The 72,089-nt window shown below is 40.7% G+C and overlaps 1 protein-coding gene across 1 annotated transcript; it reads right to left on the bottom strand.

The window, feature by feature from the left end:
• Positions 1-30,553: 30,553 nt before the first annotated feature.
• LOC5577784 lies at positions 30,554-66,984 on the bottom strand. The gene is made up of 2 exons (XM_001663507.2): positions 65,676-66,984; positions 30,554-35,843 (listed from the first exon to the last, which is right to left on the bottom strand). Exon 2 carries the CDS (start codon positions 35,649-35,651, stop codon positions 32,082-32,084), a length of 3,570 nt encoding a protein of 1,189 aa, XP_001663557.2. The 5' UTR covers positions 35,652-35,843; positions 65,676-66,984; the 3' UTR covers positions 30,554-32,081.
• Positions 66,985-72,089: the final 5,105 nt, after the last annotated feature.

Raw genomic sequence — 72,089 nt, 5'->3', positions numbered from 1 at the left:
TGGATTGTAACAATATCAATCATAATCGAACGGAGTATCGTATCACCATCTCCAGAGCGAGTGAACGGACGACAGATCGTCGGGAAATCAGCAAGTGGCAACCGTCGTCGGCGGTCGAAGTATTCAGTCCAGCAAACATTTCCAGAGCGTGAGCGACAGAGAGTGGAGTGACGTCAGTCAGAGAACGGCGCCGGTGAGGAGTTGCATCGGTGAGAGCTAGTGAGTAGTGAGCTGCACAAGTGAGTAGTTAAACTTTTCATCTCATTAGTAGACGGTGATTTTACAGAACAATGTCTGTTCCTGGCATGATCGGAACGATAGACCACTATCATGTTGGTAAATCGTTTTGTAACTACATCGAGCGTTTTGAAATCGTGTGCAAGTTAAACAAAGTAAAACCTGAGGAGAAAAAGCAATGTTTTATATCCCTTAGTGGTGATGATGTTTTCGATGAAATAAAATTGTTGTTTCCGAAGAAAAACGTAGATGATTAAGACCAGTGATTCCCAAAGTGGGCGAATTCGCCCCCTGGGGGGCGATTTTTGAGACGAAGGGGGCGAAAATTTTCAAAACAGAATTTGGGGGGCGAAAAATCCAGTAAAGGGGGCGAAAAGTCTAGTATGGGAGAAATTGAAAAATGACTCATAACGTTCGGAGGACACACGATTTGATAGAAATTTATGCTGAAGGACAATCAATTTCATTCTAAACTATTTCTAGTTTCACCTTAGATCGAATATACCTCTGATCTAAGCATGGCCATTTTGGTTTATTCTAGATAACACTTGATGATTGTCAAAAGAAAATATTTGTGTTATGCATTCAGATTTTTTTCATATCATATGAGTTTTAAGAATTTTAGGTTTTCTCAAGATCAGAATGATTTCAAGATACGGAGAGCATTGATAACACACATTGACACCGTCTCCAGACATTTAGCTGCACAGACTGTAACTTAACACTAGACAACGGACAATCATGCTCCAGTGGCACAGCCGCGAAACATTTTTGGCGAATATTGTCAATGGCTGAAGCGGGAATCGAACCCACACCCCATGACACGATGCGATCACTGCTTGACGATACTATCCACTGGACACAAAGCTCACAATACTCAATCTGTATAAAAAAGTTAAAAAGTTTTGTATGCCATGAGTTGGCTTGAGAACGGATCAATGGAATCGAAACACTTTCACTGTTGCATTTGTTCTGGACTTTAAAGTAATCGTCCGAAGAAAAAGTTTAATAAAATCTCTAGAATAGTCGGAAAACGTAAGAAAACTAATCTGTAAATTTGTTTAGGAAGTTTTATGACTTGATGGCAAGAGGAAGTTTTCCAGGATCACTAGTATTTAACATAAAGATTTTTTTAATATTTCTATTATTAGCATCCAGTTTTTCACAGAGAAAAATATGTTGTACCCTTTTTTTTGTTATTTAGATTGCACTTTTTCTTACCATTCCTACTTCTTATGGTACAAATATTTAAATAAACAAATCTCTGAAAATTTGGCTGACAAAATCAGGTTCTAACGATGAATTAAAGCCATTTTGTGGAGTGTATATTTATTTTTAAATCAAATATGTTTGATATTATTAACACTTTTGTAATAATATACGAGTGAACTTGATAATTTTCTATAATATTGATCAAATGTTTAGTACAGTATATAGATTAATTCAAATATATGAACTTGTATATGAACCATTCATCAGGGGGGCGATTCCAAAAAATATTGGCCTCGAGGGGGCGAAAGTCGAAAAAGTTTGGGAAACACTGATTTAGACTATGAGGAGATGATTAAAAAGTTGAAGTGTCGTTTTGACAAAACCGAGCCTGCACTTATGCATAGGTTTAAATTTTACAATAAATTTCAAGGGCCAACGGAAAGTGCGGAAAATTTTGTTCTTGCGGTGAGACTTTTAGCTGAAAGTTGTAACTTTAACCCGTATAGGCCTGAGTGAAAGAAAAATTACTAAATCTCTCACCGCTCAGCGAGTACCTCACGGATTTAAATTATTTTTTGTCAGTATACTGGCACACATATCTAGTTTCTAAAAGTGGCCAAAGGATTCCGGGAATGTTCATGTGTCCGGAATTATTCAGGTGGGTCACTGGGTCAGGTCGGCTGAAAAGGGTATTGTTCATCTGTGCCCCTGGAGGTAGGCAAATTTCAAGTAACAGATAATTTTCTGAATTGGCTATAATGTGGCCACTATATCAAGCAATTTTAAGAAAAACGCATCAGCGTAAACCTTCCGAGAAACGATTGAATTGGGTAACCTTGTGTCCTGCATTTGTTTGACCCTTGAAATAACCATTTTGGGTCCCCAGGATGCCTTAAATTTACGACAAAGTGACCAATTTGTATCTAAACATATGTGTCAAGCCCATGAGAACGTATTTCAGTAAAATATTTTGTTTGATCTCTACTGTTAGAGAATTTAAACGGTTTAGCATCCAACAAATCTATAGCCGGTTCTTTAGGGCATTAAGCAAAAATGACCACATCCAATACATTCTAAACGGTGCTTACCTCTTCATTTATAATGCTGAATATCAGATCTTAATGATTTATGCAAATTAAAATGATTGCCATAGTAAATAAGTAATGATAACTTGGCGTGTCCCAAAAAATAGCCCTTTTTTACCCGACCTGACCCAGTAACCCACCAGAATATCTCCGACCACAGGAACATTCCCGAGGTCCCTGGGCCACTTTATGGAACAAGATATGTGGGCCAGTATACTGATAAAAAATGATTTGAATCCGTTAAGAATTCGCTGAGCGGTGAGGGTTTTAGTATTTTTGCTTTCACTCAGGCCTATACGGGTTAAAGAATTTAAGGACGAAGCCATACGCGACCGGCTCATTTTCGGTTTGCGAGATAAAAAATTGCAGCGTAAGATATTGATGGAAGATGAGATAAAATTAGATGCACTAGAGAAGTTGATTATTAGTGATGAAGAAGCAGGTCAGAGAACTAAAGAAATTGTTGATCCGAATGAAGTTGTAGCAGTTCTGTCGGTGAAGAATCGATTAGGCCAAAGAAAGGAAGAAAATGCAGGTAGAAGTTCTGACCACCGCAGCGGGCGTTTCAGGTCAAGAAGTAGAAGTTACGATCGTTCAAATATTCGTTCTAAAAGTAGGGACCATAGTGCATCTACACGAGGTAGAACGGACTGGAATGGACACAGAAGTGCAGTGTGCAACTATTGCAAGCGAGTGGGACATATTAGAAAAAAACTGCTGGTTCTTAAATAATAACTCGGTGAAAGTCGTTAAGCAAGAAGACTCCACAGATGCAGCACCGTTCGACAAATTCAATAGAATACGTATAAATAATTCCAGTGACGAATCGGATATAGAGTGCATGAAGATAGGAGGTAGTTCTACAGTGAGCAAGCCGTGCTTAGTAGAGGTGGAAGTTCAAGGGCGAAAGTTGTTAATGGAAGTGGATACGGGATCAGCAGTTGCTGTGATTAGTGAAAAGTTGTATAAAAAACATTTTCGTTCTGTTGATGTTAATGCATGTACCAAGAGATTAGTAGTGGTTAAGGTGAAACATCTCGGAATCCAAAGATGGCCGGCACAATGGCCGACTTCTCACCCTACTCACGTTTTCAAAGGCACAAAACTGGAGAAATAGTTGACAAACGTTCCTGATCTTCTTATTTTAAGCTTTCTGCTAGTGCACAAAGCCAAAATAAAAAGTGCACTGTTGTGGGATGCTTTCTTCGCGAGATTTGTGCTTTTAAAGTTGTAGTGCAATCTTAGAAGATGATTCCAAACTGTTTCACCTTAATGGAACCAGACTTGAGGTTACTGGACAGCTGTTAGTAGAGGTTAAACTCAATGGACGCAGTAGCTTGGAAAAACTTTAGTAGTTTTAAAAAGTGAAACTGATTTTACACCCCTACTGGGCAGAGACTGGATGGAGACCTTTTATCCGGAATGGAAACAAGTTTTCATGAGTGATGAAAACGTTAACCATCTAGCTCTTGAACAGTTCTATGAAAAAGCTATAGGTAACATAAAACATCAATTTTGAAAAGTTTTTAGTAAGGATTTTTCCGAACCAATTATAGGTTTCAAAGCCAATCTCACCTTTAAGTCAGAGCAACCGATATTTAAGCGTGCATATCAAGTACCATACAAACTTAAGGAGAAGTTTTTGGACCATCTTAACATGCTTGAACAACAAGGGGTGATTTCAGTCACTAAAGCTAGTGAGTGGGCATCACCCGTTATTGCAATTCCAAAAAAAGATGGAGAAATACGCATGGTAATTGATTGCAAAGTGTCTTTGAACAAAATTTTAATACCTGACACTTATCCTCTTCCACTCGCTCAGGACATTTTTGCATCATTAGCAGGTTGCAAAGTGTTTTGTTCCTTGGATTTAACAGGAGCATATACCCAACTCGAATTATCTGAACGTTCAAAGAAATATGTAGTAAATAATACTGTCAAAGGGTTGTTCACGTTCAACCGTTTGCCTCAAGGAGCAACATCAAGTGCTTCTGTGTTCCAACAGGGCATGGACCAAATTCTGGATGGACTTGAAGGTGTCTGTTGTTATCTCGATGACGTCCTGATCGCGGGAAAAAATGTTGATGAATGTTATGACAAATTGGTTCAACTACTCAAAAGACTTGCCAAGGCAAATGTGCACATTAATTTAAAAAAATGCAAATTTTTTGTTGAATCGTTACCGTACCTAGGACATTTGATAACTAGAGACGGTTTATTACCGTCTCCGGAAAAACTATCTACAATAGAGCAAGCAAAACCACCAACAAATGAGAATGAATTAAAAGCCTATCTTTGTTAAATAAACTTTTACAATAAATTCATTCCAAACATGTCGATTAGGCTTAGATGTCTATACAACCTTTTAAAAAAAGATGCACAGTTCAATTGGTCGAAAGATTGTGAAGAGGCATTTCAAGTAAGTAAAAAGAGTTTGTTATCAGCTAACATACTTGATTTCTATGATCCGGCAAAACCGTTAGTAGTAGTAACGGATGCCTCTTCCTATGGATTGGGGGGTGTACTGGCTCAAATAGTAAATGGATTAGAAAAGCCAGTATGCTTCACTTCCTTTTCATTAAACAGCGCACAGAAGAAGTATCCTATCCTTCACCTGGAGGCTTTAGCACTTGTTTGCGTAATCAAAAAGTTTCATAAATTTCTTTTCGGACAAAGGTATTTACGGACCACAAACCTTTGCTGGGGATTTTTGGTAAAGAGAGAAAACATTCCGTCTTTGTAACAAGACTACAAAGATATATAATGGAGCTCTCATTCTATGATTTTGAAATCGAATATAGACCTGGTTCGAAAATGGGGAACGCAGATTTTTGCAGTCATTTTCTCCTTAATCAGAAAATCCCCGAGTATGAGGATCCAGAAAATATTAATAGTTTGAACTTTTCAAACGAATTTCCGTTAGACTTTGCGTTGATTTCAAAAGAAACTAAAAGGGATAAGTATTTGGCAGAAATTTTCAAATTCGTGACAACTGAATGGCCGAAAAATATACCAAAACAATTTAAAAACTTATTTGCGCTTAAAGAAAAATTACAAATTGTCGAAGGTGTCTTGTTGATAGCAGACAAGGTAATAATACCTGAGAACATGAAACAAGCTGTGTTAAAACTTATTCATGCTAATCATGTTGGGATGAAAAAAATGAAGCAATTAGCTAGGAGAACAATATATTGGTATGGACTAAATTCAGACATTGAAAGATTTGTTAAAAGCTGTGAATCTTGTGCAAAAATGGAAATCGTACCAAAAGTAAAATCCACAGAAACATGGATACCAACAACGCGTCCGTTTAGTAGATTGCATGCTGATTTTTTTTACTTTGACACAAAGATCTTTTTGTTAATAGTTGACAGCCATTCAAAATGGATTGAAGTAGAATTGATGCGCTATGGAACGAATGCTAAATCTGTGATTCGAACATGTATTCCTATATTTGCTCGCTTTGGTCTCCCAGATGTGGTAGTAACGGATTCAGGGCTGCCTTTTAATTCTAAGGAGTTCATTTCGTTTCTAGAAAATCAAGGAATTAAAGTTCTCAAAAGTCCACCCTATAACCCTCAAAGTAACGGTCAAGCAGAAAGGATGGTTAGGGTGGCAAAAGACGTTTTAAAAAAGCATCTGCTTGATGAAAAGACGAGGTCCATGGATATTGAGGATCGATTGAACTTGTTCTTAATCAATTACCGTAATAGTTGTCTTGGAACGAAAGGAATGCTTCCTTCAGAAAAGGTATTTTCATTTAAACCCAAAACTTTGTTGGATTTGATTAATCCACGTAAAAGTTACAAAAACAATTTATATAAGCCGACTTTTGAAAAATCAGTAAAAATTAAGGATGGACCTGACGAAACCCTGCATCATACAGATGCTTTTGACAAGCTAGTGGCAGGGGATAAGCTGCTTTACAAAAACGTTGATAAAAAAGATTTACCTAGATGGTTGGATGCCAAATTTATTGAAAGGTTTTCTATAAATCTTTTTCAGATATCTCTGAGTGGCCATAAGCTAACAGCTCATCTGAATCAATTGAAGATGATGCATGCACCGTGCCGTCAATCGAAAGTGTTCGTAACCAAGGCTGCATGGGATCCAGGAATGTCCCGCCAGAGAAGAAACGTCATATGCAGATACGCAGCCCTATAGTGACGAGATCAAAGGGAAATTCTGACAACAGAGAAACATGAAGAGAAAGTAAAGAAATTTAGGGTCGTAGTTTTATCACGACGTCGAAGTATACTTGAAGTTATTGAAATGATTGTAATACATCTAATCGAAGATTGTTTTCAAATAATTCTTTATGAATTTATCTTAAAAGGTAAGAACTGTTATATCCAAACATTTGTGAGTTGTAAGTTGTATGCGTGTAATCGAAGATGAACTAAAAGATATCGGCTCATGAGAGAAAATAGAATTGAGTTCAGTCGAACTTCAGCCGCAGTTGTAAGCGGAGGCTATTTATATCGGTGTACTGTTTATTACAGCAGAAGTGAGAAAACCCCTAAAAGTATTATAGATCACAAATAAGTCTAATCGGCAAGATAAAAAAGTTTTAACTATTTTATTGTGCTGGACATATACTTGGGCATAAAATTGGTTGCCAATCAAATACAAATTAAACGGTATACACAATTGTAAATGTAAATAATACTAATATTCATTAAAATACAAGTTTCTCGCTCACATATTGAATTGTTCTTATTACTTTGGTCAGTATTCATCGATAACGCTTATATTGTTATAGATTCTTAACGAATTTTCAAGAGATTTCCAAGTGATTCTGAAGAATTTTCAATGAGTTATAAAATTCCCAAGAAAGTGACTGGGAGTAAGAGAGTTTTCTAAAACTGACCAAGGGGCCGGACCTGGTGTAACGATTAGAACACATGTATCTCACGCCAAGGTCCTGGGATCGAATCGCATCCACGAGATAGTTTCTCAAGATATTAAGGTTAAAGTGACGACTTCCTTCAGAAAGGAAGTAAAGCCGTTGGTCTCTAGATGAACTAGACCGGGGTTGAAAATGTCGTTAATATGGAATTTTAGAAGTTTCAAGAAGTTTATAAATGGTCCCAAACTCTTTAATTTACAAATTTTTGGAAATGCAAACCTATAATTTTAAAAACGAGTGTAGTAACAATATTGGATTTTGTTTTCTCATTCCTCGCATGGCTAAATTTGTCGATGGTCAATTCACTTTAGTAGCATGGCGTCATTCGACCGGTGATGTCGTTTGTCGAAAAATTGATTAGACACATGTTTGCTCGCGTCGCGAAAGCGCCAATCGATGAAACCCTCCAATATTTGAGAGTGAGGTGCATCGATTCGATAAACCAGAGCACACATTCCGCAGTCTTTCATGTGGATTCCTCCCTGTCTGTATCCATCCACGGAAGAACATTTCAGCTCGCGGTGCCAGTCACAATAATGGTGGCAGTGTGCAAAAATCCAATAAAGTGGGCGTCATCGGTCGATTCCCAATATTGCTCGGCGGCATCGCATCGAATCGCGGGATGATGATGACAATCACCAGCGGGCATTTGCACCGGCAGCGGCCACGACAACGACGACGACGATGAAGAGGAGCGCTCAGCCGGATAGATGTTTGTTTACCTAAGCAGGTTTGCATTGGCAGAGCGCAGTCCGTCGTATGAAACACTGGACACGGGGAACGGGCGATCGGTATCTGAGGTAGCCCTAGAAATTCCGGTGATGAAATGTGATGTGTTTTGATTGCCCAACCTGCAAAAAGTGCTCTTTCGTGCCTAACCTTCTCGATGGTCCCATCATCGTCCTCTATCTTTGTCGTCGCATCATCATTTTGATTACTTCGGCCATAACTTGGAAAGCTGCGATTGAGGTTCCATCAATAAAATGGAAACAAAAAAGGCACAGCAGTCCCAATATATCACCCAGCAGTCAGTAGCGAATTGTTTTCACTAGTTTCGAAGATAATTACGTCCCCTCGAACCGAAACTGTCCGCGCGTCCCCGTGTTCAGCCGAATAGTATTGACACCACACCACTCCGTCATCGAAATTGATCGTTCGTTACGCAAGGTTACTTAAAACCCGTCGCTGATTTTTCGCGCCAAACCATCGTCACCTTCTTCTGGTGATGTCCAACGGCGGCGGCGAGCGCAGTTGATCGAAGCTACCCATGGATGGCCTCTGCTGTCGCTCGGGTTACACGCCGGCCGTTTGGGCCCGAAGTCGAGGAGAAAATTGCCCCATCCGGTGTTGGCGTCCGATGAGCGGAAAAGAGGCACGCGCGATACGCGGTCGCACTTATCAACACCTCCTCGCTTTGCGGATGAAGCGCCGCTACTTGCTGCTTCTCACTCAGTACAGTCAACCCACGGAGTTTAATCATTCATAATTAATGAATTAGCTGAAATTATACAGTATGACCCATAAACAAATTTTACGAATAAATTTAACAAATTGTGCGTGAACTATTATACAGTCATCTCTCCCTAACTCGATATTGAAGGGACCATCGTGTTAGGGAGGTATCGAGTTACAGAATACAAAACCAGTGCAACTGCGATCCAAGGGATTATCGAGTTAGCCATGAAAACCAAATTTTACTATGGTTCTCTAATTCGATATCGAGATACGGAATATTGAGTAAGGGAGAGTTAACTGTAATAAGAATATGCCAAAATTTACCATTTAGCGTTGAACGGTTTTAAATATAGGTATTATTTATTTTGTTTACTATAATCTTTCAAATTTGCCGTTACTCTTAAATGATTCTTAATTTTGGAACGAGTGTGGTCTATTGGTGCAACAGCTGGATCGTCATGTCGTCTCCGGTCATCATCACCATTATTATCAGCAACTGCGGCGAAGTGATGAGTAGCAGTAAGTAGGCTTTGGCAATGGCACTGCACAAGAGCACGAGACAAACATTTTTTTTTCTGTTCGTCAGACACAGGTTGCTGTGGTGATTTATGCTCGACACAATTTGTGGTCGTAAATTTGGAGAGTTTTGATAATGGACGCGTAATCGGACAAGCTGAAGCTGCAAATGTAGCTACTTGGAAGCTTTGAGGAAGAATAAAATAATTATTTAACAAATTTGATAATAATTTCAATATGCTCCGTGTTATTTATTTTAGAAAATAAGCATTTGCATACATCAATACTATCAAAGTTTAGCCATTAGAGGTTTTTTGTTTCTTACTGCTCTCGGGGATCAATCATTTCTCTTAGATTGCAGAGCGCAGTTGAGAAGAAAAATGCCATTGCAATAGAGCTATCTGTAGACAATTTCTTGACTCATTTAGGTAAGAGAGACGGTTTACCTCTAATTATAAAGAAGTGCAATAAAATATTGCAAAATACAATTTTGCTCTCCTGTCGCACAAATTACTATCACCATCCGGACGGGTGATCAATAACATTCCCTAACAATAACGCAGTGCGCAGCAATTAGCAAATTACTCTTATTTTCCATTGGAAACCTATTCATCAAAGCGGTGGCACCGTCGAGCAACCACCGACACCGACACCTCGATGTCTCATGTGTGCAGTCTGGAAGATAGGCCTATATCGAAACACTCTTCTGGAGGCTGACTGAAAGTAAATTGGTACGTATAAAAAAGACCTGTGAGTATTCGTGGTTCAATAAGTTTAAGAATTCCATTTATTGCTGTGTGCGATTGAAACGTACACCGCCCTAGATCTGTCCTAACAGCTGCCTATAGCGCAGTCCACAAATTACGTAACACTCTATGGGAAGGGAGGAGGTAGGCTCAAACGTTACGAATCATACAAAATTTTTAAATTTTTCATACGAAAAGCGTTACGGAGGGGGGGGGGGAACTTGGTCGAAAATTTCAAATTTTAGCGTTACGTAATAAATGGATGCTGCCTATGGGATTTAACATTGTGACAGCGTTGCTTTTCTGTCAAACACACAAGATTACGGTGGCGCTATCTATGCTTGTCATAGTGGCCGTTTTGGTTATTTCAATGATCCATTATCAAAGTTACCAATTACACAAACAAATTAGTGACATCATATGTTTACGACAGAATTCGGCATCATTCGTTATGCACCCCACAGACGCTCAGACCGGTTTGACCAACATTGACTCCGCCCCCCAGGTTGATGCTCATGTTGGTGCTATGTTTGACCGTGTGTGATGCTGCTTGACGAACCAATTTGACAGTTTGTGAAACCAATTTGACGGTTGACGGATCGGTTTGATTTTGCTCAAACCACCGGTGAGCGGAGCCAAATGTTCGACGAATCGATCGTACCATCTGTAGGGATGTTGCACGAACACCGACGTCATCATGTCAAATTGAAGCTTCGACGTCCCATGTTATCCGATGCAGATGGGTAGAAAGTCAAAAGGCGTGAATTTACGCAACGTCGGTGCCATAGTAATCTATCAAATGCACGCTCTTGAGTTGTTTCTATATATTTCACTATCGTTTCCAACTATCTCTAACCGTTTTCTTTAGAAAATTCACCAAGGATTCTTTAATTATTCCTCAACCAATTTCTCCAGAAATATCTTCAGAGAACCCATCAGCAGTTTCACCTGTGATTCAAAAAATCCATCCATGTATTGTACCTGGATTTGTATAACAGGAATCATACATCAGGAATTTTACTCTTGTAATATCTTTAGGAATTCTTCCAAAACTCCTTCATGATTCCACCAGGTATTCTTCCAGAAATGTAATCAACATTTTGTCCAGTGATTTAACAATAAATTCCTGTAAAAATTATTTTACAAATTCTTTCCGAAAGTTCACCTGGAATTCCTCATAAGATTCTATCAGAAGTTCCTACAGGGATTCCATCAGTGATTCCTCTGAGAATCAGGAGTTTTCCTTCTTCTCGGTGTTACGTCCTCACTAGGACAGAGCCTGCTTCTCAGTTTAGAGTTCAATGGACATTTCCACAGTTTTTAACTGAGAGCTTTCTTTGCCAAATTTGCCATCTTCGCATTCATTTATCGTGTGGCAGGTACGATGATACTCTATGCCCAGGGAAGTCAAGGAAATTTCCATTACGAAAAGATCCTGAACCGACAGGAAATTTAAACCAGAAACCTTCAGCAAGGTAGCCGCGGACTCTGATCACTCGGCTTAGGTAGGCCCCTAGAATCAGGAGTTATTCTAGGGAATTGAACACGATTTCATCCAGGCATTCCATCAGGAGAACTTCTAAAGATTCAATCATAAACTTCACGAAGGATTCATTCAGCAGTTCCTTCAGGGTTTTTATCAGGACTAGCTCTATTACATCGGAAGTTCCTCTAGGAATTCCATCTAGAATTCTTCTGGGGGTTTAATCAGATGTTCGTCTAGGAATTCCATCAGGAATTCTTGAGGGATTCAATCTGGAATTCCTCCAGAGATTCGAGCAAGAGTTCTTTTAGGGATTGGACCTGGAACTCAACTAGGGATTTCATCAGAAGTTTCTCCTGGGATTCTATCAGGAGATGCATTCCAGAGATTCAATCTGGAATTCCTCCATGTACTCTGTCCGTCGTTGCTCTTGGGATTCCATCAGGAGTTCTTCTCGGGATTTTAACAAAAAATCCTCCAATGATTCCATCCAGAGTTCCTTCAAGAATATCTTTACAAATTCTTCCAAGGATTCCTTCAGGAGTTCCCCCAGGGATTTCGTCAGGAGCTCCTGTAGGGATTCTATCGGGAGTACCTTTAGGGCTTCTGGCGATTTAATCAGGTGTTCCTCCAGGGTTCCTTCTGAAATTTCACCCGGAATTCTTCAAGAGATTAAATCAGATGTTCCTCGAGGAATCCCATCAATGTTTCTTCTAGAAATATTATCAGGAGTTCTTCTAGGGATTCTATCAGGAGTTCTATCCGGAAACTTATCAAGAATTTTACCAGGAATTTTATCAGGAGTTCCTAAAAGGATTCCATCAGGAGTCCCTTCAATTATTAGGAATTCCTTAAGGATATATATAGATAGGAGTTCTTCCGAGGATTCCATCAGGAGTTCCTATAGGGATACTATCTGGAATACCCTTAGGGCTTCCATTGGAGTTCTTCTTGGGATTGTATCAGAAGTTCCTCCAGAGTTCTTTCAGAGATTCCACTTGAATTGCCTCCAAAGATTCAATCAGGATTTCCTCCAGAGATCATATCAGGAATTCCTTGAGGAATTTAATCAGGACTCCTTCTAGGGATATCATAAGGAATTCTTCTAGGGATTCTTACAGGAGTACCATCAGAAATTCCTCCAGGGATTCCATCAGGAGTTCTTTCAGCGATAGCAACTGGAACTTCTCCAGGGATTCCATCAGGAATACCTCTAGCAATTCCATTAGAAGTTTCTCCAGCGATTCCATCAGTAGTTCCTTCAGAGATTCCACCTGGAATTCCTTCCAAAAATAATTCTATCACGGGTTTCTCTAGAGATTCATCACTAGTTATTCTATGAATTTCATCAGAAATTCCTTCATTGATTCCATCAGGAGCTCCTTCAACAATATATTTAGGATTTCCTCCAAGAATTTCATCGGGAGTTCCTCCAAGGATGCCATAAAGAGTTTCTTCTGAGATTTCACCTGAAATTCCTCAAGATATTCTATCAGGAGTTCCTCTGTAGATACTATCAGGAGTTCCTTCAGGAAACTTATCAGGAATTCCTCCAGAAATTTCATGAGGAGTTCATCTAGAGATTTCATCGGGACTCTATAAGGAATTCCTTCAACAATATCTTTATATTCCTCCAAGGATTCCATCAGGAGTTGCTCCAGGGATTCTATTAGAAGTTCTTCTGAGGATTTCATCAGGAGTTCCTCCAGAAATTCCACCAAGAGTTCCTTCAGAGATACCAGTTAGCATTTCTTCCGAGATTCTATTAGGACTTCCTCCAGAGTTTATATCAGGAGGTCACCTAAGAATTCCATCAAGATCTTCTAGGGATATCATAAGGAATTTCTCCACGCATTCTATCAGGAGTTCCATCAGGACTTTTATCAGGAATTCCTCCAGGGATTTCATCAGGAGTTCCTGCAAGAATATTTTTAGGAATTCCTACAAGGGTTCCATCAGTAGTTCCTCTGAATTCCGTCAGGAATTCCTTCAAGAATAATCATTAAATGCTTCAAAAATTTTAACAGGAGTTCCCTTAGAGATTCCACCAGGAGTTCCTCTAGAGATTGTATAAGAAGTTTCTTCAGAGATTTCACCTGGATCTTCGAGGGATTGCATCAGAAGTTTCTTCTAGGGATAACATCAGGATCTCTTCTGGGAATTACATCAGGAGTTGTTCCCCTAAGTCTTTCAATAGGAGTTCCCAAGGATTTCCATCAGGAGTTCTTCTAAGGATTTTATCATGAATTCTTATAGGGATTCAATTAGGAATTCCTACAGGGCAAAACAACAGAAGTCGTTTTTGGCATTTCATTGCGAGTTCCCAAGGGATTCCATAAGGAGTTCTTCTAAGGACTTTATCAGGAGTTCCACTAGGGTTTCCATTAGGAGTTTCTTCAGAGATTACACCTGGAATTTGTACAGGAATTCTATCAAGAGTTTCTCTAATGATTCTATCAGGAATTAGTCCAGGGATTACATCACAAGTTTTTCCAAGAATTCCATCTGAAGTAGTTCTTCAATAGATTTCAATAGATCGGAATTTCTTTCATGGATTCCATTAGAAAAACTTCTAAGACTTTTTTATAAATCCTCCAGGGATTCCATCAGAAGTTCTGTCAGGGATTCTATCAGGAATTCTTCTAAAGGTTCCTTCAGGAATCCCTCTAGGGTTATTCTGGGTTAATTTATTATGAATTATTTTCGGAACTTATTAGGAGATACTACCCGAACTACTAGAGAATACTTCAAGAGATTCATCCAAGAACTCTTCAAAGTAGTCCTCCTTAAAGGATTCCTCCCGGAATTAGTCAAGGGATACCTCCCTAAATTCCTTAAGGAATCAATCCTCAAGAAATTCTTCCAGCAAAATCTCAGCAAAATTTTTTATAAGTATTCCATTACTGGCATTACTCAAGAGATACCTTCCGGAATTTCTCAAAGGATTCCTCGCGGAATACATCCTCCCTAAGGAATCAATTCCGGAAATAATCAAGTGATTTTTCAAGGAATTTCTCGTGGAATAACTCCAGGGATTCTTGGGGGTTTTCAGGAACCCTCCAGCGATATTACCAGAAATTTATTATAATAGTTTTACCTGTAGAGTAGACTGGCCCTTGAACAAAAAAGTTGTAAAACTCAACGGGGCACCCCCTAGATATGAGTCTTAGGGTAAGAAAAAGGCTCTCTCAAAATTTCAACTCATTTGGTTGCTCCACCAGCTGGCGCATTTAATTTGAAGTTTGTATGGGATATTCGTTTCAAATATATTGAAAATTGACTCTATGTCACTGTTTCGTTTCTTCCTCTGACCCTAAGAAATAATCCTAGGGGGTGCCCCGTGGAATTATACAACATCATTTTTCTCCCATACTGAGCTGGGCCAGTCTACTGTAGAGTAAGGTGGGGCAAAAGTTCGACCTTAGTGGTATAATCAAAGTTATAAAGAAAATAATAGCAGATGAAACAAAACAAATACCATACAGCGAACCTTCAACATATTGGCTATAACTTTGCTGAACAAACTTGTGTCAAAATATTTACCCATTTTTAGTTATAACAGTTTCAAAATTGATTGTCTTAAACGAACTTTTGCCCCACCGGTGGGGCAAAAGTTCGAATCTAGTGTGGGGCAAAAGTTCGTTGGCTAAAACACAAAATATCAATACTTTTATGCCAGGCATACTTTATACCAGTCGTAAACTTATGTTTACCGAAAAATACACACTAAATTTTCATCAAAAAATGCCCAAAACAGGGTTAATTGTAATACACCCAAAAAATAGCAGTTTTTCGCAAAACTAAGTGAAAATGTAAAATTTTTGTGACATTTTTCGCACGATCAGGCAAATTTCGCTAAATTTGAAGATAATATGTAGATTTCAGGAAACTTGAAAAATTTTCCGTGGGTTTATACATGGGTCGAACTTTTGCCCCGCAGATTCGAACTTTTGCCCCGCTATGGGCCAAAAATTGATTTTAACTATTTATGGAAAAACTAATATACGTCAAAGCATCCTTATGATAGGCCTAGAAACGCCCTTACATAAAATATTGAAAAATATTTTATCTTCATTTGGTTCCATGCATCGAAAGTTTGACCAAATATTACAATATTTACGTCGAAAAACAACAAATAGCCATAACTTTTCCAAATCTCAATCGATTTTTATGATATTTGGAGTGAAAGTCTCTTATTTGAATTGCATTCGAACCACCATGACATTTCCAAGTTTTGATTTTATTTGAGCTAGAAATCTGAAAAAGAAACTCTTGCCCCACTCGAACTTTTGCCCCACTTTACTCTAATTTGGGAATCTACCAGTATAACATCTAGTGACTCTATCATGAATTCTTCCTGGGATTTAAAACAGGAATTCCTTCAGGGATTCCTCTGGGAGGTTCCTTCGTGGATGCCACCAAGATGAACTCCAATTATCCAATAACGAATTTCCTATGCGATTTGACCACAATTTCCTATAAAGATTCCACTAGTAATTCCTTCAGATATTTCAACAGTATTTTTCCTTATTATATCACCTGTATTTTTTCGCGAGAGAAGTTTTTTAAGGAATTTCACAAGGAGTTCTTCTAGCGTTAACACTGGGAATATCACCAGAGTTTTGCTAGAATTACCACCAGAAATTTCTACCACAGTTTCCCAGAAGTTCAACCATAAAATACTTCAAAGGTGTTACTAGGATTGTGCTTCAGGATTATCATAAATTCCTCCAGGGAGTTAACTGATATTTATTCAGAGTTTCAAACAACACATTTCTCTAAATACCTCAGGATGAATCCTTAAAGTAGATGTAAAAGATTTTTTTTTTTCATTTCTGAAAAAAAAATCCATGGAGATATATTTTTAGAAATTCTTGGAGGTATCACCAAAGAAATCGATAGATTAATTCCTAGAGAGTTTCCTGGAGAAATTCCTAAGCATATATCTGAAAGAACTTTTAAAGCAATCCTTGAAGTAATTCCTGCAGAAATCCCAGGACGAATACCTCGTAGGGTCCCTTCAGAGATACAAGAAAGAATCTTTGGAGGAAACACTGGTGGAGTTTATAAAAGAATTTATTGTAGATTCTCGAGAGGAATACCCAAGGATAACCTTGGGGATTCTATTGAAAAATTACAAGTGGAATCTCTACAGGAATTTCTGCTGATCAAGTTTTGATGAATTTGTTTGCCGTATTTCTCTCGAAATCTTTGAAGGCTTTCTGACGGAATTCTTGAAAGAATTGTTGGTCGGATCCCTGGAGGAACTTGATGAATCCTTGGATAAATTGTGGGTAGTATCTGTATAGAAATGCTTGAAGTTTCGCTGGAAGAATTCTTAAATGAATCTTTGGAGGATTTTTTGATGGACTTCTTGAAGGAAGCATTGCATGAACCACTGGAGAAATCCCTTGGGAAGTATTTGTATAGATCCCTGGAGAAATCTGTTGAACTGCCCATAAAAGCATAACTGTCCCATATGGATTTTCGAACCAACACCTTTTTTCATCGCAACATTCTTGTTTCAATACATACTTTACTATACATGAAAAAATTTAAAAACTTTATTTGAAAATGTTGTGGAAAAATATGATGTTGTTGCAGTCCCATATTGAAAAATAAAGGCATAACAGTATCTATATGAACTTCAAGCCCAAATAGCAACTGCAAAACGTGAATTGTGGCCAAGTTTATATTTTTTGCTGATCAATAGAAGCAAAATGAGTAATCTGTGCTGTAGTGCTCAATGAAATTGGCATGCAGAAATGTACTGGACAATTATGAAAATGTGTATGAAAAGCCAAACTTAAAACTTTGAGCGCTATTTTCTCAATGCCTACTTTTTCCATATGGGACAGTTATGCCTTTATGGGCAGTGAAAAATTGCTAGAAATAATCGCTGAAGAAATACCTGGTGGATTTTCTGATGTAACTCCTTGAGGAATTTGAGAAGGAGGAGTCCTAGGAGCAAGCCCTTAAAAAAATCCTGGTGAAATCCTTGGGGGAATTTCTGGTGATGATTTTTTTTTTGAGAAATCTCTTGAGAAGTATCTGAAAGAATTCATGATGTGATTTCCGGGTAACGCGTGATGAAATCCTTGGATCTAACTTCTAGATAGATTTCTAAAGAAATCTTTGAAAAAAATGTTATAACAATCTGGAGGAATTCTAGGAGGCAGCCTTGGAGATAGCCCTGAAGAAATTCCTTGGGATTTTTTTGGACAGATCTTTGAAGGAATCAGTGGTTGAAATCCACAATAATTTGTAGACGAACCTCTAAAGGAATCCTTGGAAAATTTCCACCTGAAGGTATGCCTGAAAAATGTTCCCCGGAGGAATTTCTGGTTGAATCTGTGGATAAATTTCTAAAGGAATTATTGATAAAATTCGTGGTAGAATCCCAGGAAGAGCTTTTGGTGGAATCCTTTGTATATCTTATGGATTGCTGGAAAAACTTCAAAGCAGAATAACTAGAGGAAACGACTTAAAGATTCTGGATAGAACGTTTGAAAAAAAAAAATCCCATGGCCATATCCCATATCCCATATCAATGACTGCTCAGAATATTTCCCGAAAGAGACCCGTCATGATTTCTGAGTTTTGCCGGAATATTTCGCACGAATTATAACTGGAAATCCTCTTAAATATTTATTTCTTCCGGTACACAAATGTTGAAAGTTCTTCTCTTGCTTACGATTATTGTTAGAAAATCGCGAAAAGATTCTCCCTCACAGCCACAGCATTCGAAAAAATAACAATCACATATTCACTAGACTCTCGGCAAGTCTAAAAACATGCGAAGAAATATCGTGTTGCTGCAACCAACCTTGACAGTTGGTCAAACGGTTGTATCAACATAAGTCGGTTTGACTAACTTGGGGGCGGAGTCAATGTTGGTCAAACTGTCTGAGCGTCTGTGGGCTGCATTAGATTATAACCTCGAACCTAGATCCGTTTTCGTTCGTTGCGAGTCGGGTCAGATATGACCCAGGTTTGAAACCGAAAACGCCATTAGCGTTTGTGGCGAATATTTTGTTTTCTTTCGAGTTCTATTTGACGTTAGTTCCGAACGCAATCGACAACTTTGATCCAACTTGCATCAGTTGTTCTCTTTAGAGGTGAAAACAAACCACTATCACATACACACTTAAACGGTTTCGCCGAGAACCCAACAGCTGATATCTCGGTAATTATTTGACGATTCTCGGTAAAACTTTTACCGAGATTTCGGTAAACGTTTACCGAATCTCGGTAACGTTCGCCGAGATCCCGGCAAAAAATACGGATTGCCGAGATCTCGTTAAAATAAGTACCGAAATTCGGCGTTGAAAATTACCGAAATCTCAGCTGTTGGGTTCTCGGCGAAAAATTTTACTGAGGTCGGTGAAATAATTTAAGTGTGTATGTTGATTCCCGCTAGCACAAGAAACGTGCTAGCAGTGTGCGAGGAGCATATCAATTTACTTTTGATCAGCCTTTACAAGCTCGCTATGATAAATACCTAACAGAGTAGTAACCGGATTCACCTTCAAACCACAACGCTGACGACGACGCCTTTCCTCTGGACTGCATCGTCCACTCACCTGCATACACAAAGGCCAGAACCACTCATTCCGTATCGATATCGTGTGTGTGCTGTATGCACATAATTCCAGCGTAAAATATTGTCGCTAGTATATTAATTTTGCCCCGCCTCAGAAAAAGCACACCGTCACCGAGACGGGTTTCGCGCGGTGTCCAACCGCAGGTCGACTTGGTCGCTGTCGTCGTGCGGGACCAATGGTACACATTTGCTCATTTAAATTTCTTTTCTTTATTTTATCCATTTCTTGACGCCGTACCACACTGTCGCACTGTTACGTTGAGCACCGCATGGTTCTGATGTGTGTGACACATCTTTCAAAAGGCTAGCCGCTGAGAGTCCGCGAGAGAGCGGGTGACAGTTTTCCATTCTGCTGGGTGACATGCGTCGTTTGTTTTCGGAGCTCACTCACGGTCACGACACAGCAGACGCCGGAGTAAAATTTGTCACCCACGACTCGTATGCAAAACACTCACCTACAACAATGGTGGTCATTTCAGTGACCTGATTTGAGCATGGCCGCTAGTTAGTGCACAGTACAAGGCCAATCTCCACAAGAAGAAAGAGGACAGAATGTTGCTTTGATACTGGTACCTACTTACAAGCGAAAGGACTGCTTCGAACACCGATAAGTAGATACCGAATGTCGAAGGTAGTGTTTACAGCCTGGAAGCGAGAAGAGAGGGATTAATGACACTGTCACGACAAATATTGCGGGCACTCGCATTCTTCAACGGATGCCTAACCGATCTTAGTCACCAACGTGGTATGAGAAATGCGAAATGACCGTTCTACAGGGAGGATGGAGTACCAAGACGTGACGTGGAAGCGCAGTGATGCAGACAGAGATTCTCGGAAGTCGAAGCGGTGACTGGTAAACGGTTGTGGTCGATCCAATGAGTAGGACAATCTTATTCTTGTTTTTGAAATTATGTACTCACTGGGACAGAGCCTGCTTCTCAGAGTAGTGTTCTTATAAGCACTTCCACAGTTTTTAACTTGCTAAAGTTGCCATTTTCCCATTCGTATATCGAGTGGCAAGTACGATGATACTCCATGCTCAGGGAAGCCAAGAAAATTTCCATTACGAAAAGATCCTAGACCGACCAGGAATCGAACCCACACACCTTCAGTATGGCTTTGCTTTGTAGCCGCAAAGTCTAATCACAATCTATACGTGGTATTGCAGTAATACGTAATACGTAATAGAACCTTACCTACATGCTAACAGGAGGTCCGAAATATATTGGTTACACTATTTCAATATGCCTTTTATTAGAGTGATATGCAGATAAGTTGCCATTATATTAACATTTATATTTTGCTGAGAAGCCCAAGCTGTTACTGTTACTTCTTCATATTTTCCTACGTTAGATCAAGTAATAGGACTTAATAATTTAAATATTAATTTTGAAAATTTCTCTATCGATCATACTGCCGGGCTGGTTAAATAATACTTCTCATTATTTTTCCTTTGAGTCAAATCATTCGATGACAACCCACTCCAACTGTAAAGATTTGGTATGATTAACATCAAATTGAATGGTGATAAGTAAAAGACAACCAGACGTGATGAAATTGATAAAAGCAAAAGCAAAAGCAATAAATGCATAGCTTACCACGCTAACATCCTTCCTTAAGCGAGTATTCATATAACACCCAATTACGTCCGGAGTTCCACAAGGAAGTGTTTTGGGGCCACTTATATTCAACGTCTTCATAAACGACTTGTATTCGTTGTTCTCTTCATGCAATCTGTCGTTCGCGGATGATCTGAAATTCTACCGCACCATATCATCTCCTCAGGACTGCATCGCCCTCCAGGAGGACATCGACATCATGCTCATCTGGTGCGACAACAACGGCATGCGCGTGAATAGCGGGAAATGTAAAATAATTTCGTTTACTCGCTGTAACACCTCTTACCAGCATCGGTACTTCATCGGGGCGGAGGAGCTAGTCCGCGTTAATTCAATTTGCGACCTTGGTGTTACGATAGATTTCAAGGTGAGATTTAACGAGCACATCGGGCTGACTGTCGCCAAAGCATTCTCCGTTCTAGGAATGATTCGAAGGCACACCAACTCTTTCACAGATGTTTACGCCTTAAAAACGCTGTACTGTTCTTTGGTGCGGAGCATCTTAGAATATGCCTCTCCTGTCTGGTGTCCATCTCAGGTTACGCAGATACTTTCAATAGAACGAGTGCAGAAAAAATTCCTGAGGTTTGCGCTGAGTAGGCTACCGTGGAACGATGCAAGGAATTTGCCGAGCTACCATGAACGATGCCAGCTGATAAGATTGGAATCTTTGTCAGCCAGACGTACCAATCAGCAACGTTTGTTCATATTCGACCTGATCAAAGGGGGAATAGATTGCCCTGCACTACTGGAGCTGCTGAGTTTCAATGCTCCTTCTAGAAGATTTCGGAACGCTGTTCTTCTGTATATACCAAATCATCGGACTAACTATGGTTATAACAGCTCCTTGAGTTCTTGCTTGCGAGCATTCAACGATGTTGGAGACAAATTTGATTTTGACGTGACGAAGAACATATTTTTAAATAGAATAAGAAATTGATTTTACTTTTTTTATATACTAAATTCAGTCTGTACGATATATCGAAGACGGTGTAAATAAATAAATAAATAAATAAATAAATAAATTCCTAGTCTTCTTGCAGTTTTGGTCCAGGTAGAGCCTTTGTAAGGATATCTGCTGCGCTTGAAGATTCGAAGCCACATGTTCCAGCTTGATCGCTTTCGCTTCTACTTGCTCACGAACGAAATGATGCCTCACATCGATGTGTTTAGTTTTGCTGAATAACCCATTTCCTTCTCAGCCAGACAGATTGTCGCATTTGATGACCAGAGACTCGTTGATGTCGTACATCTCATGAATGAATCTTCTCCACCAGACAGCCTCTTGAGTGAGCATCGAACTCCAGAGAGCCCTGAGAGAGACTCGCGAAGAGGAAAAATATCAACGTCATATGCAGCCCAGATTCCGCTGTCACGAAACGTCAAATGCAGCCCGCCGTTTTTATGACTGAAAAGGTGAAAAGTATTGTATTCAAAATAAACTGTTATGAAAAACCTCAATCGGCGGTGCCGTTTTTTTCTAAAGTTTGCTGATAAATCTAAACACAATATTTGTTATTTCTTATGTCTGCTACGGTTGCTGGCATGAAATTTCACTCAAAAGGCTATTTATGATTAGGTGCGATGCAAATGCAATCGTTTTTTGCTGAGAGGTTTATGTGAGGGTTTGAACGGCTTGCGTATGATTTGTATAAACACAAAGTGGAATAAGAAAAAAAACTCAGCAATCATAGAAAAAGAAGACCGTCTTCGCGAGTCTCGTCTCAGGTTAGGCCTAGCTCCTTCATCTGAAACTCTTCGATCAACTGTCGCTTCAAATCGTCGACCAATAGAAAATCGTCAACATAGGCCGCCACGATAATGAGCTTACCATCGGCCACTTTGTTGTACACGCACGTGTCGTACTTTGAACGCTTCAATCCCATTCGCTTGAGTTTGTGGTGCAGCTTGATGTTCCATACTCTGCTTGCCTGATTGAGTTCGTACAGAGCTTTCTTGGAGCAGCATCGTCTCGGAATCACTCAGGCTGTTTCATATACATCTCCTCATCGTCCAAATTGCCTTGGAGAAATGCTGTCACAGTGTCCATTTGGTAGACGAGAAGATCTGGTTGCGCGGCCATCATATGAAGGTGTCGAACTGTGGCGTAGCGGGCAACAGGAGAACATGTATCGCTGAAATCCACTTCTTTCATTTGCGAGAATTCTCTTATTACAAGTCTTGCCTTGTAATGCTCGATAGAACCATCCGTAGCGTGTTTGATCTGAAGACCCACTTTTTCTTCAACGCTTTCCTTTCTTTAGGAAGATCCACAAAACTTCATGTCCCGTTGGAAAGCAACGGTTCGAACTCTGACTGCATAGCCACAATGCATTGGTCACGGTGCTCGAGATTCAGTGCTTCGATGGTACTAGACAACTTTCCATGGACTGGGACGCTCCCAGTCACTATGACCAGTTTCGTATTGCAATTCAACAGCTACTTCTTTCGAGTATGACGGGAGCGCAATGCTGGTCAATTTCCCGAGCTGCGGATCACGTCGTACTTGGCTGCGTTGATTCTGTAGATTTGCAAATTTCAGAGGCAGGACGCTGTGTGTTTCCTCATAACCTGCATATTTGCCTGGAAATCTGCGTTCTCCCTGCTCTCTGCTACTCATCGTAGAATTATGAGCGAATTGTGAGGGAAACGCAAGCGATTGCTGCGAATCCAGTGGCTCTTCTAGCACACTATCCATCGTTGAATTTTCGCTATCCCTCTCTGCGCTGTCCACGTTTAAATGTTACAATCGCCGATGTCAGATTTTCATATTCGGTAGAAATTCTTTCAGGAATTCCTCTTTATTTTTCTTTAGATTGTCCAAGCAATTTCCCAGAATTCGTCAATGGAATACTGACAAAACTTTTGTTTTCAAAATAAAGGAATAACATCATGAAATGTTTCTGTTAAGTTTGTAGAGATTCCTCCAAGTATTACTCTAATATTCTATCTTCGGGAATCCTTCTCCAAGGTTTAGGAGTTTTCTTCGCTCATTTTTAATCAGAAATCAACCCATAATTACACTTTTGGATTATTGTTTTTAAAGAATCTGTTTAAGATTTTCATTTCAGCGAAAAAAACTTTTCCGCAGATATCCTTAGTGATCTCTATGGATATTTCTTTAAAATTGATTCTGATTACTTTTTTGGGATTTTGCTTTTAATGGCTTCAAAAAGTCCTTCGAAATACATTTTCTCTAGAAATTCTTGATGAAATGCAACCTACGATTCATCAAAAACTTTGTTCTGAGTAATCTGTGAGAACTCATTCAAGAATTCTTTTTTTGAAATCCTTCCACAAATTATATTTTCTATCTGGAATGATTGAAGAATCTACACCAACCAAGAATTCCACTGAGGACACCTCCAAGCATTGTCTTAAGCAATCATTACGAAACAAATACTCCAAAGCTTGCTCCAGTAATCTCCCTTGCATAGAAAAAAAATGCACCATTTTTATCCGTGTGTAACTTTTTTGTGCGTGGGTAAAAATTGATGAAAATCGGGGTATAACTAGATTGGAGTGTATTGTTTACATGAGCAAAATTTCATAAAAATTGGTTCAGTAATTGTTAGGACGGCATCGAAACAAGAAGAAAAACGCGCGAGAATTTTGAGCGCCGTCATGGAAAATGGCTCCATCCCATAACTCCGAAAGCCATTACCCCTAACGCCACTACCCCGAATGAGCCTTTACCCCGAATAGTATGAGATACAGTGCAGTATCTTGTTTTGCGGGTAAAAATGCATCTCTAGTGAAAATTGGTAAGGCAGCGTCCATTTATTACGTAACGACAAAATTGGAAATTTTTGACCCCCTCCCCCTACTCCGTAACGCTTTTTGCATGAAAAATTTCAAATTTTTGTATGAGTCGTAACGCTTGAGCTTACTCCCTCCCTCCCCCTAGAGCGTTACGTACTTTGTGGATGCCGCCTAAAACCAAATCCTGTAAAAATCTTTAAAGTAATCCCAAGACATTTTCTTGACAAATTTCTGTCGGATTGCTAAACACTAAAAAAAAACTTATTTGAGGATGCCTGCAGAAATTCGGGACCTTCCAGTCGTCACGCGGTTTCCCACCGTCAGAACCACCACGCTGCTGCTGTGAACGAAAAGCGAGCTTTTTCCAACTGTGTTGTACAAAATACAACAGTGCGACGACTAAAGTATCAAGTGAAATCTATCTTAGGAAATAGCCCAATAATTGTTTTTGACTCCACTTTCCTTACTGTTAATATAAAAGAGGTAGGATGTCCTTCGTTGTTTAACGTTTAATACAAAAAAGCTGCAGAAATTCTAAGTTCTACATAATTATCGCTTTTGCGTGAAATTTGGTAATGAACTTCAAAGGCTCTGCCTTCTAGCATGTACTTCGTTTTTGACACATTCACAAGTAGTCCAACCTGCACGTATCAGGCTGGTGTAAAGCTCTACCACTTTTTCAAATGTTTGGCCGACAATGTCCATATCATCTTTTAAGCAAACAAATTGACTGGTTCTTCTGGTTCTTCCACTATGAAATTGCCACACTATGAGATTGCTCTAACTTTTTAACCGTTGGGTAGTCAATGAAAAGTTGGGTGGATTTAGTTCATAGTGCATTATTTACATCTTGCATGTTTTAAAGTCCTGTGATGAAAACTCGCGAAAATGGAGTCGAAAGAACAGCTCGTGCGTGATAAAATCTTGCGCATTCATCACGAGAACAAGGATCTCTCGCATCGTTCCATCGTTGGGAATCGCGAATTCCGCGGTGTCGCGAGTGATTAAGCGGTTCGAAGAACGATTGACCACCGATCGGAAGCACAGAAGTGAAGGAAAAAAGTATTCCGTACAACACCAAAAATCACAACCGCGTAGTTGGGGCCTTCAACCGAAACCCGAACGCCTCCGTTGGGGTTATGGCTAAAAACCTGCACCTAAGCCGAAGTTTTGTCCAGAAGACCAAAACTAAGACTAGGCTTCAAACGTTCAAGGTACAAAAGGCCCCTAATCGCGACGAGAAGCAGAACAAGTCCACCAAAACCCGTGCCAGGAAGTTGTACCTCAACATGTTGACGAACGTGGAATGCTGCATCATGGACGACGAAACATATGTGAAGGCCGACTACAAACAGATCCCCGGCAACCTGTTTTTCACGGCCAAGGATAAGTTCAGCGTTCCGGAGCATGTCCGCACTCAGAAAATGTCCAAATTTGCGAAGACATTCCTGGTTTGGCAAGCCATCTGCACGTGCGGGAAGCAGAGTGCACCTTTCGTGACCCAGGACACGATCAACGGACACGTGTACATGAAAGAGTGCCTCCAGAAGCGGCTGCTTCCTTTCCTGAAGGCCCATAACGTCCCAACAATATTCTGGCCGGATTTGGCCTCATGCCATCATGACAATAAGGTCAATTTCGTGCCGAAACTGTTCAACCCTCCCAACACTCCGGAGCTCCGCCCCATCGAGAAGTACTGGGCGATTATGAAGCATCACCTTCTTAAACGACCTAAGGTAGTGAAGACAGTCGAGGAACTGAAGAAGGTATGGGTTTACATGCAAAAAACAATTGATTCACAGGTTGTGCAGAATATTATGGCCGGGGTTAAGGCCAAGGTGCGGGCATTTGCGTATGGACTGCAAATAAAATTCGAGTAAAATGGTAAAATGAAGTTTAATAGTTATTTTTCAATCCCTGAAAATTTGATGGCAATCGGATGAAAACTCGAATTTTTCGAATCAATTTTGTGTGTGGCAATTTCATCGTGGACACACTTTGCTAATTCAAACAGCATTAACGCTGTTTCAGGTAAAAAAAAAAAACAAACATGCATCATGGCTTTTTTCTCACCACCTCTTTGTACTGAAAAATTTAAAAAAAATGCCACCATTTGGAATATGTTGAAGGATTTGTGCATTTAAATTATAAAATATCTTTATAGTGAAGTAAAAGTTATATATCCACGGTGCGTGTTTTTAGCGTGTCATGTTGGTTTTGCTTTCGTAATAAAAAAAATAAACAATCTGAATCGATTGCAAAAGTTCAAAATAAAAGTTTTTTCTCAAGAATTGAAGACTGTAGCCCAAAAAAAAATATCAAAGCATCTTCGTACCGTCAAGCTACCATTCACCGTGCATTTAAGAAAAAATTGCACTTCAAAAAATTATATAACTTTTCCAAATAATTTGAAGCGTACTAGAAAACCACTACGTAGCGGGCAATTATATAATAATTCAGGGAAAAATCTAAAACTAGTGATGCAAAACAAAAAAATTACTCAAAAATTATGTTTGAAAATGTCATGTTAAGGTCGCCTCGTACCGTTCTATGTCACCATTTACCGTGCGTATAGTTTTCGTCATGATTTGTTTTTGTATCTTGAAGAAACGTTGTTGATGGAGCAACTATGTTGCTAGTAGTGTGCGCATTCATTTTTAAGAGTATTCAAATCTTCATTTACAATAAAAACTATAAAAAGTTTAAAAATTGGCTAAATTATTATTTTTTAATTTAAAACCGTTATAAGAAATTTGTCTGTATTGTCCAAACCATTCCATATTCACTTAAATTCTAAATATGAAGTAGTTTAGTGACGACATAACAATAAATATAATATTATCGCATAATTTCATGCCTTTTACACTAATGCATGGTGATAGGAACCATATATTTTAAAAAGGATCCATTCACCGTGCATTTGGGTTTTGACTGAAACACAATAAAAATACTTATTTGCATAAAATCTCATTGCTCATACGATGAAATACATCTCACTAATAATATCCACAGTGAAAACTTGTTGAAATTTTGAAAAATTTCATACTTTATCGTTAAAAAAAAAGGGATTTTTTGACGTTTCTACTAAGATTGTTGCAATATCTCGTTATCAAACAGAATTCACATGATTTTGTCTACATAAACTAGGTTTTTCAAAATGATTTGTGACAAAAACTACTTCGTTTCATCAGTTTTATCTTATTTTGCTGACCAAAGAATAACTTGTGAAAATTGTATGAATATTCTGTATGAATTTGTATATGTGCACGGTGAATGGAGGCCGCACGGTGACTGGTGACTTAACGGTATATGCAATACAAAACTTTTGGAATTTTTTTTTCAAAAAGCAACAGCTTTAGCCGGAAATTCTGTTCATCATGCTGGAAACTTCACGCAGGATCCGTCCTGTCGCTGATTAAAAACGTCCTACAGGATTTGAATCGTTAACATCGATTACCGTGCACAAAATGTTGTTTAGTTGGTAAGTTTTTGTAACTGGATATTGACTTTTTATTAATTATTATCCATTCTCCTGTAGTACCTGCTTGGTAACGTAGATAGAAGCAGTGGTGGAATGAATCATGCCGTTTACGCAAAACGAACCAATAGAACAAAACAAATGTAAAATGAGCGTGATTGCTGGATGAGTAGAGCACAGCTTTTTTCAATTCATAGCTATTTTTGTAAAAATTTAGTGGATAAATTATAATAGATAGATCACAAACAAATATACGACAGTATTGAAACAATTGACCGATATATGGTGTTACTGTAGAAATATCACAGGGAATCAGATGCGTGAGTGCATGTCAAAATAAAAAGCTGCGATGCCCTCTACAGTATATGTGTTCGAGCAATCGTGAGCAAAGAAAGCAAGAACGCAATCGCACAATAGGAACCACCGTTGCGGTAGCATTTTTCTGTAGTGCAAGAACGTTTAACAGCACTGGAAAGAAGACAATGGATATTATATCGACTGTTTGACAAACTGTGAACAAAAAAAAATGTTCGAGAAAATCGACATTTTTAAATGGTTACATAACTTAACCGCCTATTCCCCACATTGTGATTTTCCTATTTAACGTTTCTCAAATTGTTAAAAACGTTTCCCGTATGGTGGGTATATTGTTTTTTTTTTCAAAGTAACCTAAATCATTCAGATATTGTTGCAAATGGTTTTGGACCGTTTGGGAAAATGTACTGGAATGGTTCATAATTGTGCGGGTTGAAATAAAACCATTAAAACCCAAACCATACAAACGTGTTGTATTTTACTCCGAACTTTATCATCTCAACATCTCTATATTGTAGTTAATTTTCCTCAATTTCTAATATCGATATTCTTATTATTCTTCCCTTCAAGTCACCTTTGAGCCAAATAATAGGATGACAACCCACTCCATCTGTAAATATTTGATACGATTCACTTCAAGTTAGATGCCTACCATGAGCAATCGTCCTTTTCAGTCGCCATTTCATGTAATAGGACGGCGTCTTGACGCCGTCAGTTTCGAGCACTGAACTACTTCAAAAGTCCTTCCGTTTTTACTGTAAGACAATCAACTGACACGCCATATTGACGTCACTTCCTTCTTGAAGTGCTGCACTATCCAACAAACTGTCATTCGTTCCCGTTGTATTTAACTGCCATCCCATTCCCTTCGAAGGCAACTGATTTGTTCTTCATTAAATGCAACGACGGCGAAGAAACAAATCATAGAACGAACCAAACGCCGCCTTTGTGTGACAGCCGCGCAAGACTTCCAATCAATCCCTTGTACGGCATTTTTTTATCCGTTTCATATTTTTATTTCTTTGTTATAATCGAACGTCTTCAAGGGCCAACCCTTCCGGATTGTTTCCGCGTACCGAACATTTTTACGACTATCCCGAAGAATCGTCCGAAAAGGAACGCGAATCCATCAACTGGCACGAAACCGGAGCGACAGAGCGCCATAAAAGACTGTCGTCCTCGGTCATCATTGTCGTCATCCACAACATGATCGTCGTCGTCATAGTAGGCCGAATGAGCCGAAGAGCCAAGCTGAAAGCTGTCAAGTGTCATGACGCGTCACTAGCGTCACAAATGGCATCAGGAGATTTTGAGGAACGTTAATTAATTGTGTAATATACATTGTTGAACAGATGACATTTGAGGAATTTGTACGCAGCACGAAGGTGACACTTCGGTTCCATTCATTCCAACATTTGGCAGACACTTATTGTTCCATTAAATTCCTGGTCATTGTCTACATAAATGCTGTCGATGCCGATAAATACAACTCTAAGCTATTCGTGAACCGATCGCAGGTGGCCTTGACGGGGTTGACAGCTTCGAGAAAATCGCACACGCGGAAGCGGAGCAAACACAGGAGACGTGGACTAACGAAGCAAGCGTGACAAAATGAAGTTGCAAGCACCTGAACGGAGGTGGTGGTGGCGGTGGACGAAGAGGTGCGAAGCGAAGCAATCACAGTCGAACGACGGAGAACGTTGCCATGGCGTACAAGAAAAGCATGGCCTGCTGCTGCGTGAGAAACCGAAGGGATATTTGTCATCGTGGTTGTCCTCGCGGACGGAAGGGTGAGTAAGAAAACAGTGGATTTTTATTTTTTTTTTTTTGTAATAATAAAAATAATTTATTTTCACATTTTTTCGGGAGGGTTTTGCGCTCGGCAGGCGAGCGATTTGAGAAGGGGTGTGACACATTAAAAATAAATATAAATTGGATTTTTTTATCATAAAAACTGATAGAAATATGTCGCGATTTTTGACAGCTTTTCGATCAACAAGTTGGTTCAAAACGGATACAAAGTAGTAAACAAGTTCGCTTCGGCGTGTCTGACAATTCTGGGAGAAAATTCAGCAATGGTTATCTTTTTTTGATAAATGGTTGTTTGTCGTATAGTTATTGATATTTTTGATATTTTAACTTGCAGTTTTTTTTTGTATGGATAAGTTTTACGGTTTTGCCTATTTTTTACATTACTGTGTAACTTGTTTTGAGTTGAGTGTTTTTGTGATGTAAAGCTTCATTTAGAATGAAGCCGTTGCTTAGCCTTTAATATCAATTGTTATAATTATCTAAGCCATAATGGTTCAATATTTATAGACTATTTACATTGTTTGGGGGCTTCGTGTTTTGTTTTTTTGATCGAATTTTTTCCCTAGAGAGTAAAATCTTGTTTATCATATTTTTCATGCTTTTCCATTGTTTTTTTAGTTTGATTAACACTACCATTTTTTGTATTTTTGCTGTCTTAGCCACTAAAATTGTGAAAGTATTGTATCTACGCATATCATTACAATTACCCTAACAGACTATCATTTATCTAGAGCACAAAAGAGGACGAAAATATTGCACATTTTATTATTGATTCCTTTTTCTTGCATTTATCCTGTAAGTGGTTCGCCTTCCGCGGGAGATAAACGACGCATTAAAATATATGTTAAGGTACAAAAATGAAAAGATTTGCTCCACTTACGCTTGTATTGAATGCTTAAACTAGAGAGTTTCTTCGTATTCCGATAGATTTCTTTGTTTTCTTTGCTCGCTAGGATGTGTTTGACCTCTTGCACACTTAAATACTAGATTTAGTTCGTGGAAGAATTTGGTGTTGGTGATAGTTTTGATGAAATAAACATTCCGTTTAAAAAAATAGGTACTTATTTGTGAAACATATATAAAATGAATATCATTTCTTTCGTTGATCAGTTTGTTGCTTGTTTTTTGGGAATAAATTACACAATTAGGATAGCAGAGATTTTCTTGTTTAGGAACTGGAGAAGCTTACACTTACGACCTTACAAAAGCTACTTTTTTGCGTTTCAATGCTAGATTTTGCTCTCTGTTTTTTCCACTAAAAATTTCTATTTCATAATGCTTAATCGTAGTCAAAGTAAATTCGAAATCAGATTTTGTCCCGCTTCTCCCTCAACGCTCCAACGGAGAGAATTCCGATGCGTTGTCGTATCAAAAGTTCAGTGTAGCGTCGAAAGTAATTAATTAAAGTTACATATCACTGGGCACTTAAGTAAAGTGTGATTTATGTCTCTAATTCACTCCAGCTGCAGCTGTTTTGATGGGTCACCTTCAGCTGCCCCGGCTTCTGAAGCTAGTCCAGATAAACAGAACCTAATTTAAGCGATAAGTTTAATTACAAAATAATAAAAAAGAGAGTCAAACGAGATCACGTTTTCTTTTTTTAAGAAGAAGGAGAGAAGGGTGTGGGATGGCCCATCAATCGCCTCTTTAAATTGAATTAATTTCTATCGTCCGGTTGGGTTTTTCCACATTTTTTTATTTTATTCTCAAATTGCTTCATTGCTCGCGAAGAGCTATGTGTAGAGAGATAACATTGCTTTGCGCACTGCGCTTCAATTAAACCTAGTTTAGATTACCGTCGAATTCACCAGTTCCCTGTGGACTCTACCGAAGTAGTAGGCGTTGGCGGTCACGACAAGGAATCCGGCGTCTGTTGACTCTTGCGGGCTTCCTCGATCGGAGTAGCCGCTGGCGATCGGTTTCGGTGTAGAAGAGCCGCCGCCGCCGCTGCAGCCGCCGAGTGTCGATCGTCCTGTTGATCGGGATGGTGTGACCTGGGCGATGGAATGTTGCTGCTGGACGCTGGTGGGGAACACGCTGAGATGGGAGAATCCGAGCGGGACATCCGGCCGCCGGCCAGTTGTGACGAGATGCCGTTCAACGGATGCGGGAGAAGATGGGAGAACTGAGACAAGCCTGGGAAGCCGCCCAATCCGCCAAGGGGTGGAAACAGGAACGGGTTGGCAGCGGCTGGAGGGAATCGTTGGCCAGCGCCGTTCAGGAAGTGCTCTGCGTAGGCTCCAGCATTGGGAAGGTGGTTCTTGAAGGCTTCCAGGTTCATGGGGAACTTTTGTGAATCAGCATACAGCCTGGCAAGGAATTCCGTTGGCAGCGGACCAGGGAATGAGGGGAACTGTTTCTCCATCGGAAGAACAGTTTCGCTGCTATCGGAGCTTGTTGACAGCAGCTTCCGGTGAAGGTTCAGGTTGGAAGCATGACGATCACGGCTACGTTTCGATGGAAAAGCCGCATTACAGCCATCGATATTGCACTTGTGCAGCAGTTTAAGATGCACGCTCTGATAGTGAGCCTTCACGGCAAAATGGTTTTGGAACATTCGGCCACAGGCGGAACACTTCTTTGGGTCTTTGTCGAGAGGTACATTGGGATCGTTGAAGCAGTTACCCTCTTCACAGTAGTCTACGTTGTCATCAGAGTCCAAGTCCTGCTGATGTTGTGGACTTCCGGCAGGATTGGGTGATGAACTCCTGGATCGTGCTGGGCTTGGTGGTGCAGCGTTCATCAGATAACTTAGTGGAGGGAACTGCGGAAGTCCACCTCGCTGCATCATCATCTCATTCAGCGGACCGTGCGACAAGTTTTCCAACCGCCGCAGCGTGCTGGCAGAATCGAGACTTCCGCCACTCTTTTTGCTATCTGCGGAGCCCGGTCGGCGCAAATCTTCCGCTTCTTGGTCAGCCTCGTTTTCTTTCTTTGAACGCACCAAAGACATGGGGTTCTCCATCAGCTCCGAAGCGGGTTTCACATCTATCGAGTATTTGGTAAATTTTTCATTGGCATTGACGTCCGGCGTCGAGCGCTTCTTCGACAGATCCAGCGACAGGTTTTCTGCTTCATCCTGCTGCTCACTTGGCTCTGATTTGATTTTCACTGGTGTTTCTTCTTCGCGATCACTATCGGCGTGGTGATTGCTCTCTCCATTGGGCTTTGGAGATACCGAACTTCTTCTCTTATCGTTCACCAACGACATTGCTTCCTCTTGCTGCTCTTGCTCAATCTTGATCTTCTTGATCAATGGCTCGGCTTGATCTTCATCGTCGCCCTCTTTGTCATCGTTCTCGTCCGACATGTTGCCTGATTCGGCAGTCATGCGTTCCGAAGGAATTGCACACTTCGTAGGATTCATACTCTTCCGCTTGCGCTTGTTGATCGACAGCATTGCCACCTGCGAGTCGTTCACTGACGAGTCTTCATTGCTGTCCACGTTGCTCGCTACGTCGTCTCCATCGCTCGACACCGACAACTTCTCCGACTTCAGCTTGGTCAAGCTGAAGTCCTGTGGCTCATTATCCTCACCGCCTTCAATCGATCGCCGACGCTCCTCTTCGCGATCAATGTGATGACTTAGCCGTTCGTTATCGTAATCCGCATCAGGAGTTCTCGAGTGACGGTACGACTTGATATCTTCCGATTCGGAGCTAAGCGACATGTCAAAGCCATGTTCGACATCATCATCGTCGTCGTTTCCGTCAATGACGATTCCATTCGGATCATCATCATCGTCATCGTCGTCATCATCGAGGTGGCTTCCGATTGATGAGCCACCGCCGACACTAAGATGATGTCCACCTGGGGAGAGATACTTGTCGGAGTCACCGCCCAGAGGGCTGCGATAGCGGTAGTTCTCCGGGCTGAGCGACTGTCGTTGGTTTTCGCGATGCTTTTCTTGCTCCTGCAGCCGCCGATGCATGCTAGCTTCCATGTTGGCTTTGAACTCTAGGGCCGATAGCGATGGGTGGCGCATATCTCCTGGTGGCATCAGTGGGAACGGAGCGAAGGGATGGAGGTGGTTCAGACCATTTGGTAGTGGCATTCCAGCGGAGGGTAGCAGTATTGGATGAGGCTGAGCGCTGCGTCCATCATGAGGGGAGATCTTCCGTCGGAGATGAGGCGAGTGCAGTTTGGGGTTTGGATTGGCGCTATGACGATTGCGCGATCGTCGAGAACTGAACATCATGCTGCAGCCTTCGACGGTGCACTTGTGCATCTCGCGTAGGTGAACAGCCGAGAAGTGGATCTTCAGGGCGCCCTTATCACAAAAGGTCTTAAAGCAAACATTGCACTGAACTCGTTTCTTTCCGGTGGCTGGGTTGACGAACTGCGTTCCCAGATTGGGTGGTAGAGCGCCCCATTGGCGCTTGCTTGGGGATTGAGGCTTCTTTAGGTGAGCACCTGGGGGAAGTCCTGCGGCTAGTCGGCTAACGTGACCGGGTAGAGCTTGCCGGGCAAGGTGTTGTGCGGCAAGATCTCGGCTGAGGTTCAGGACGTTTTCACCGCTGCCGTGATGATGGTTCTTTTCGTTGTCTGATTTGTCGGAAGGTTTGTCCGACTTGAGCTGAATTTTGTGGGGCGACTTGCTGCGTGCTTGTTCGCGAGCTGCCGATGCGGCCAACAGATTGGGGAAGGATTGAGCAACGAAGCTGGCGGCTAGAGGGTTGCCGGAAACAGCTGCTGCCATTGCGGCTGCCGAGTGGTTCAGCGAGTTGGCAAGGGACATGGCGACCGAAGTCGGTGGCGGTGGTGGAGGGATTGGGAACGGTAGTCCATGGCCGCCCATAGTGAGATTCATGAAGTTGGCAGCTGCCGCAGCGTGGTCGCGTGAGCTTGGCGACGAATCGGAAGCTTGCGAATCACGACGCTTGGCGGTAGCATGAGAGTATGCAGCAGCGGCCGCAGCTTGCTGCTGATTGAAGTGATGCTGGGCGGCGGCTGCTTCGGGACTGAGCCTTGGAGGTGGTAAGCCAGCTGTGAAGGCGCTCAAACCAGCGGCTGCTGCGCTCAGTTTGCGAAAGTCGAACGGCTGCATCGACTGCAAGCGGTTCAAGGGGTGCGACGATAATTCGGTTGCCGACGGCATATTGGTGGGTGTGCTGTTGTTGCTTCCACCGCTGCTGTTGTTGCCGTTGCTTTGAGATTTGCTGTTGCTGTGGTGGTGGTTGTTGTTATTGTTGTTGTTGTTGGAACTGGTGATGTTCATATTAGCATTGGCGCTGCTGGGTGAAGTGGATGGGCTTTTGAAGAATCCACTCATATGATTCGGGGTTAATCCTGCGGCCAACTTCTGATGCATTTGAGAGGACAATTGCAGCTGGGAGTGTTGCAGCGAGCTCAAATGCATATTCATCGGATGCGTGGCGATTCCTGGCGATGATAGTCGTCTACTTGGCGACATAACCATTTGGGCGCGATTGTTTGTTCGAGGGTTCTCGGTTCACGATTAGGGATTTTCGGTTTCCACTGGGATGGCCGAGGGGTGTTCCGATGCTGAGAAAGGGCTAGCGGTCTAGCCGTGCAACAGCTGACTGATGATGGGTGTCATGTTGTGTTGATTTTGTTGTTTTTTTTTTATGTGCGGCGAACTGTAATCGCTCTGTGGAAGAGAAGGAGAAACGGAGAAAGAAGATTCGTTAGATTTTCTGAAGTACGAGTATCATTTTTTTCACGCAGGGGTGTGTAATGAGGCAGAGAGCATTAGCCGCCGATCGTGCTGAGTGGGTGCCATAAGGGATGAGTTGCAGTTTTTGTTTTTGACGTGGATTATTTTTGGGCAGAGAAATTTTCCTCCGGATCAAACACATGTTTTCGTTTCGTGATTCAATCTATTTTTTCGATTAATTGTTTGGCTCCGATCGAATGTTTGACTTTTTCGTCATTCGTTCGAAAACGACAAATTTCATGGGAAAAAAGAAAAGGTAAACATTTCAGAATGTCATCTCGGCTGGTTTTCCTGTCAGTTTTTATTTGTATACAATACGGCGCGGGAAGACGGAAATGGGTTTCTCGGTTTATGGTGGTGACTTCTGTGAGCGTGCGGCCACATCGTGCGACCAAGTTCCATAAAGATAAGACAAATTAAATTGATATTTTCAATAGAATGAAAATAAACAGCGCTTTCCTCAAGCGACCGAATAGCCGGAAATTTGATTGATTGAAGCGTTAATGTGATTTAGATGTCCCGGGCGTCGTCGGTAGCGGCCATCGTCGTAAATGGAATGTCATTCTTGGAGCGACTAGGGCTGTTTGTTTTAAACTGATCAACGATGACGATGACTTACGACGACGGCTGCTGCAATCGGGCGCAAGGGACGACAGAATGAGGTTATGTTTATGACGGGCTTCCGTCGGCAGTTTGAGTAAACAAAGTTAGCTATTCGGCCGCTAGGTGATGGTGCTGTGCTGTAGATGGCGTTTCGGTGCCGTCGTAAATAATAGATGACGTTTGTCTTTTCTTCAGGTATAATCTAGTAATCTTTGCACACGTTGCTGCATTCCTGGGGGCTATTGATTTAGCCGCTCTCGTTGTGGAACGTCGTAAATTAAGGAAACGGTAGGCTTGCAAGCAAAGGGTTACGTCTCCCGGGACTTCTGTTTTGCTGCCAGGAAATATATATAGGAATCTAATTGAATGAAACTATTAAGGTTTCGGCTGGAGTCTGGCTGCCGTTGGCCGTGCAAAGGTAAATGAAGAGAAATGAGATTGAATTAAATATTTATTCGATTTTTGCCAGTCGAGTTGAGTTGAGTCGGTCGCTCGTTGTTTCTGGAGTAATAGGGCCGAGTAGCTAAATTAAAACGAAAATGAGCGTAATCGATCAGAGGAGGCGAGGCGGCGACTCTCCGGTGCACGGAATCGGCCTTTTATCTTCCCCTTGGCGGCCGCTTAAACAAGCGGCAGCAACATGAGCGTGATGTTTGGAGAAGGCGAATAAGTAATGAGAAATAATTGCATTCGCCCGTCGGCAAGGATACGGCAGCGCTCTAACCCGGTTTAAACGGAGCAAGCGAGTGAGTGTCTGGTAAACATTGTCATGGCAGGCTTTGATTCACTGGCTTTTTCGCCGGAGAAAGCTGATTAGTTGGAGCAGTGACTTGTCATCGAAGCCGCCGCCATCTTGCAGAGCAGGGGTGATTAGCACCTGCTTACCCCACGTTCGTTTGTGTGTGCACAGGTAATTGTTTAAGCATCGATATGATCATCATCATCATCTCGTGTCGTCTCATCGGTAATCGCACTGAGGCTTAGCGCAGTGCATGACGAGCGAACGCTTTTTATTGTTCCATCGAAGGAGGAGCGAGGGGTAGGACACAATGGCGCAGTTCACACGTATTTATGACTAATTAGCATCTCGCGTTGATTCTCACAAATAAATCATAGCCGATGGGTGCGAAAGAACGTGAATTCTCTTGAGCATCGTGGTGCTAAGCACAAGCGACTCAGAGGTTCAGAGGTTAAGGCCCGCGCGATGACACTTGTTGTGAGGGCAAATGCAGCCGCTCGCGCTGTCAAATTAGTGTGACAGCGGTTGCATGACTGCACTCGTTTCTTCACAGCTTTTTTCACTTTCCATCGCACGGTTCATTGATTCTCAGTGGAGGTTCAGTGTAGATTGAAAGTGAAGTGCCGCCGCTGATTTTGAAAACGAATTTGTCACACATTCTTCGCCGCCGTCGCCTACTCTGTGCAGCAGTGGCATTTCCCAGTAGTACGGAAGAGGAAGCGTGCAAAGTGGAAATAATTGATATGACAAATAGATAATTGAACTGTGCCGATGCAGCAAGTGATAATTTGCATACGGTGGAGACATTGTACGATGCACCGGCGACAACGATGATAATAATAACGATAATTTCACATGTTAAGTGGCAGACATCGAGCGGGTGTCATTTGAGCTTGTCGATCTGTCAATTTGGCGGATATCATTAGCGTACCGGAGGAATCTGGCATTTGACAGGAGGAGACGGGTGTGACCGTTCCATTCCCGCCGCCTGCTGTGACGCGAGAGAGTACGGTCACACGATCGCCTCGGAAAAGGGTCGTTCAATTATTTCGAGATTAACCTTCACTTGATTCACCGCGAGGGGTAAGACACTGAGGCTGAAGGTAAACGAAAACTTGCCTGCGACTGCGATGATGTGTAATGACATTTAAAAGTAAATCATTTTTCTTCGTATCGACAAACGGGTCCTCGGTTGGCAGCAATCATAATCATAAAGAACCGGCCGACCTGCTGGATGGTTTGGGAAGGGGTAGGACACTCGATGCGGGGTCGGGAATATGGCTCTAGAACACGAACCAGTTCCGTGGCCGCAAATGGATCGTGCGCGCAAGAAATGGCACCGCTGATTGAGTGGCTATTAATAAAAATGATGTGACTGCTTTTCCGCGCCGGGCCGGGCGTCCATCCGCGTTGGTTGACAGATTCTCTCCTCTGCCAATGTGTCGCATGTCATCATCGATATTGAGTGAGTGTGTTGGTCTGTAATTACAGCCGGGAACCAGTTCTGTACAAGTGCGCAGTAATGACGGTTGATCTGGTGCGTGACACGTACGATTGACCGTGCGGAAGATGTCGCTGTGCGAAAGATGCTGCTGTCATCGAGCACGACGAGGGGTACGACAGTGCAACAACCGCAACAATCGACAGGAGGCAGTTCCAACTTTTTTTTCATACGCCGTAGCAGATTCCGAATGATGATTATTATTTGTTATTGCTCACTCTGGCCGACGAGGGAGCCTCGAAGCATAAGTTTCTCGGAGCTCGTAAAAATCAGGCTTCGGGGGGTAAGACATTGCCAGAGTGGAACCTGTTTCTGGTTGTGCGATCAGTTTTTTTTGCTCTTTGTAGGATCATTACTTCATGCTCGCTCATTATCCGCGTGCTGAAGCCTTCGGCGTGTATGTGTGCAGGTTTGTATGTGCGTTGATCGATCGGAGAGTGTGAGAGGGCTTCCATCGAGACGGTCATGGTCACGCGTGACGCGCTTTGATGGACAGTTCAAAATTCATCGCCATAAAGCAATAAAAGCGGAGACTTTGCTAATGATTTTCAACTCCTTTTCCTTCCTCCTTCGATTGACAGATCACGAATCCACTCGTCACACAGGAAAAGGCAGCTGGAGTGGCGCGACCCCAAAAATAAAAGAAGCTCAAGACGAAATCTTCCGAGTTGACATTTATTGTAATTGGATCTATTTTGACAGCTATTGTGCGCTGCCACCCGAAAGTCGCCCAGAAGCCACCGCGAGTGACGATCTTCGATTACTACCGATACTGCTGCTGCCGTTGAACAGCTTAGGCTCCAAACCAGGAAAAGAGAAGCAGCGAAAAGTATCAATCACAATCTTTTTTTTTCGTTGCTGCTGTCGTTGCCTCGGTTGAAAACCGTTTTATGGCCTTTAAGAGTGCTTGCCCTAGGCTCGATCGCTGTCTGTCTATGTCTAGCTGTCGATACGAAAGGGGCAAGACGATCGGAGGAAAGGAATCAATAAAATCGGACCCGGGCAGGCAGAAGTTTAAAAGTGTCAAACGCCGCGCGCTGAGACGGAAAGCCAGAAACACCATAAACTCTTGCCTAATCATGTTTAATCAACATATCAATAGCTTTTAAATTAATTTTTAATGTATTCCTCGCCGGAGTAGGTGACGGGAAGAGTGCTTCTGTCTTGCCGGTGACGAACGTACAGAATAGGGCCCCTCGGTTTTTGACAGTTCTCTAAAGTGAGCAATCGCTTTCCTAAATTTCTTTTCGGGAAGCAATCGTAAATCATGGAATCGGAAAAAGCAGGTGACGGCAGGGTGTAGGATTTACATCACAATTAAACAGGGCACCCAGTTGCTGCCTAAACGCCAATCTTCCTGTTGTTTCACCCCTCGGCAGAAGTTGGAGGCGGGGGATAGGATAGTGTCTGAACGAATTAGACACTTTGTAGAAGAGCGCGATTCTTATGCCGACAAACTTTTTATGACAAATAACAATACAACGAGCGGGGACGATCAGGGCAACACGGCGGAAGGCGGCACTTAAATTATAATTTTCTAATTTATTAATTTTCGACACATTTTTTCGGGTTCCTTCTTGTGCCAATTTTGTGACAGCTCGCGATGGTGCGCTGTCGATGACACCCCGCATCGCTTCGGACGTCGTCGTCACCGAAAAGGAATCGCGCTCCTTTTGCCGACGTTTTCCCCGAATTGCTATAAATTTAGATTAGATTTTTGTGGGTCGAGAACCTCTTTTAGCCGTCGCCGCGACAGTTTTGCTTTGTTTGGCGCTCTCGAAACCTGTCATAAATCAAACATTGACATCTACCAGGGTGGGATTGGGTTTCGCGATTTTGGAATTTCAACTGTGCGATGACATTTGACAGCTGTTAGTCTGCGGCGGTGAATCCCTCGCCGTCTGCTGTCATGGAGACGCACTCAAACTCCCTAACCTCTAATTAAGTGTCATCTTCTCCCATAAATCAGATCAACGATAATCTGCTTCGGGAAAAATGCTGTTCTGAATGCTTATTCGTTTTTATCATCGTCGAAAGAACAAAAACCAGACTCCAAAAACGACGAGAACGGCTTGTTTAAGGTTGTCTAAAACAAGGAAAATTACGTATAATTTGATTGCCCCTCTTGCCAGCCGATTAGCGACGGCGACAAGAACGAAGGCACCAGAAACCTCCAAAAATTGTCCTCCTTCTCGTCGTCGTCGAATCCAAAAGAGCTGATGGGAAACGAAAAACAGATGTGTCCGTCGCTTCAGACAATTACGAGCCGTGATTGTTCTAGCAGCAGCAGCAGGTTCATCTCCTGCTCCGGTCGCGCTAAGACAACAGCCGGATAATTGCCCTAATGTGATGTACTTAAAAGCCCGAGACGAAAACTAGCTCCACAACGAAACTCCAAAGGTAGCGAATGGGATTTATATCTTACTCATTTCCGGTTGCTACGCTTCTCCTATACTGCTTTTTGTCCCTCGATTTTAGGTACCATTAGAACCGATGACAAACACGATTGGTCGCCGTCAATTGTCGTCAATTTACGAGCATGATTTACCTCCAAACCACGAACGAAGTCGGCGACGACGCTCGCTTCGCTTTCTGATATGCAAATTTTCCGATTCGCCCTTGGGTTTTGGCCCTACGATTTCGCTTTCAATTGGCACTTGCGTGCGTGCGAAAACACTCGATTCAGCTCAGAAAATCGTTGCCTCCCGGCCGATTGTTGTTTGTGTCTCCCGAGTTCCTTCGATGGCCAAGGAAAAAAAAACGAAATCCCCAAGGGCCGAAAAATCTAAACAGGTATTAAGTTTATTAAAAAGCACTTCACATGCAAGCATGAGCTCATTATAAAGCGATTCTTCGCAGCAGCGGCGGAGGCGAAGCGCCCCCCGCTCGCGTTGTCAGTTTGACAGTTCGTCGTTTTTTTGGGGGCCTGCAGTCAGTGTATACAGTAGGCGACGGAGACGACGCTTCATTAGTATTATTTCGTGTGTTTTGTTAGTTGTTTTTTCGTTTATTCTCCGATGATCGGGAGAGGTGCCGAGTGGCGGAAAATCAAAGTCGAGTGTGATGGAACTACGGTGTGTTGGCTGCGGAGTTTTTGACGAGTTTTCGAATAAAGTTGGAAAGAAATTTGCCCGTATCACGAACGTGGCGCTGCTAGAAGTGGGCGACCGGGATGGACCACGGTTCGGTTCGTCGTCTGGAGGATTCCAATTATGGGCAATTTGGAGCTTAATACGGCTTTTAATTTTCGCTTCGGCTCTCCTCGCGTTGTGTCACTGTGGATGACAGGAGGAGAGCGTGGGTAAGCCGAAAATTGTTTTGTTTACACGTTCGGAGCGGAGACGAAGGGCGGCGCTATACAATTAGCAAAGAAAGCGGCGGATTGGCGAAGGCCGAAGCGCCGCCATTACAACAGCGCCTCCTATGATGAGTAACAATTAAGTGCGCCCGCACGACGGCGAAGCGGAGCGCGAGAGCGTAACTTTCAATAACAGATGTCGTGATTACTGTTTGCGTTTGCGGACGCGCTTTCTTTCGCGATCACACCCTGCCCCGGAGTCAAGTCGAGCCGAGAGGAATGATAGACTTCGTCCGGGCGGGGCTCGAACCGCATGGAAAAAGGGAAAAACTAATTTCACATATTAGATAAATGATAAATCCGAACGTTTCTTTTGACGCGGCAACATGGAGCGCTCGCGATCGATTTGGGTGATCGCTGGAGATGGACGCTCTGCGTGTCAGCGGCGCACGAGCTGTGTCGGTAATTTACGATCATTTATAAAAATCTATCGCTCATCGTTGCGTTCGGGGCTGCTTTTTTCTGCGGTAAGTACACGTCTCTCAATTGTACGAAATCGGTGAGCTATTGTGTGTGCAATAACTGTTTTTTTATGCCTCTTCAATTACCGTGACCCCCGATTCGTCGAATTTATCGACATTTTGAAAAGCACAATGCGATTGTGTCAAAAATGGCTGCGTAATGACAGGTACCGTGAAAGATGCGCTGCTCCGAATCAATCTGAAAAAGGCCGCCAAGACAGCCCCAATTAGAGTTCGATCACCATCCTTAGCGATGGCAGTGACATTTGACAAACGACGTCCGAAATGGGAACGAGATCAGTGCCATTCGGTGTGCGACGGTCAGATCTGATGGAGGGCAATTTTCGACCCGAACGTGACATTAGCCGAATGCAAATTTTGGGCCTAATTAATTTAAATAGTCATTGCATCAGAATGTGATGCGGGGGCTGCTGCCGAATTGTCCAACATCATCGTCGATCATCGTGCCACCGCTCGTAAACTGCGTATGAGTGTGTGTGGCCGACAGTGGCGGCGGCGGCCGATGAAGTCAGTTGAGGGACAAATCAATCATTTGTCATTAGCGTTTGACTGTTTGGGGATCAATTTGTGTTGTACCGATGAGCGGTGATGATTTTTTACCGTTTCTCATCGCTGTTTTTCGCCTATTTTTGCAGATCGTCAACCCGCTCCATCATCGTCGTCAGCATCGCATTTTCGATTGAAACATCTGTTGTTTTTTTTCGCTACGGCCGCGCACTAATCGTCCCAGCGTTGAGTTTCTGAGAGATGAGCTGGTGAAAAATGGCTCTGAGTGGCGTCATGGCGGCGACGCTTCTTGAGATCGAAGTAGGCAAAAAATCGGCACCTCTGGAACCGTCCGGGTCAAGGACTGCTTCGGTAAGTGAAGATTGCGCACTTGACAAAGTTTTGAAACAAAGGCAAATTTCGACGACCAAAATCGAGTTGATCGTCGCTTTTATGGGCATTCTTTCGACAGAAGTGTAATTAAAAAGTGCAACGCACCGATCGAGACAGCGCAGTTAAAAACGCGATCGATTTTGGGCGCTTTTACGAGCGAACTCCGACGACTGCTTCGGGAGCGCTATCGGTGTTGCGATCGGATGTCCGACAGCGGCATTCGATTTCGGCCAGCTGGGGCCATCCAATTTTTATGAGTTCTCGGAAGATCGACCCAACGGTCGGGAATAAATCACACACAAAAAAACTGTCGCTCTTCTTCGTCCGGGTTCGGCTCGCCGCTTCAACCTGGAATTGGTCTAAACGATTTCAATCAGTGTTGACTTAATCCCATTCCCCGTTCGAATCGGACGACGCGATCGTGAGGGAAACGGACGAAGGCAAGCAAAAAATGAATTACGAGCCGGTTCTGTTTTATGACAAATGAGCCGCTTTCAGAGGTGTAATCAAACAATGTCCGCGAGAGAGAACGCGCGTCCCCATCGGGACAGGGACGGCAGAAGAAAAAAATAATTAATAGGATATTTATGCGACCGTCCCCAGGGATCGATCGAGTCGGCAAAGAAGTGACAGCCAATAGCCGCGCCGTCGCGCATTAGAAGGGGTACCCTGTCTGGTCACTGTCACTTGGACAGCGCCGTTTTCCCATTCGTTCGGGTCGATTAAGTCATGTAATGATTGAAATGTGACCAAGGCGTCGCTGCTGCTGCTGCCGCTATTAAAATCAATGGAGGAAATTCAATTTTGCAGTGGTTGTGGGGCCCGGATAAAAATGAAGCATTGGTTGTTCGGTAAAAACCATTGGGTCACCATATAACGTATCGTTTAAGATACTAATATCTATTTAAATGCGGCGTTTACCTACTAGCAGATAGCTTTTGAGTGTTCTGGACTCAATTGAAATTACCCTCTGACTCGATAGTTTTTGACAATCGTGTATAAAATGGATTTTTAGCTGTCAACGAATGATACATTTGTATGAAACCGAAAGCGATACTGTTGATGCGTTGGTCCAGAAAAGGCAGACAAAGTCGTTTAAAAACAACGGCCAGTCACCTCGATGGTTCTTGAGAACGCCTCGTTGGTTCAGAGAACGCAGACAAAGTCCTCAACGAGAAACAAATAACAGCCCGTCGAGGCGTTTTATCGAAGGAGGCAGACAAAGTCCTTGACGAACAACGCCAAGTTGAGACGTTGGTCCAAAAAAGGTAGACAAAGTCTTCAACGGACTTCGGACTGCCAAAGCGTTGATCCTGAGAAAGCTGACACGGTCCATAACGGATAACGGCCCGTCGAAGAATTGGTCTGGATAAAGCAAATAACGTGTCTAACGGAAAAGACAAAGTACAAATCAAAAATGATCTGTCGAGGCGTCTGTCAAGAAAAGGCAGATAAAGTCCTCAACAAACACCGGCCTATTGGAGCGTTGTTACAGAGAAGGCCTGTTGAGGCGTTGGTCAGGAGAAGGAAGTAAAATCCTGTACGAAAAAGGCAGGTAAAGCCCTTAACGAACAAAATTGTCTCGAAGCGTTGGTCCAGAAGACAAAATCGTTAACAAGCAACGACTTGTAGAAGCATTGGTTCCAAAAATGCAGACAACATCATCAACGGTTGAAGCGTTGATACGGTGCAGACAAAGTCCTTAACGGACAACGGATGTTCGAGGCGTTGGTCCTGAACAGACGGACAAAGCACTCAACGGGAAAAATAGATAGAGTCCGTAACAAATAACAGCATATAAAAGGCAAACATAGTGCTTAACGAACTACGCCCAGTCGAGAAGTTGGTCCGGAAAAGGCAGACAAAGTCTTCAGCGGACTTCAAAGGCCTGTCAAGGCGTTGGTCCTGAGAAGGTTGACACGGTCCTTAACGGATAAAGGCCCATCGAGGAGTTGACCTGGAGAAGGAAAACAAAGTATTTGATGTAAAAGACAGACAAAGCCCTTAAAAACAATAATCTGTCGAAGCATCGGTCCGGAAGAAAGAAAAAGTACTTTACAAACGACGGCCCATCAGAGCTCTGGTCCAAATAAAACTGATAAAGTCCATAGCTGGCAACGTCGTTGATACAGAGCAGGATGACGAAGTCCTTAACAAAAACCGGCCCCTAGAAGCCTTAGTCCAAAAGAGATTTAGATTAGTCCCTGAAGAAGATCCAAATAGAAATCGAAACGATGGAATTTGCTAGCCAGAAACGATTTTCTATGAGACCAAAAAAATGCTGACAAAGTCCTTAACAGACAGCGGCCCATCGAGGAGTTTTTCTGTAGAAGGTAAACGAATTATTTGATCCAGAGAAAGCAGAAAAAACTTCTTAACGAATAACGGGCATTCGAGGCGTTGGTCCGAAACAGACATACAAAGTCCTTACCAAACAATAGATTACCGAAGCGTATGAAAACCTTACAAATACTGAAGATTGCATGGTATATCTGATTCTCGGTATAATTATATACAATAGGGTCCTAAAGCCCTGTCCCTATTTTAGTACCCAAACGCTTAAGTTTAGGCCAGAAAAACATGTTTTCTAACTTTTTAAATTATTTTCCTTGGTTTAAGTCCAAAAAAAATGAGATTTTGTCACACCCTTTACTACCCATACTCGCATAACAGTCCCATATTCTATGGGATTTCCTATATAAATGGGACTGTTATGCGAGTGTGGGCAGTTTAGTTTAAACTCAAATTTTGGGTATATTTTGTTTTTCGTGTGCTTTCCGAAATGTCAGATAGGAGCAACCCCAGTGTTAAAGCCCTGTGACCCTTTGTCGACAAAGTTAACGTCAAACATGATCAAAAGGGCCAAGGATCATATTTGGAATTATTTTTAAAATTTAAGTTTAAAAATGTTATATCCGTTATTCGAGCGGAAAAAATTGCATAAGTAGTTGCAAGGTATTATTGAATAAAATACAAGAATTTATTGAACATTTCAAGACCCAATAATTATTTAACGTTTATCTGTAATCTATATAAATAAAAATGGAATGGTGTTTGTATGTCACGAAATGGCTTAGGAACGGGTCAGCGGATTTGGATAATTCTTTCTCCATTTTGTTCGTCAAGGGTTCCGACGTGTTTGTGTGTATAAAAGTTGCAGGATATTCACCGGGAAAGTCGGAATAACGAGAGGGAACGGGACTGTCATTTTGTATGGGACGTAGTGGTTTTCAACAGCCTACTTGATGGCAAGACGAAGTTTGCCGGGACCACTAGTATTCTATAAAAAAAAAGTGGTGTAGAAAGTCTTTTGTTGCATTTTTTACGCTCTTTAGCTATCTATGAAGTCCACGGCAGCAGCTTCATTGACCATTCGATGTATGGTTTATAAGTTTTATGGTATAGACTTTGTTACAAATGGTACTGTTACTATAGTATGTATGGTTTCCCTACAGTTTTTCTCCTCGGGAGCCTCGCCACCGTCGCCTAGAGGTGATTTCCCATTTAACCAACAACTCCGACCATTGTTACAGTTTTGCTTTCTTTGCATCATTCTGTCTCGCTCTCTCTGTGTCTCTTCGCGGTTGCCAAGTGGTCCGTTGATTAATACGAGATTAATGAAGCGTGCCACTATGGGCTTAATTTAATAAACCGCGCAGTTTTGCGCCCGAGAAGATCGTGTCGCCAGGCCGGCCGGCGGTCAACGCACGCCGGCACGGTGACATTGACAGATGCGGAAGACCCCTCGGCGCAACCTTGGCGCTGTCAAAATATCAAAAATGGATTTTGGAGACGAGAGCGAGCTAGGGCTAGAGAAAAAGATGGCTCCCGCTTAATTATTTGATAAATCGTCTAATCGCCGTAACCGGACAGCGGCTAATCAAGAATCCAGCGCGGTTCTGACTTGTTCGTGACAATCTCCACCTTCTCCAGCGTCGTCCATTGCCTGCTGCGGTGGGGTCACACAGAACTTGTTTTGTTTTCTCACATCAGTGGAGTGGACAGAGCGGCCGAAAAGATTAATTGTTGTTGGCGGTGACGCGCGGCGGTTCATCGAGATCAAATCCCAGCGATAAGCTGCGCACTGGGCCGAGAACGAGCAGGATTACGAATTTTGTCTCCGGGTGGCATGGCAGGGAATGACAAATCGAGCTTCACGACGCCATCTTGCTGTCTTGCGGGCGAAAAATGGCGCGACGCGTCCTTTTGTGGCTGTGGGGGGATTGACAGGTGACGGCGGCAATGACAACGAGGGGTATGCCAACGAAAATTAATGAAATAAAAGATGCTCATTATGATGACGACTGAGTATCTCTTCTGGGACCGGAGTCTCGCGCAGGGAAAGACCAAAATTATATTGTTGTAACAATTTAGATTAATTCTCATTTTTTGTTTGGGTCCGGTTGTCATGTTTTTTTTTTCGGTTGTCTTTGTCGCGCAACTTTGTCCGTGTCGCCGTGAACTTTTGTCGCCCAACGTCCGTCGAAAGAGACCGCAGAGCAACCATAAAGGAATAAAAATCACTTTTTACGACGGCCTGCAGCACAGGAACCTGGGAATTGTTCTGAACCCAGAAGCTGGATGGGAACCGAGGGGTCTACCGACGGGCGTTTTGAATGTGTGAGTGTTATAAATTAAGAAAATTCCGACGTTTTGTTATAATCATTTATTTTTCTTCCATCGCCGGGCTCATTCGGTTTTATGATTGGTCGCAGGGGACAGTGTGCGCGAATCTTTGGGAACCGGGAGCTCACCGTGATGAATCGTCTGTTTCAGAACGAACTGTCATAAAAGGCTTAAAATTGAAACGACATTCTCGCGGCTTTCCGTTGTCGTCCAAGTCGTCGTCGTCGTCGGTCATCGGTCTCTGCCTTTGTCCTCGCCCGGACGACGAAAAATTCGGCGACTGGAAGGTGGCTAATAAAGATGATGAGATGAGCTTTCGGATGGCGACGATGACGACGATCGATCAGACGCTGGCGATCGTTCAATAAAATATTAATAACCCCTCGGTCTCTTCCGGGAGGGGACAGACAATGACGTGCAGTTCAATCACGACGACACCTCTTCTTTGTCGTGAGCACTCTCTTCTATCGCGATCGCGCCATCTACCGGCGCAAAAACAACGCGGCCCGTAAATTATTCCGTCCAAATTTAATGCCGATTTAATGTGGGACCTGAACCATCTTAATTACGCGTACGTTGCGTACCCCTCGATTCCCCTTGCCATCTGTCATCCGTCACCGTCTGACACAATGTAAGGCGTTCAAGGTCGTCTCGCGGCTTGCTGCTGCGCCAGCGAGATTGTCATTTGACACTCCCTAGAAGGGGGAAACAGAGTCTCAACGAAAAACACGGTAGTTTCGTTTAATTTTATTTCACAGTTTGTTGTCCAACAAATGCGGACGGTGGGACAACCTCAGACCGCCATTAAAAATAAAGAGCGCAGGTATTCCAGCGGCGACAGCATATCGGTTGTCGTCGTTAACCGGCCGCGGAGGTCCCCGATCGATCGTGGGAGCACACACTTGAACACGTTTCTAATGATGGTTGATATATTTTTTCGATTAAATGTCATCGTGCGATGACAAGTCATATTTTCGCCTTTACTAGACGAGCGCGTCGTCGAGTTGTCGTTGAACGAGATCGATTCCCAGAAATAGATGGAAGCTGGATGACACAGTGGAAACGACCTATAGGGCCGGTGATCTGGACAGTGATGCCAGATTTTTGGATTTGAAAATTGCAATAATAAACGAATGTTCAATGGATCATTGAAGATAACTCTTTCGGCACTCACCGCATCAAAACAAAGGCGCCACCGTATAAGGGATTGACCTTTGTAACAGAAATGCTGTTCTGTCAAACACACAAGACTACGGTGGCGCTATCTATGCGTATCATTGCGACCGTTTTGATTATTTTAATCCCGTAGCCGAAAAGCATATTTGATTTGTTTATATTTAAATTTTGGAAGAGGCAAAACTCCGTTGAATGATCACAAAGAGAGATTTCATTAGCAATCTCTTAAAAATGTCTAAAATGGAAAATTTGAAATGGATCATAGTAAAATCCAAGAAGAAACTCTTAAACGAATTAGCTATTGGAAATAGTTTTGTGGATGGAATTCTTGCAGAAATTTCAGGAAGGATCTTCAATTTTATTCATGAATTTTCGAAAGAATGTCTTGATTCCGTTTTGTCTGAAATCCCGAACAGTCTCATTTTCCTAACACTAGATTTTGGCTGGAGATTTCATTGAAATATGTCATCAAACTAAGAGTAGTAATTTTAAGCAATTTTAAGCCCATTTTAGGCCGTTTAAAGCCATTTTTAACCGTTTAAGGCCATTTTAAGCAATGTTAAGCCATTTGAAGCCATTTCAAGCCGTGTTAAGCAGTTTTGGGGCATTTCAACGCTGTTTTAAGCCATTTTGGAGCCATTAATAGCAATTTTTGAACATTATATTGTATTACAAGCCATTTTCAATCCGTTTTAACGATTTTAAACCATTTCTAGCTGTTTTAAGTAATTTTAAGCTCTCAACACTCGATTTTGACTGGAGATTTCATTGAAATATGTCATAAAACTTAGAGTAACCATTTTAAGCAATTTTAAGCCGTTTCAACGCCATCTTAAGCCGTTGTAGGGCATTTCAAAGCTGTTTGGAGCCATTTTGGAGCCATTAAGAGCCATATTAAGACAAGCTGTTTGCAGGGACCATCATAGTAACCATGAAATTTTGTTTCCAGTATGGTTCCATGAGTCGATATCGAGTCATGGAACATCGACTCATGGAGGGATCACTGTATGTTATAAAACTGCCATTTTATGTTGTTTCAAATCATTTTTAGCCGTTTAAGGCCATTTTAGGCAATTTCAAGCCGTCTTAGCCCGTTTTAGAGCATTTCAAAGCTGTGTTAAGCCATTTTTTTAGCAATTGAGAGCCATTTCAAGACATTACATTGCATTTCTAGCCATTTAAATCCGTTTCAAGTCTTATTTTTACCAATTTGAGCAATTTAAAACCATTGTAAGCCGGGTTTAAGTTATTTCAAGCCGTAACACTCGATTTTGAATGGAGATCTCATTGAAACATGTCATCAAACTAAGAGCAGCCATTTTAAGCAGTTTTTAATCGTTCAAAACTATTTTTAGCAATGTCAAGCCATTGCATGCCATATCAAGCCATTTAAAGCTGTTTTGGTACATTTCAAGCTATTTTAAGCCATTTTGGAGCCATTCAGAGCAATTGTAAGACACTATAAGGCATTTCAAGCTATTTAAATCCCTTTTAAGTCTTTTTTAACCACTCAGAACTATTTTAAGCCTGTTTTGAGAAATTTTTAGCCGTTTTTACTATTTTAAGCCATTTGAAGTTATATCAACTGATTTTAAACAATTTAAAGTCATTTTGGCCATAAAGACACATTTTAAGCCCTTTTTTATTCAATTTTAATTGATTCAAGCCATTTTAGGCCATTTTCAGCAATTTTAAACTAATTCAAGTTATTTTAAGCAACTTTTGAGCAATAAAAATGGTCATTTCATGCTATTTCAAGTCAGTTTATGCCATATATCAATGTCAAGCCAGTTATTTAGCTGTGCAAATGAGGGATATCTTTTAAAAATCTTTGAAAAAAAAATCAGCAAGGATTTCTCCCAAAATCCGCTCGGGATTCCTTTAAGGTGAAGATGAATCGCAGCCAAACTTCAAATTTTCAAGAGCACGGATCTGGAGAACCAAACATCCGTTTGAGCTGAAAACTTAATCGATTGGTCACTAGCTGGTGGTGACCAATCGTTTAGGTTTTCAGCTCCAACGGGTGTTTGGTTCTCCAGATCCGTGCTCTTGAAAATTTGAAGTTTGGCTTCGATTCACCTTCACCTTAAGGCTAAGAATCTTTTCTGAAATATTCTTAGTATTCGTTTCAGGCATGTTCTCATTTTTTCCTTCAGGAATCTTCTAAGAATTCCTTTAAAAAATCTGGTGGGATTAGTTTCAGATTTTTTCAGGAACTTCTTTTCAGAAATTTTCGCAGGATACCATTTTAGAAATCTTCTTAGTCTTCTCCTGAAGATTTCTCACTTGTACAATCAGGCATCAAGTGTCTGCTTGGTTATTCTCTCCGGGTTCTATTGAGAAATCCTCTCAAGATTCCCCTTGATTCCTTCTAGGAATCTTCTCATGATTCCTTCTAGGAATCTTCTCATGATTCCTTCTAAGGAATCTTCTCATGATTCCTTCTAGGAATCTTCTCAAGAATCCTTTCAGAAAGCTTCTCAGGATTCCAATCAGGAATCTTCTCAGGACTCCATTCAGGAATCTCCCAAGATTTCATTCAGACAACTTCTCGGGATCCCTTTCAGATCTGCATAGGATTAGTTTCAGAAATCTTCTCAGAATTCTTTTCAAAAAAAATTCTCAGGATACCTTTCAGAAATCTTACAAAATTCTTCTCTGAAATCTTTTCAGGAGTCATTTCAGATATCCTTTCAGAGTTCATGTCAGGATTCGTCTTAAGAATCCTCTCAGAATTCCTGAAGGGAATCTTTAGACTTCTCTTCGGAGTCCTCTCTAGATTCAACTTCGAAATCCTCTAAGGATTACTCTCAGAATCCTCTTCAGAGTTCCTTCCAAGAGTCACAGGACTCCAATCAGGCTTCCTCTTAAGATTCAACTCAGTCATTATCTCAGGATTCCATTGAGAAATCCTCACAAGATTCCATTAATCTTCTAAGGAATTCGAAACCTTTTCTCAGAACTTCTTTCAGGAATCTTCCCATGATTCCTTCTAGGAATCTTCTTATGATTCCTTTTAGAAATCTTCTCGTGATTCCTCCTAGGAAACTTCTCAATAATCCTTTCAGAAAACTTTTCAGGATCCTTTCAGAAATCTTCACAGGATTCCTTTCAGGAATCTTCCTAGTATTCTCCTAAAAATTTCTTACTTATGCAATCAGGCATCTCTCAAGATTCTGCTCAGTTATTCTCTCCGGATTCTATTGAAAAATCCTCTCAAGATTCCTTTCAAACATTTTCTTACGATTTCGACACTTCTTCTCGGAATTTTTTGCAGGAATCTTCTCATGATTCCTTCTAGGAATCTTCTCATGATTCCTTCTGGAAATCATCCCATGATTCCTTCTTGGAATCTTCTCATGATTCCTTCTGGAAATCATCCCATGATTCCTTCTTCTCAAAATTCTCCCCAGCAGTCCTTTCGGTACTCTCCTCTGAAATCTTTTCAGAATTCATTTCAGGAATTTCTTTCATGAATCTTCTCATGATTTCTTCTAGGAACCTTCTCAAGAATCCTTTCAGAAAACTGCTCAGGATTGCATTCAGGAATCTTCTCAGCATTCCATTCAGGAATCTTCTCAGGATTCCTTTCAGAAATCTTGTTAGGTTTCCTTTAAATCTGAACAGGATTAGTTTCAGAATTTTTCTCAGGATTCTTTTCAGAAATTTTCTCAGGAGACCTTTCAAAAAGCTTCTCTAAAATCTTATAAACAATCATTTCAGGAATATCTTTTCAGGATTCATTTCGGGTATCTTTTCAGGAATCCTCTCAGGATTCATCTTAAGAATACTCTCAGAATTCGCGAAGGGAAACTTTTGAAGACTCCTCTTCGAAGTCCTCTCTAGATTTAACTACGGAATCCTTTCATAATTCCACTTTGGAATACTCTCAGGATTCCTCTCAGGATGCTCTTTAGGGTTCCTTTCAAGATCTCTTACTTATATTTGACACAGGACTCCAATCAGGGTTCCTCTCAAGATTCCACTCAATCGTGATCTCAGAATTTCATCAAAAGGTCCCATTTAAGCATCTTCTTCCGATTTTAAAACTTCTTCTCATAATTTGCTTCAAGAATCTTTTTCAGAATCCTTGAGAAATCTTTTCAGAATTACATTTAGGAATCTTCTTACGATTCCATTCTGGAATCTTCTAAGGATTACTTTCATGAATCTTCTCAGGATAACTTTCAGAAATCTTTTCAGGATTCCTTTAAAAAATGTTCTTAGGATTCCTTTAAGGAATCTTCTTAGTATTCCGCTCTGTAATTTTTAGAGCATTCCTCTTAAGAATCTCTCAGGGCTCTTCTCCCAGGAATCTTCTCATGATTTCTTCTAGAAATCTTCTCAAGAATCCTTTCAGAAAACTTGTCAGGATTCCATTCAGGAATCTTCTCATAATTCCTTTTAAAATTCTGCACAGGATTAGTTTTAGAAATCTTCTCAGGATTCTTTTCAGATATTTTCTCAGGATACCTTTCAAGAATATTCTCAACAATCATTTCAGGAAAATCTTTTCAGGATTCACTTCAGGTATTCTTTCAGGGATCCTCTCAGGATCCGTTTTAAAAATCCTCTCAAAATTCCTGAAGGGAATCTTTTGACGACCCCTTTTCAGAGTCCTCTCTAGAATAAAATTCGGAATCCTCTCATAATTCCACTCTGGAATACTCTCAGGATTCCACACCGGATCCTCCTTAGGGTTCCTTTCAAAATTTCTTACTTAGATTTGTCACAATCTCCAATTAGGGTTCCTCTCAAGATTCCACTCAATCGTGATCTCAGAATTTCATTTAGAAATCGTCAAAAGGTCCCATTTAAACATCTTCTTCCGATTTCAAAACTTCTTCTCATAATTTGCTTCAAGAATCTTCCTCAGAATCCCTGAGAAATCTTCTCAGGATTACATTAAGGAATCTTCTTACGATTCCATTCAGGAATCTTCTAAGGATTACTTTCATGAATCTTCTCAGGATAACTTTCAGAAATCTTTTCAGGATTCCTTTCAGAAATGTTCTTAGGATTCCATTAAGTTATTATTCTTCTCAGTATTCCCCTCGGCAAAATTTCTAGTATTCCTCTTAAGCGTCTCTCAGTATTCTTTCCAGGAATCTTCTCAGGATTCCTTTTTCTAAGGAATCCTTTCGGAATTCTTCTCGGGAATGCTTTCACATATCTTTTCCGGATTTCTTTCAGAAACCTTCTCACAATTCGATTCAGGATTCTTCTCAGGATTCTAATCTGGAATAATCTCCGAATAACTTTCAGGGATCTGAGTATTTTCTGGTTTAGTCCCTGAAGAAATGTTCGGATGAATCTGTAAAGAATGAAAATTGATTGTGAGAGAACTCTGCATTGGGTAAAAGTCTGAAGAAATTTTTGGCGGAATGCTTGTAGGAATTCATTGTGACATACTTTGGGCAGTTCTTGAATGACAACACACAAAATTTGTACAAAATCATTGAATAAATTCCTTAAACAATTTTTTTGTGCAAAAGCTGGAGAATTTTCGAATAAGTTTCCGAAGACATATTTTCAGTAAGCTCTTTACCCAGCAGCCTGCCGTTTAGGCCTGTCTGGACACTTTCTTGTAGGAATCTGTAGTGCTTTTTTAAGAAAAATTCTAATAATTATATCAGGAATAATTTCTGATAAGCCTTCTCGTGTCACTTATAAAAATGACCTATGTCATAATGAGATTCTCTCCTTCTTCTTCTTTCTGGCATTACGTCCCAACTGGGACAAAGCCTGCTTCTCAGATTAGTGTTCTAATGAGCACTTCCACAGTTTTTAACTGAGAGCTTTCTTTGCCGATTGACCATTTTTGCATGTGTATATCGTGTGGCAGGTACGAGAATACTCTATGCCCTGGGAATCGAGAAAATTTCCTTCACGAAAAGATCCTCGACCAGCGGGATTCGAACCTACGACCCTCAGCATGGTCATGCTGAATAGCTGCGCGTTTACCGCTACGGCTATCTGGGCCCCTTTTAAGATTCTCTCCTGTCTCGTTATCTTTTGACTATAACAACGCAATACTAAAGCTTTTGGGATTTTTTTCACTTGGGATCGAAAGATAATGTCCTTGGCTACAGTTTCATACAAAAAAACACAACAGAAGTGGTTGATATGACTCAGTTACTGATTAAAGAAATGCCTCTCAAAGTTACATTGGTCTTTTGAAACATTACGTGAAAATTGGGTCCTAAAATGTTGAACGAATTCTTGTTTTTATTTAATAATACGGAAGTGCATGCTCTTGCAACTACTTTAGCAATTTTTCCATAAAAAATAACGGCTATAACATTGAACTGTTATTTTAAAAAAGGTTCTAAATATAAACGTTGACCCTTTTGATCATCTTTGACGTTCACTTTGTCGACAAAAATGCCACAGGGCTTTTAGTTTTAACAATGAGGTTGTTCCCATTAGAGTGCCTGTAAACAAGAGTGACGTCATGTTCCAATTTTGACAGGTCTCCTGCTCAATTGGAACGCGGATTTGTATGGAAATGACAGTTTGCTGCTACTCCAATTTTGACATTGACGCCACTCTTATTTAAATTCACTCTGGTTCCCATCTGACATTTCGGAAGGGACACTGAAAACAAAATACATCCAAAATTTGAGTTTAAACCAAGGGGTATGACAAAATCTCAAAAATTGCAAAAAAAAAAGTTTTTTGGACTTTATCCAACGGGAATCTTACAAATATTTAGTGAACATGTGTTTCTGGCCTAAACTTAAGCGTTCGGTACTAACATTGGGACAGGGCTTTTGGACCCTTTTACGGAATACGTAGGTCCGTAGAAACTCTTCAATTCCGTAGATCTGGCATCGCTGACCCTAACCCTACCAAATACACCTCATCGAATCGAAGACTGCGACGACTGTTTTCTTCGAACGTAAGCAAAGACGCTTAAAATGACATTACACATTTTTTTTCCTATCCTCCTTCACACCTTCCTTCCACCGCCGCAAGACAGAACGACTCAGGAAGAGAACAACAGAGCAGAGCAGAGAGAGAGACCGTAAAAAACCCAACTCCAACAATAACAAATCAGCAGTAATAACAATAACAAATCAGCCGTAATCGTCGCCTCATCGAAAGACGACAAACGACGATCCGATCTTCGCGGCCCAAAACGGGCGGACGAGGCAAGAACCATCCGAACACCGAACAAGGAACAGACGACGACGACGCACGGGACAAAAACGGCCCGAGGCATAAATAAACACAATGAAACGCGTACACATTTGGTGACAAATCAAAACATTACATCACACCCCAGCATAGGATATTTCTGTCAACTGTCACTGTCCCCCTGGTGACGGGCGTTTGTTATTGTTTATGGTGGCGTGGGTCAAACGCAAATGTGACACCCGCGAAAAAGGTGAGACCCCCACACGCGCTCGCGCTCGGGTCATGACTCACTCCAAACTGCGCGCCACGCCGGTTTCAAGTGGGAATCAAACGTCAACTGTCACCGGAAAAAAGATCTGTTGGGGTTATAATTTAATTTAGCCTTTTTTTCGGGTGTCACACCCTTTCTAATGCAGAGGAGGAATGCTGGGCGCTGCGCGCCGCGGCGGTAATTGACGACAATGCAAGGTCGCGGCGGCGGTCTCTGCACGGGCGAGGTGTGATTACCGCCGCGGCACTCTCTGGCGTCATTCCGCGTAATTACGATCCGCTGTGTCGCTCGCAGAATCGGACAATGACAATATTGATCGAAGGCGGCTTGGCGTGGCGTGGCGCAGAGTGCCGTTCAAGTGCCATTGCGGCGAATCGGTGCCATAACTGGGCTGCGACACATACACTCGGCTTGCTTTGATTGATTTCCGGCACTTTGCGGCGATCTAGATCATATGCGAGGGGCGAGACAATCCAGCACTTTGTCTCCGTGCGGTGATCGTTGTGTCGTTGTCGTCAGCGCCCCGTTGCGGAGATAACCCCGCGTGATACATGTGTTCACGTTAATCGAACTGTCACCAGCGTTAGGTCGAACACTTGATAGACGACCGCGCCGTGCTCCTAATTTATTTTTTTTAATCTGTCCACTGGCGCGATAAGACAGATGAGGTTTTTTCGCTCGGTTGTTGATGCCCTCTGCTGGGCTTGTGAGTGCGCTAAAAGAGGCGTCAGCTCCTTATCAAAATCGCTGAAACAAATATGTCACTCTCTCGGGGCTTGATCACCGCGCCGTCCGAAGCCGCAGGGCAACGAGAGTGTAACAAGATCCGGGGACGACCGTTTCGATTGACAACCAAAGTGTACAACATCCATGTGAAGTGCTTTATTTTGTGCTGCGGACAGCATCCAGTACACTTCGAACGCTGATAAACTTTCAATTTGACAGCTCGTCTATTTGTGCAAAATGTATACACAACACAAAACATCAACATCATCATTCATCGGTGTGCTCTTGCGGCTTGTCGTTGTCTCCCCCTGTTTCGGGATCGAGGGGGGATCCCAGATCACAGAGACACCGAGCAGGCAGCGGCAGAAAAAGGGAGAGACAGAGAGACGAAGATTAGCCGCCGACGGCTCTTCTGCTCTGTGCGACTTGACATCGAATCGAAATGCATTCGGTTGTCCGCTTGTTGTTGCCATAATAGTTGATCGTTTGTTTGTGCAATTAAACAGGCAGTTTATAGCGCGACACAGTCGTCGCCAATCGCGGGCTTTGATTTGTTGGAATAAAAGAAAAAAGCCATATTTTATAAGCTTTGACATTAGATTAACCTGAAGCCCATGCCGCCGCCGCCTACTGTCTCAGATTCGGCGATGCGCCCCTCGTCGCTGCGTGTTCTTTATACGATGCACCTCGTGTCAAGGCGTTATTTATTCGATTCGCAAACTCTCGAACTTGATATGTCAATCAAGGGGAATTGACACTTTTCGCAACATACCGCTCGTTCCCGCGCGCCTTCAGGGCTTCTGGAGATGGGGCTGACCTCTTTTCGATGCGCTCGGCCAGAATGACACAGAAATTGTGGCGAGGTTGCTACACGTCCCGCACTCGTGATCGCGACCGACCCGTCATCATCTTCATCATAGGTGATCGATTGGGGAGCAACGGTACCGGGACGGATGGGCCAATTGAGGGCTTTTGAGTGTTTGGAGGGAATCGGACAGTGGAAAATTTTGGGTTGCGGCGAGACTTGTTCGGAAGCGACCCGGTTGGTGCCCTACTGTCTGACGTTTTTTCTTGGGTTAGGGCCGAAGGGGAGATTGGAAAAAGCCCTAAAAGAAGGAAATTCCCCAGGTTGAAATTATCTTGAGGGTCGAACGGATAACAGGTGCAAATAATTTTCTTGTCTGAGAAGATGAATACTTTTGGTTTCACCATGTTCGTTGGTGAAGCCAACGTGAGTGATAGCCGATCATAATTAAATTAGGTGTAAAGATTCAAAAACCTTTAGATATGAATGAAAATTTCAAAATTTTTGCTGAAAGTATCAGTTTGGTGAATTTTTGGTAAATGAAGTTGAGAAGTCAAAAGGAGAATAGGCTTTCAACTGTTTGGAATTTATAATGTAGCTTTATATCATGAAGTTTGATTAATTTCAATTTGATTCACTATCTTCGCTGCACAACAAGCCTTATTTACGGAATTTGGCAAATTTCACTGATATCTCAGCAACTGGACAGGTCAAAATAGTCAAAAAGTCCAAAATAAAACTACCAAACCTCTGAAAAATTTGGCTGAAGTCGGCAAAAAAAAACTCATTGGGTAGGTTGACTTTGACACTTTAGAGGTGGCGTTTTATGATAAGAATTTCATTACATTTCGACAGGAATCGTCGTTTGGTGGACTATTTACCAACTTCTTTTCTTTGTAAACCAAGTTCTTCAAGTTTAAAACTAATCTGCATTCATAATCAAAATACTAAACATAAATCAGGCATTCGAATATTAGAGTAATTTTGACCGAACAAAGATCAACTTCTACCATGTTTCAATAATCCAGCGGTAAAAAAGCTGAAGAACGATGAACTTCTGATTAACAAAAATTTTGGTGTAATAAGCGTTGAACAAATCACTCTCAAGCAGATTTTAGCTGATTGAACTCATTACACTTTTGTTCAGCTACTAATGTTACTTGGGTTTTGCTAATTTTATGCTGAGTTTTACATACGTTATGTCAAATAAAGTGTGCGAACTGTGAATAGAAAAGACTGAATATGGCCTAAAGGGCGGGATATTGAGTATAAAATGTCAAATTGTATTGCAATGTTGGGCCGTAATTCTAATTTATGAAATTCATTCGCATCGTTTATAATTTCATAAATTCCGTTGCATTTGGTAGATTTGGTCACCCCCTTGGTTTATACTCATTTTTTTGGTGTATTTTTTTCCGTATCCCTTCTGAAATGTCAGGTAGGAACGTGGTGTTTTGTTACAGTGAACGTCAAACATGATCCAAAGTGTCAAGTTTCAAATTTGTAACAATTTTAAAGCTTGGTTTGGTACTGACAAGTAATTTTCTGGCCTATTTTTATGCACGGGAAATTCCGGAAAGGCATTGCCCAAGAAACTGCTTTTCTCTGATCGCAGTACACAGTTCAAATGAAATGTCAGTTTAAACGGGAATCGCCATAGCAAATTTTTGCAAGGAATCGGAGAGAATTTTCTTGAGCGATTCCTTTTTAGCAGCAAATCAGCCTTTAAACTAAAAGATTAAATTTGATATCGCCGTTATTTGAACGGGAAAATTCGCCAAAGTAGTAGCAAGAAAACACTCTATTTCGTGTTAATTAATATAATGAAGTTTTAAAAGTTTTAGGACTTTGAACGAAATAAAATCAGTAGCATGATTTAGGTAGTTATGGAAAAGACTTTGTATTGAGATTGTGTTACTCAACTGGTTGGCAGATGTATGTACTAGAGTTCTGCTGAGCTTTTGCTGTTCCGATTTTGAAACCTAAATAATAAAGTAAATAATTTTTGTTAGTGATTTATTTGTTCCACTGTGTAAAAGGTTATCCCCAGTAACAATTTTGGATTTATTGCGGTTTTAAAGATAAATTTTAAGTCAATAGGTTGATACAAATATTAATTTTCTGTTATGTCAACCCCCCACCCCCCTCATCTTCAAAAATCCGAAAATTTTGAAGGGGAGAAAAAAAAAGATTCATCATTGTTTTGACATTAGTTAGGTTTTTTTCAATTTTTAAAGTAAAATACAAGTAAAATAATGATCCAGAGGACGTGTGAAGAAAGTTTAACAATTATAGTTGAAAATAAAAATTCGGAAAAATAACTTTTTTTTTCATTTTTATCTTTTTGTTCCTTATTTATTTTTATCCCCCCCCCCCCTCGTACCTTCCAAGTGGTGTCGGACATGAAAGAAATTAATTATTTGTATCAGCCTAATAAGATCATTACAAAACCTCAAATCACAGATTAACAGACGTCACACTCTCATCGATGTCCCTCGACCACTTTTTAAACGGTCGATTCAAATATATGGTAGGTGGGCAATCCACCACTCGCAGCGCTCGCATCGTTTTTGTTCGTATTTGACGTTTACACACTACCGCCATCTGTTGGCTCATCGGTCAAACACAGTGATTTTAGCATTGGGCGTACATGTTCTAGCGACTATGATTGTTCTCACGATTTGTTCTAAGTGTTACGTCTATTTGTCTGTGCTTAAATGCTAATTTCCCCATTAAACATTTGACAGTTCAACAGCCGACTAAATTGGTTGAAAAATCGGGCGATTGTTGCACCGACGCTTATGGAAGATTAACACAGGGATCATCCGAATATCACCCGATTTAATAGGGTGGGCCGACACAATCCTACTAAATAGGTGGATAAATCGGTATTTTAAGTAAAATCCAAGCAAGTTGACCAACTAAACATCAGATTTCCTCGGCCACCCGATTTAATCTAGCGATTAGTCAGTTGATCGTTGTGTTAAACTTCCATAAGCGTCGGTGCAACAATTGACCGATTTTTCAACCAATTTAGTCGGCTGTTGAACTGTCAAATGTTTAATGGGGTGGACCAATTTGGGGGTTTCCAAACCGGTGGTTCGCAGACTCCCTGGAGGGCGTGAGGTTATCCCAAGGGGTCCGCAAAGAAATTTTTGTACTTATTTACAAATTTACGTTTTCCTCAAATGATGGAACAACAAGCTTACATAAAAGAACATTACAAACAAGGTTGGAATTTTGAAAGTATTATTGTTTGAACTTTTTTTTAATATATCTTTTTTTCCTACGGAATTACTGATAAAATATTTTGATTGCAATTCTGTGATTAAGATACTGTAAGTCTTATCGGCTTTACTGGAATATTTTATCCAGAAAATCAATCAAAATGAAATCAATATGGGCAAAATCCTTTGAAATCTATCAGCAGGATTTTTTTCTGTGACCTAAATATGATATTTGGAGTGGAGATTCTTGAAAAATAAGTGCAAGAGTTCTCGATGGATGCCAGACAAAGAGAATTAGTTTTACAAATTCTTCCGTTTTACGAATAACGGTCGTCTCATAGAAGCACATTAGAAAATTTCTTCAAATATTCAGAGTAGCTTAGTGACGCTTGGTGCACACCTAATTTATCATTAGAAAATTACTGGATGAGAAAATCGTGGATTCTGGGGAAATTCCCGGGGATACCAAATCGTATAAAGGATCACAAAACTTGAAGAAGTCTTCATCAAACTGCCTTTGAATCGGGTCATTTATGTGTTAAAATCCAACAAAAAATCAACAAGATTTTTTGTTGGCTTTTTGCCAGCCCCTTATTCAAAACGTTTTCAAGCACTCTTTCGACAAGAAAACAAGTTATAAGAATTCTTTCTCCACTACCAATATTAACTGACTTGAAGAAAATTTTATAATAAAACCGTGAGAGGAAAAAGTTCTCCACAAAAAGGAGCTGCCAAACCGGGTCAGTACTGTAATATATTTGTTGAGAAAGTTCCTTAGCGGATTTTTGAAGAGATGTGTTGTAAACTCCTTGCTAGATACTCAGTAGGATTTTCAGAGGCTTACACATCAGAATTCTTGCATTATCCGTGACTTTTGGGTATGCTTGCCAAGGGATATCTGTTGATTCTTTATGACATCTTTCTATAAACAACCCCAACAATTGACCTTTACGGCCAAAAAATGCACCGATTTTCAAGTTATTTTGTAACAAAATCCATGCAAGATCGCCATTTTTGAAAATTTTACATTTCTTCGCAATTTTCCCGTTGAGATCTTTTCCGCGGATTTTTGCCAAAGTGAATATTTTAAGAAATGTGCTTTCTGTTCGAAAAGTGCATGTCTAGGGATGTTAAATTTGGTAAATGTTCATGCTGAATGCATTCAATGGTCAAATTGCGTTAGATTAGGAACATTTTATTCATTATAAACAATATAAGAGAGATAAAAACTTTTAACAATTAACTAAATGTGAAAATGGGGTCCTATTTCTTTTTTTTTTTTTTTTTTTGATAAAATCTTGTTTTTAATAAACAACACGATGTAGTGTCTTCTTGCCACTACTTTGGAAAATTTCCCTGCTCAAATAATGGCAATATCATATTTAAACTTGAATTTTAGAAACGGGTCAAATTTTGAACCTTGGCAGTTTTAAATCATGTTTGACGTTCACTCAATCAACTGAAATGCCACAAAGGTTTTACTTCTTAACACTGGGGTTGTTCCTATATGACGTTTCGGAAGAGCCACGGGAAACTTAGGAGTTTAAATCAAGGGGGGTGAAAAAATCTCAAAGGTCATGGGAAAAAACGGTATGTTTTGCTTTGCCCTACGTTTCGGCTCTTTTATTGGGCCCTTTTTAAGGGTATAGCTGAAATTGATTAAACTGAGTAAACCTTTGTCTGGCCTAAAGCCAAGCATTTGGTACTAAAATTGAGACAGGGATCAAAGACCCTACTAAATGTTGGTCAAATTATATCTCGCATAACTTATGATCTCGTCTCTAAAGCCATTGGTAACCGATTGTGTGGCTCGTTGTCTTTAAGCAAATGAAAGGATTAAAACAAAAACTATCACCATTGGGAGAAAGAGGGGGCTCAGATAGCCGTAGCGGTAAATGCGCAGCTATTCAGCATGACTAAGCTGAGGGTCGTGGGTTCGAAACCCACCGCCCAGACAACCAAAATGTACGTATAACGAAATCACCTGGAGGCAAGATTTCACTTCTAAGATGTTGCGAAACGGCCTTCTACGTACAAAAGTGGAGGCGATATGCGTGCATATATTATGTGATGAATAATAACATACAATGCAAGTGTATAAATATTCTACCGAACTAACCTGTAATATTATGCGACTTAACTTATGATAACAAATGATGATTTGACAGCTGCTACGGATTGATTCGACTTACTTTGTACGAGTGTACGGGACGAAACAAAATGTACAAATGAACTCAGAAAAGAAGTGTTTTATGCGAGGAAACTCATCAATCTGACGAGTGTATCCACGGTGTTTAGCGAGTTTGATGTAATTAGTATGAATAAACGAGTTGTAACGTGAACTTTTATGCGATTTCTGGTTGTCTGGGCGGTCGAGGATCTTTTCGGGTTGGAAATTTTCTCGACTTCCCAGGGCATAGTATCTTCGTACCTGCCACACGATATACGCATGCAAAAATGGTTATTGGCATAGTAAGCTCTCAGTTAATAACTGTGGAAGTTTCGTTGGTTTAAAATAAAAAAAAAAATACATTTTTTTCTGATTTTAGAGATTTTGTCACATCCCTTGATTTAAACTCAAATTTTAGGTGTATTTTGTTTTCCGTGTCTCTCCGGAAATGTCAAATATTAACAACCCCATTAGCACTTTTTAAAAAGTAAAATCCTAAGTGTCAAGGTACAAATTTGAATCATTGTTTTTAACTAAAGTTCAAATATGAGCAGGAAATTGGCCATAGTAGTGGCATGCACACGCTCTATCGTGTTATTTAATATGAATAAGATTTTATTAAATAAATTAGGGCCCTATTCAGCTGCTCCATGATCGCAGTTATGAAACCAAAGTCATTTATCTAATTTGAATGAGCAGATAGCACTATTTTCGATTAGTCTATGATGATGGACAACTTTGAGATCCGAAATTGCTCACAACCATTAAGATATATGATAATGAATTAAAATGATCAGTAAAATATACAAATTTCTCATAAGGATAGATCTTGCTACATTAGTAGTGACATCCGAGACAGATTTAAAATCGGAAACTTTTCAAAATCGCATCAAATTTGCGAGTATTTGCCGTTTTAGTGTTCGAATGTTTATACAATTTGGCAATCACCCGATTGAAGCGGGATGGATAGAAAGAGTGAAAATGTCAACTTTTTATCGCTAACATTTTGTGGAAAATGGCGAGCTCTTCATTTCATCTTTTGGGCCTTTCTGACAAGTAAGGGCTTGCTTGTATGACTGCTTGTTTCTTTTTCACTTGCGGGTTTCGCGTAAGTGTACCTGCTTAAGGATCCAATATTGGGTTTGGCCCTTCAGACAGAAGTATGATTGAACATATTGTTTTGTTAAAACAGACCCTTGCTACCGTTGCAACAACAGATGACAGCTCATATTTAAATCATCATTCATACAGCTTGACTTTGAAAAAAGTTATTAATTATGGTATTTGATTTAAGCATCGAATTTTGTTTGTTTTCGTTTGCACTTGTGATAGACCTCATCGATAATCACAAGGAAACTATTGCAGTTCAATATGATTATACTATAAATTGCATACTGGCATGATTTGTGATTAAAAATAAAATCTAAAGTCAAATTCTGAATGATTAGGCGGCCTTTCCTATAGCTATAAAGTTCAAGAAGATCTCGGCTCAACCTCTCAGAAGTCAAATTTTCGAAAAATCATATCCACATCATAAAATTCAAAACAAAGTTCAAAACATCAATTGCTGTGAAAAATTTCCTAATCATTTTGCTTCAACACACCCTTGAATATAGAAATTGACCTTTGTTAGCGGAGACTGCCAAACTAACACTTTTTCATTTGATAGATTGAATTTATCCGATGATTTTTTTGAAATCTCAACTTGGATTACGAACCATATTCCAATCGTCGAAGATCGTTGAATTTCAAAGTATAATTCGAATTTGAAATTTATGGATTCTGGACTGCAGTCATTCAGTAAAAATATTTTAATAAGAAATCCACTTAGGTATTTGAACAAATAAACATGGAAACCAACTTGATGACAACATTTCCAAGAATGACACTTTTCTATCAAGCGTTGTTTCGAAATCATCGAAATCAACCCCAATTTTTCAGCACCTAATTATTACAGAGAACTATAATCTAGTAGTCTTTGATTATCTGCACGATTCGGTGACCTCTTTCCACTTCCACACCCTTATCAAACACAATTAGTTAACCAAAAAATCCCCGCTTACCTTGTTGAGATGATCGCGATCGGCAGGAATCTGTATCTCGTTCCGGATATCGCACCAAAAAACACACCTCACTCGTCAAATCACCCCCAAAACGTTGTCGTTTGTTTGTTGGCCCCGCTTTTATTTCTGTTGCTGTTGTTGTTCGTGGTCCGGCAACATTCACACCAAAAACTTATTTTGCTTCAACTCTTTTTTTTATTTTTCGTCTGCTTCCTCTCGGCAAAACTAGCACTTTGAATATTTTTCGTGTCGTGAGCTCTGCCCGAATTATTGGATTTTTTCTTCTATTTCGGGACGACACTTTACTTTATTTGGTTTGGCACCACAGGTGTATGTGTTGTTGTTGTTGTTGTCGTTATATCCACAAGATCTCTCACAATCAGATCTTCTTTGATATTTTTTTCGTATATTTTCCACTTCAGATCACTTTCGATTGCTTCTTAGAATTTTTAGGTGTTCACTGTATTTTTGTTTTTTTTTTATCTGGGTTCTTCTCAGCTCAAGAACTTTTCACTGATTTTCCTTTATCGTGCACAATCACTGAAGAGTACCCGCGAATGCGACACTTTTCCGAGATACGATCGATCAAATTATTGCATTTTTGTCACTGGGATTTTGTTTGTGTTCCCTCCCGTAGTAATCGCGTTTGTTTGTGTCGCGCACCACCAAAGTCCAGAAAAACTCCGTCCGCGGCGCTCTCCGTGTGTACACTGGAGAGGAGCTAAGGCCACTTTTCGGGGGTAGGCCTTGGATAGCTGCTGCGGTAACGTCGCGCCGCACGTGTTGAACTATCGGCTATGGTATAATCTTGGGAGGCCCGGAGCATCTAGCTGCTAACCCCGCGCGCACTACACTACTCGTTTGCTCGCTCGCGACTTGTCGTAGACTACTGAGGATCCTCGACGATCTTGCGCTGCTACCGAGCGGGATCACCGATACGACACCAGAAGAGGACTGTGACGCGACAGCAGCAGCACGCGAGAGGGAGAGGTTCCTGGTGGCGATCGGCGCGAAGGCGAAGATGATATTATATATTGGTTCGATTTAGGGGTCTCCACCTCGCAGAGCAGACGTCCCCTCAGGTGTTGCCGTGTTCAAGATTAGGAATCAGGTTCGCAGTGGCCTCTACACACTACAAAAAGCACAAGAAACCGATGAGAGCGGAGGACTCGGTGTGTATGTCTCACTCGTTAGACGGGTTCAATAATACTGGTTGAACTTTCCGATGTGACGAAGAGAGCCAAGTCAGGTGTCGTGTGCGCTGCGGTCGCTACAGGAGCCGTCGTCGTCGTCGTCCACCCATACAACCGAACGAAGGTGGAATACGGAAAATGTTGTCCAGCGACTTGCCGCGGAGCGAAGAGAGCCAAGTCAGCAAGTGCCGTATGCGATAAGCTCACAAAGAACAATCCCAAAGAGACACATGCAAACGCGCGCGGCAACAGAGAGAGGCAATCCGCGAAGTCGTCGCCCGCACGTTTCGCGAGAGAGAGAATCCGCCGTCAGTCTGCGAAGGAGGCGAGGGACGATTATGTTTTATTCTCCTACACCAACACCACCCGAGCACTGAGCGAACCGCCGAGCAGTGGAAGAGAGCGCTCGGAGCATGTAAATAGAGCGTGTGCACAGAGGCAAAGCATAAAAAACAACATAATAACGTTGACAGACACAGAACGCCAACTGTTGGAATCGTGTGTGAAGGGAGACGACAAAGAGAATCCGGAAAATGCTGGAGTGGGGGAAGCTTAGCATCTATCGATGCAATCCGTATACCCATTGCGGGCTAAGCGACACACTCACACACCATCACGTCGTCTCGCGATAAGTTCGGTTGGATTTTCAGGAGTGGGGTGGTGTCACACATAGTAGGCGCGTAGCATGCTGCGGTGACATTTTCCCGTGCGACATGATATTCGACTTTGGTTGACACCACTACAAGGGCGCTGCTGTGGCAATCGAAAGGACACATTCGAGTGACAATTTTGTGGGCTGTCGTTAGCTTTTATGTGACACACTAACACACACGCCTGACGTAATCTTGCCTCGTTTCCCCTTATGTACAACGTTCTGGTCTGTGATATGGTTTTGTGCTAGGGTGTTCCAGAATAAATCAAGGTTCATGGTGCAGAACCCTAGAATGAATGAGAGAAATTCAGACCAACTATCCATAACATTTGGAATGGACATTCTGTTTAATGGAAGATCAATACTCTGAACAACAATCAGTTTCTGGCCATATTATTTCATCTCTTTTTCTTTGTACCACTAAGTGACCACTAAGTATGCTTATTTGTATGTCATGATAGATGACACTTGGAAGATAGCAAAAATAAAAGGTTGGTGTTATGCAGAAATGAAATATTTTATTTTATTTCAAAATCTAAATACAATGTTTAATAACTTTTCGAAGAGGGACCTGTAGGAGCAGGAAATCAATGGTTTTGTTTTTCTATCATGCATTTTACCCAGTTGTTGTCAATTTGTGTTAGAAACAAATTTTGAACTATTTAATGGAAAAAATAATTAAATAATTGCTGAATGAGTAAATCACCTGGGTTACAAAAAAAAACTTTAAGAATCACCCCAATTTTAGAAAGAACACTTTATTAGGATTCATGGAATCCGTGATACATTAAGCCAAATTTATTATTTGAATGGATCTCTAAAGGTTTCAATGAATTTCAAAACTAAAATAAAAAGAATCAATTCTCGCATAACTTCTGATCTCGCCCTAAAAGCCATTGGTATCCATGTGTGTAGCTCGTTGTTTCTGAGCATTTGAATGGATTTTCATGTTATTTAACAACGCTATGGCAAAGAAAGGATCATTATCTACCTGCCCGTTATGTTGGTTTGGATGCTTATTCTTTCTTGTGCTCAGAAACAATGAGCTACACACGTGGCTACCAATGGCTTTTAGGGCGTTATCTCAGAGTATGCGAGAATTATTATGTTAGACAATAGGATCCTAAACATTTTAATGATCTTGTTTATATTTAAAACGTGAAAGAGAATGATTTTGCAACTAGTTTGGCAATTTTTCCCGCTCAAATGACATCTATTCCGTTGACGTACACCAACCTTGATTCTCTTCATTATGTGTGAAGTTTTTTTCGCCGACACATTTTTGCTAGGGTATTGTAGGAGCGCAGCAATAAGCAAAACAGTTTGTTCCATTACTAAGTGGGCCATGCTTCAAAACATTTCACAATGGTCGGAAAAAAGTGAAGTTTGGCCAAGACTATTTTTATCGCCTTAATCGATGAAATATGTAATCTGAATATGACATTTGGCGTTTTTGTTATTCCAGAAGGGGTTATTCACAAATTACGTAACTTTGAGAATATGATTTTTTTTTAAATTAAAATTGTGATCAAACTGGGCTGAAAGCACAAAGTTTGTTTATATTTGATCGATTTTGATCAAAATGTGTATGAATAGTGGTAAAATATATTTCAAATAAACTTTGTATGAAAAATATCGTCAAAATATATGTAAAACATTGAATTATTCAAATAGCTCTAACTTGCAAATCAGCAAATTTCTGCAAAAATTTTAAAGGTTTTTTGTAAGATCTAAGGATGCTTTTTGATGTGCAATATTCGAAATGGCGGCGACATGACGCGACAAGAGTTGTTTTTCATGTTCAAAATCATCAAAATTATTAAAGTGTAACATTGAATAGTATTAAAACTTTACCCAAATATTTTTTTCCATCCTCATGCTCGATAAAAGTGTTGAACCATAAGCTTTCAGATAGTGGGTAACTTTGGGGAAATATTGCATTCCTAAATTACAAAATTTATGCTTTATTTTATTGTCACATTTTTAATTTTTTTGACTTCAGCCGGTTTGCCGTCATAAAAGTCATATAAATTTAAATTTTAGTTCAGTTTCATTAAAGGATCATAATAATATAACACATGAGGTATATTTTAAAACTAAAAAAATCATGAAAATCTCAAAAAAGTTTTTGGTAGTTTTGGCCGCCCCTTTATATGGAGCCCGACCATTGTGCATTTGTCAAATTCAAATGTTATGAAAATTAAATATTAAAATATTGAATATTAAACATTGAATATTAAATCAAATTTGGTCACCAAGTTTCTATTCTTTTGACAAGTAACTTATTAGAGAATATGGTTTTTCAAATTCGATTACTAGTAATACGCTTGTGTTATTGTATTCACGACTTAAATCCTAATCAACTATCTGCCAATATTGTATTCGATTATTTTTCACAATTTTTTTTTGTTGTATCGTGCAATTGTTTTCATGTTTTGGAATAAAAAGTCATACGTTTAGTTCATGTTGAATAAAGTACTTGACAGAGTAAAGTTCAAATTGACCTTTTTTTTAAAAAAAATGGTCAGGTTTGGAAGCTTGAATCTCGGCTTTTATGCTCCGATTGACCTGCAGTTTTTCACAAACAAACTAAATAATAGTAATTACAAATCAAAAATTTTGACATAAATGATATTTTTTTAATTAGAAAATAATTGAATCGCCATACCTTGTCTTGTCAACGCAGTAGGCTGTTTGATAATGCGAATCAAAATGCAACTAAAAATGAATCAGTTTCCTTACTAGGTTTATCTTAGCTTTTTGTAAAGTTTTTAGACTTTGTATACACAAAGTCGGAAGACTTCTATAATTACCTTACTATGAAAGAATGAGGTAAATCTGTTAACTCGTTCTCAAGCAATTTTGTGACATATAAACCCCATTATATTTTTTTATATATAAGATAATTTTTGAATGAAAATATTGAGATGATTATGCCTTTTCGGATAATCGTTCAATTGCATAAGACAAACAAAGCATGTGTTAGGTCGAAAATTGGTGCTTTTCCAAGTTAAATTTATGTCAATCGGCACAAAATGGGAGATATACAACAACTTAAAAGTTTATGTTTGAAATATTGGGAATTCTCTGCTGAGTAAAATTCATCTTGTATCTGAGCCTCGGTGAAAATTTCATTTATTCTGCTATTTAGGCCTTAAAACTTGACCATGTTGTATTAGGGCCATTCCGATTTTTCCTATAGATCGAAGTTTTGCTTTCGATATTCGATATTTTCTGTTCAATATATCGGTGATATCGATATTTCTTTCTTTTCTTTTTCAATCATATGGTTTTTAGAGGTTGCTCTGACTATTCCCACAGGGAACTCCTTATAAGTCATTTCCATACTTTTTCAGTGCTATCTCCCGGAACTCCTGTACCAGTTTTAATTGAGTTTCTCTTGGGACTCCCACAGGAAATCATTTCAACTAATCCTGAAGTTGATATTGAACTTTTTTTCTTGAGTTTTGCTTGGCTACTGATCTCGTCAGAATATTTCTCAAAAAAATTTCATCAGATTGATAGAAAAATCTCTTAAGGGATTCTGCCAGAAAATGTCTTAGAACTCCTTCAAAAAATCTCCAGCAAGACCCTCTACGTACTTATTTTATGAAATTCTCATTGTTTGTTTCAATTTTCATCCAGTCATTCCGCTAATATTTTTTATGATTTTCTAAAATTGCAGAAGATTTCTTCGAGACATTTTATGAGTCTCATCAGAAATTCTGATTCAGAATTGTCTTTACTATCTATTTTTTGTTGCAAACTATTAATAGAGTTCACTAAAAAACACTTCCAACCAAAAACAAAATAAATAAAAAAAGGGTGTGTGTTTTTACTTTCTTCGATTTGTTGTTTTAAAAGGAGAAAACTGCTTTTTCGATTTTGACTTTTGTGTCATTTTTACTTGCACCTCAACTCATGGATTTCACTGTGTACTAACAAAACTTGTAAATGTATAGACCGTTCTTAATTAAGTCCTTTAGTAGCTAAATGATTTTTGCCTCAAGGATCCATAAGCGACAATTGAAGTTTAATATATTTCCGCTCTCAAGCAACAGCTCGAGCGTTTTTATCTGAAACGTGTAAAATGTGTTGTAAATTTTAGAATATCAGTTTATATAGGTTTAAATTATTAGGAAAAGTAAACTATGTTGAACCTTTCACAATAAACAATGGCACGTTGCTATAGCACAGCACGATAGTACGGGTCAGTGCTAAGCTGATGTAAACGTAGGAAAAAAAAGCATTTAATGCAAATCTATGTACATTCGATGTGCATTGAAGAAGTGGTCCACCCCTTGCTTCCAACGCAGTATTTGAAGTTATTCCTGAAGTTTCCCTTCCAAATTCTCTCGGAATTTCTTTAAGGAATACTTTAAAACTTATCAGCTTTGTATTTTGATACTAACACAGTGACCGTTAGATTTGGCAACACATCCAAAAGTTCCATATTTTACAAAACTAACCGTGCCAAAATCAAACGATCTTTTTATAGAGCGTTATTACCAAACCAATAATCGTGAATTAAGTCATCCTACGATATTAATTTTAATCAAATTGTAAGAA

This window comes from Aedes aegypti, chromosome 3 (assembly GCF_002204515.2).
Source record: "Aedes aegypti strain LVP_AGWG chromosome 3, AaegL5.0 Primary Assembly, whole genome shotgun sequence".
NCBI lineage: Eukaryota > Metazoa > Arthropoda > Insecta > Diptera > Culicidae > Aedes > Aedes aegypti.
This window is presented reverse-complemented; position numbering and strand designations above follow the sequence as displayed.

Bases quoted from the DNA above. Each gene is read 5' to 3' on its own strand.
- LOC5577784 (XM_001663507.2), bottom strand. From the start codon at position 35,651: ATGGTTATGTCGCCAAGTAGACGACTATCATCGCCAGGAATCGCCACG.